This window comes from Ranitomeya variabilis, chromosome 1 (assembly GCF_051348905.1).
Source record: "Ranitomeya variabilis isolate aRanVar5 chromosome 1, aRanVar5.hap1, whole genome shotgun sequence".
Classification (NCBI taxonomy): domain Eukaryota; kingdom Metazoa; phylum Chordata; class Amphibia; order Anura; family Dendrobatidae; genus Ranitomeya; species Ranitomeya variabilis.
In genome coordinates, this window is record NC_135232.1 from 1,118,557,160 (window position 1) to 1,118,628,846 (window position 71,687).

Genomic DNA, 71,687 nt, shown 5'->3' on the forward strand with positions numbered 1-71,687 from the left:
TGTTAATTAATGTCCAGCATCAGAGATACTATCCCAAGCTCTAAGCTCGAGGGGTACTGGTCTTCACATGGCTGGTGCCATGTTACCAGCCATGGCTGTTGCGGCGTACCCGTCCCCCCTGTATACTAGAATTTACGAATAACAATTGTTGATAACAGTAGTGGGGATCTTTTGAAAATAGCCATGCGCTTGGCTTCAACATCTTCATCAGATAACTTTGTGAAATCGGTGTAGAGAAGAGCAGAGATAGCAACACTTTTGGTTTCATCACTAGTTATCCTAGTGCAGAATTTCCTAATACACACAGAAATACACCAAAAAACAAGTTTTAGTATTACATACATGACAAAGATAAAGGTGAATACTGGCAGCCATTTTAAATACAGTTATATCTGCAAGCATAGGAAAAACTTATTGTTTCACAGTATAAGAGTATAGCAGTACAAAAAGTATATAAGAAAATATATTTTCACCTTGACAATCCCCCCTAAATACTAAGTTTTTCCCCTAAAGAAAGATCCTTCGAGACTGTCCATGTGATGGGAAAAGGGGAGGTGGATTTCTTCATCCAGACACCTCAGAAACTCTCCCCTAGCGAGAGGCCTCCAGGCAGCTGAACCCTTCACTAACCTCACATGGAGTTCTCCCACTGTCCCTAAACTAAATCTCTTAGCATCATCTGAGAATGAGGGGTTCTGTCTACTCTTTTGAGGGGGACATACTTAGGGATCTCCCCTGGATCCGTACCATCGTACTCTGGTGGGTCTACTTCTTGATTGAGGAAGGTGCCAGTCGGGATTGTTTTCACTAACTACCTAGGCCTGCCTAGGTGTACTTATACGTCCATCATATTATCATTATTTATTTGTAAAATGAGAAAGGTTGGTTCTCAGGGTCAGCCAATTGTTTTTGCATAGCTAGTCAGAGGGCCTCCAGGGATAATACTCCTGTATCTGTCTTACCCTACCTGATGTGGTTGGTTCTCTGGTGGTGGGGGCGACATGACATGCTGGTCTACAGCTCCTTCCCAAAAGGATTACTGTCAGCCTACTCCCAAAAGTTAGTGTCTCCAGTATCCACCAACCACAATCCTGTGTCAGCTTCTTATATCACTGCATGTGATCTTGTCTGGACAGGATTCAGTGTAATTCTCTTAGGTCGGGTTGCAGCACGGGTCATACAAGTGTTAGGGCCCAAATCCTCAACTATACCCTAAAAGGCATCACAGCTATAATTAACAAATCTTTGTTCACTGTAATATATACATATATATATTTGATCCATTCAACATTTTTATTAATCTGCACCTGTGGGATTATAGAAGCAAAGCCAGCATAAATCTGGTTCTGGGCTTTAAACTGGTCAGGCACCCCCCTTGGCACCCCAATAGCATCAATATATACTAGTGGATCTTCTTCATAACTCATGTGGAACTGATCGAGACTTCTCCTCTTTCTGGTAGGTTCATCAGGTATCTTTGGATCCCAAAAATAAAATCTTGAACTGCATGGCTAGTTTAACAAGGGTGCATTGGCCTATCCAGGCATTAGGCAACCTAGGACGGAGCTTACCATCTCCACATAACCAATAAATGTCGTACATATATTCTGTATGTTTGGTTAGCAAATCAGTATCTAGAGAACTGCTCCCTTTGTAGAAACCTGTCTCGAAGATCCCTACTAGTGTACCTGTGGTGTCGTGGGAATTATAGCAGGTGTAATTGTCAGCTAATACGGTTACTTCTCCTGGGACCTTTAGTTTAGGTTCCTCATGAATTAGTGGGACATAATCTGGGCAATCAGTGGACTTCAAACCTTTCAACAAATTCATGACACAGGCAGTGGTGTTGTCATCAGGAAAAAGCAATGCATGTGTGTAGAGATGTGTATTCGCAGCAGAACAAGCAATACATCCTACAGAGATATTCTGGACTCTTACATTGTATCTCACCCATTCTAACCATAGATTTTTCCTTGGGGCTGTTTGTGTTTCTATGGAGAAAACCTCTTGCCAACTGAGACCTGGAATGGGGATCACTTCATTGACTACATTTTGCAAACGCTCACCTGGGCTTGTTTTAGGTGTACTGGTAACAGGGGCTTTGGTTGGTCTGAAACTAATATCCTGGAGCTGTATATGGCCTAAATTCCCATAGTATCCACTACTAAATACATAATTATAATGCCTTCCCAGTACAAATGTCTGCAGGTCAGCAGATTGGGAGCTTTCGAGATTTAGGAGGAGGGGGTGACAACTTTTACCCCATTTACAGCCCCTAAGTGGTTGCAGAAGGGCTGTTAGATGCATTCTCTCACGAAGACTCCTACCCGTCCCATCCTTGGGAACATGGCTTCACTAGGTTTATATCCCCAATCATCTCCCGTATTCCAAGCAGCATCTGACCAATAATAACAGTTATTGTTGTCATTTCTGGTAACACACATATAAAACTGGATGATCTCCTCTACCACCCGTTCAGTCTCGGGGCACTTGACTACATTACAGAAATCAAATCGCCAGATATTCGCCGGGGCTGTCAGGTTTACCCAGAGAATAGTGGGACCTTAGTATTCTTATTTACAATAGGGGCCGAAGAGGTAGGGGCGAGGATGGCCCCCATTTCCAGGATCAAAAACAACAGCAACATTTCCCTTCAGTCACTACTGTGACTAAACACTGGTTCGGTCTCTTTTACAATATGAGGCGTGGATCCAAGTGCTCTTTCCTTCAAGTTTTACTGCGGTGGGGGTGACCAGGATCACCGTGTGGAGTCCTTCAAATCTCGGCTGGAGACAATCTCTGCGCACAAACTTTTTCACATACACCAGGTCTCCTGGCACAAAGGGATGTTGTCCAGGAACCTTGTCTGGGTCTGGAAGAGAACTGAAGACAGTTAAATGCACTTTGGCAAAGTGTCCATGTAAGGCCTGCACATAGCTAGTCAAGTCCTGGTACTTGAGCTGCAACTGTTGTGGAAAGAAACATTCAAGACTGGGGCTCCTGCCAAACAGAATCTCATACGGTGACTGTCCTGTCTTCCTGTTTGGGGTATATCTTACTGAAAACAAAGCTAGAGGGAGGCATTCTGTCCATGGTTTACCAGTCTCTGCCATTGCCTTCTGGATTTTAAGCTTAAGAGTTCTATTTAGTCTTTCCACTTTTCCACTACTCTGTGGATGGAGTATGCAATGCTTGACTTACCCCCAGTGCTGCCATTACCTCTGACATGATCTCTCCAGTAAAATGGGAACCCCGATCGCTTTCAATGACTTCAGGAACTCCATACCTGCTTATGATCTCAGCCATCAGTTTCTTCACCGTTGTCTTAGCCGTAGCTTTGGCAACTGGGTAGGCTTCTGGCCAACCTGAAAATAAATCAATGCAGACCAACACATACTCATACGTCCCTACCCTGGGTAACTGAATATAATCAATCTGCAGTCTCTGGAATTGGTAAAGGGGCCGGGGAGTGTGTTTGGATGAGGTTTTCACTGTCCTACTCTGATTATGTGTGGCACATATCATGCAGCTCTGTACCTGCCTTTCTGCGCAGGTGGAAAACCCAGGGGCAATCCATTGTCTCTGTAGGGTGTCACACATGGCCGTCTTCGAGTGGTGCACATTCCCGTGCAGAACCTGTGCCATCATTGGGTACAGTACCTGTGGTAGGCAGACCTTTTCACCCCTCCCCCATAGTCCAGTGACGGTATCAGAGCAAGCCCCTATCTTTTGCCACCTATTTTTCTCCTCCTTACTTGCCTGTTCTTGTAACCGGGCTAAGATGTCTTTCAACACAAATGGAGATGGTGGGGTGTCTAGGTGATGTACTCTAGAGGCTACAGGAGTGCTTGCTGCTTTCTTGGCAGCCTGGTCTGCCAGTGCGTTACCCTTTTGTCCGTCCATCAGTGCCTTTGGTATGTGCCTTTACCTTTATGATGCCTGCTTGGGTGGGAAGCTGTAGTGCATTCATAAGTTGCTGGACTGCCTCAGCACGTTTAAAGGGGTGGCCATTTGCTGTCAGGAAAGCCCTGGCTCTCCAGATAGGCCCATAACCGTGTGTGTAATGCCAAAAGCATACCTGGAATCAGTGTAGATATTTACAGTCTTACCTTCTGCTAGTTTGCTCTGCTTCTTGTGCAGACATATGAGCTGGCATTGACTCTGCCTTGATTACCTCATGTTCTGAGACCACAGCATATCTGGTACAGAAGCGTCCTTGGTCATCTTGGTGACGGGATCCATCTACAAAAAGCTCAAAATCAGCATTAGAATAGGCACACTAGAGACCAGCCGTTTCCTGAGACATCAATTCTAGACAATCATGTGGTTTGGAAACCTAATCTTGTTCCTCTGGATCCATTCTAGAAAGAAAAAGTGTCCTTTAGTGTCCTTTTTCATATCACCTACTCCTCCCCCCTTTGGATCCATAGGAACTAGGAGAAGAGTAGCGGGGTTCAGGACAGTGCACCTTTTTAAAGTCACATTAGTAGGCATGAGAATAGCACACTGAAGTCACAGCTGTCCAGCCATGGACATGTGGCCAGGTTGTACTTGGTTAAGGATACTATATACATCGTGTGGGGTGGCCATAGCCTCTCCTGGTTGCAAGGGGCCATAAGTGGCAAGGTAGGCCTGACACTCTTGGGCTATGACTGGCCCCCCTTTGGCATAACTGTCCACGTCAATTGTCATCCCTGATAAATGAATGCAAACAGAACTGGCAATCTGGGTGTAATGGAATGCTGAAGAAGACATTGGCAAGATCGATAACCATGAACCAAGCGGCATCCTGAGATATCTGGGACAAAAGAGTATGTGGCTTAGGCACCACCGGAGTTTCTGGAACAGTAACTGCATTAAATGCCTGTAGATCTTGTACCAGCCGGTACGCAGGGGGTTGGCCGGGTGGGGTCTTTTTCTTAACGGGAAACAAGGGTGTGTTACATGGGGAAACACAGGGTATCAGGGCACCATTATCGAATAACATTTGTATTTGCCCCTTGAGACACTGCTCCTGATCATATTTCAAAGGGTATTGATGGACTTTAGAAAAAGGGGCACCAGGTTTGAGAAACACTTTTACTGGTTCTACAGGCATTATTGGGGGAGAATCTGGGTCTATCAGGACCATCATAACCGTAGGAAGGGCAAGTAGGATACACATCTCTTTATATTCATTTGCATAGGAGTTATATAACGCAAGGACCATCTGACCATCATCTTGGAATTATATCCTGGAGCAGAACTGTAATAATAAATCTGCCCCCAGTAAATTTACCGAACATATAGAAGAGATTACGAACTGAGCAGTAACTTCAGGGAAAGGTCCCACAGGGATAGGTTTTATAAGAGTATATTTATTGGGTCTGTCATCTACTCTAATTAAAACAAGCTCTTGATCTGAGAATTTGCATGGTGGGGCTGGGGAGAGAGATTCCCAGACAGGGTTAAAAGGGATATTTTAGCATGAGACTGGATTTGTGTAAGGTGGGAGGGCTGGAGCTGATAAGAAACGCTGCTGTCCTTGCAGCTGTGAAAGGGGGGCTGTATTTGGAGCGGGGAATTGCTGTCAGCGTTTAGCAAGGGAAAGGTGGGGGCTACAACTCCGGGTCTTCTTGCTTCACAATTGTAACAGACCTCTCTACACTGAGAATTAGTAACTCCGCATACATCACAGATCCACGCAGCCGGATCACAGGATGGAGGCGCACTAAGTTCTGACAACCCAACATATATATTGGTGCCTTAGGATTGAGGGGCACAACCAGATTTCACTTTCAATTTACAATATTTCACAGATCTACCAGCGCATACAACACTAAGAAAACACAGAGAGACTCAAGAGCGCAGCGACCTGCTGCTGCCCCTCCCTACCAGAAACACGGAGATAGGAAGAATCAAAGCATTCCTCAGCACAGAAGAAAGCCATAACGCAGCTGTATAACTCCCCCCGCCCATCGGATATTTTAGAGACAAACACAGAACCGGAAATACAGCAGTTCTCAGACTTAATTAATTTCTACAAAATCTTCATCGCACAATTCACATACCAGATTGAGAATATTTTCCCTGCATTCCTGACAGATTTCTTTTCCCTTCTTTGGGCTAACAATATCAAATTTTTATCACACAATTCAAAGTCTTCTTCTTCCACGGACTGATTCTCCTTTAGAGTTAAATACCCCTACTTAGTCGTGTATAGATACCAGAGCAGCTGTGTAGCCTATTCCACTGGGGTTTTCACCTGTCCCCCGCTGGGACAACCCAAAATCGCGGTACTCAGCGAAAGGAGGACGGCGTCTCAGACTAAACCCTCCCGACACCCCTGGAAATACACATATATATCTATGTATTCCTGAGTTAAGTATCCTACCCAATCTTCGATCACCTCACCGTGCCTGATTCTAACAGTGATCAGGAATTCAGGGTATTTTGACTGTAAAGAGAATTACATCACTGGTCAATCCGGGGTGTCCGTCCCTTATGAGGTACGGTTCAAGCACTGGGCTTCCAACGGAACTACACCTCTATATGATTCCACCCAAGAATCATCCCACCTTCGGGGACAAACCTCAGATCCTCTTTGCAGCAACAAACACAGGAAAACCACACCAAACGGTCAGTCTGAACAGTATAACTGCCAACTTACCGTGGTTGTTGTGGGGGATGATCAGTCCCAATTTTCCAGTGCCTGCGTCCGGTCCGAGGGTCCTTTGTCTTGTTGTCCTCCGGGGGGCAGAAGCGTTCCTGCTTGGATCCCGGGTTTCGGCACCAACTGTTGAGGGAGGATTTAAAGTGATCCTTCACGGTTAACCCAGTGATTTCCAAATTAATATATAAAGTGTTGCCGGCAACTGAAAATGACCAGACGGAGACGTGTGTCTCTGTATGGGGGATCGAGCAGATCTCTGGCCCCCGTTTATTCTGCATGACTTTATCACAGTCATAGAAATTACACTTCAACCAATCAGCATAAGAACACGCTCACGGTTCTTAGCCTATAAGAATACAGGAACAATCTGTGCGTCAAAGTTTTGTAGAACAATACACCCTCAGTCTCATGTTCTACCGAGGTTGCAACAATCAAGGTCTCATCAAAATCTCATAACAGCTGTAACCTTTAGCCTACTAACAAAATTTATATCAAAACAACAAAATGGAGTCGAAAAGCACAAAATGGAGATTCTTTCTTAATTTCTTCCTTCACAATGCCACCTTGCTATTGGAAGGTGACATTAAGCCAGATTAATAATGGAGAGGCGTCAATTATGTCAACTATCCATTATTAATCCAATTGTTTGAAAGGGTTAAAAAACACACACACACATGATTTAAAAGTATTTTAATGAAAGAAACAAACAGGTTGTTTTAATAATTTATTGCTCTCTCAATCCATCAGGAACACCCTCGCTTGGCAAAATAATAAACGCACAAGATACATACCTTCTGATGTCAGATCACGTCCAACGAGGTAATCCATCTGAAGGGGTTAACTAATATTACAGGCACGAGCTGCGATAAACCACTCGCTCGTGCCTGTAATCCCCCGGGTGCTGAAAGGAAAGCTGGATCTGTACTTACATTGAGTCGCGGTGATGCGCCCCTGCTGGATGTTCTCATGAACTGCAGCCTGGGAACTTTTTCCCACGCTCCAGGTCATATGAGGACATCCACCAGGGGGCGCATCACCGCGACTGAAGGAAATGTAGGTCAATGACCTACATTTCATTCATTCGCCGGGGAATTACAAGCACGAGCACAGCTGCAATAGCAGGGCTCCTGCCTGTAATATTAGTTAACCCCTTCAGATGGATTACCTCGTGGGACGTGACGGTTCAACAGAGGGTATGTATCTTGTGCATTTATTGTTTTGCCAAGCGAGGGTTTCCTAAGGATTGAGCGAGCAATAAAATATTAAAACAACCGCTGTGTTTATTTCATTAAAATACTTTTAAATCATGTGTGTGTGTGTTTTTTAACCCTTTCAGACAATTGGATTAATAATGGATAGGTGTCATAATTGACGCCTCTCCATTATTAATCTGGCTTAATGTCACCTTACAATAGCAAGGTGGCATTAACCCTTCATTACCCCATATCCCACCGCTACAGGGAGTGGGAAGAGAGTGGCCAAGTGCCAGAATAGGCGCATCTTCCAGATGTGCCTTTTCTGGGGTGGCTGGGGGCAGATGTTTTTAGCCACGGGGGGGCCAATAACCATGGACCCTCTCCTGGCTATTAATATCTGCCCTCAGTCACTGGCTTTACCATTCTGGCGGAGAAAATTGCGCGGGAGCCCACGCCAATTTTTTCCGCCATTTAACCCTTTATTTCAGCAGCTACAGCGCTGAAATTTTGCACATACACACTACTAACATTAGTAGTGTGGAATATGCAAAAAAAAAGGGGATATGAGATGGTTTACTGTATGTAAACCATGTCTCATATCATGTCGGGTTTGTGCAGGAGAAATGAAACGCCGGCAATTGAATTAGCGGCTTTAATGCTCTCTAGCGCTGCATTAGATATAAATATACATATATAGGTGTCTCACTGACATATATACACTCACCGGCCACTTTATTAGGTACACCATCCTAGTAACGGGTTGGACCCCCTTTTGCCTTCAGAACTGCCTCAATTCTTCGTGGCATAGATTCAACAAGGTGCTGGAAGCATTCCTCAGAGATTTTGGTCCATATTGACATGATGGCATCACACAGTTGCCGCAGATTTGTCGGCTGCACATCCCAAAGATGCTCCATACAAGGCAGGATGGATCCATGCTTTCATGTTGTTTACGCCAAATTCTGACCCTACCATCCGAATGTCGCAGCAGAAATCGAGACTCATCAGACCAAGCAACGTTTTTCCAATCTTCTACTGTCCAATTTCGATGAGCTTGTACAAATTGTAGCCTCAGTTTCCTGTTCTTAGCTGAAAGGAGTGGTACCCGGTGTGGTCTTCTGCTGCTGTAGCCCATCTGCCTCAAAGTTCGACGCACTGTGCGTTCAGAGATGCTCTTAGGCCTACCTTGGTTGTAACGGGTGGCGATTTGAGTCACTGTTGCCTTTCTATCAGCTCGAACCAGTCTGCCCATTCTCCTCTGACCTCTGGCATCAACAAGGCATTTCCGCCCACAGAACTGCTGCTCACTGGATTTTTTTTCTTTTTCGGACCATTCTCTGTAAACCCTAGAGATGGTTGTGCGTGAAAATCCCAGTAGATCAGCAGTTTCTGAAATACTCAGACCAGCCCTTCTGGCACCAACAACCATGCCACGTTCAAAGGCACTCAAATCACCTTTCTTCCCCATACTGATGCTCGGTTTGAACTGCAGGAGATTGTCTTGACCATGTCTACATGCCTAAATGCACTGAGTTGCCGCCATGTGATTGGCTGATTAGAAATTAAGTGTTAACAAGAAGTTGGACAGGTGTACCTAATAAAGTGGCCGGTGAGTGTATATGTATATATACACATTCTATGTGTATATATCTAGTCTATTCTAACCTGTCAGTGTGATTTTACTGTACACCGCGCTGAATTGCCGGCTTTTCAAAGGACACCGGTGCGTAAAAATCGGACAGAACTCGCACGGTGCGAGTGCTGTGCGATTTTTTTCTCGCACCCATTGACTTGCATTGGCGAGTCTCGTCCGAGACTCGCAGCAAATCGCAGCAAGCTGCGATTTTTTTCTCAGTCCGATTTCGGCCGAGAAAAAAATCGCAAATGAAAAGACACCTATTGAATAACATTGGTCCGAGTGCAATCCGATTTTTTATCGGATTGCACTCGTCCGTTTTCCTTGCCAGTGGAAATGTACCCAAACTATGAGGCTGGTTTCACACGTCAGTGTCTCCAGTACGTGAGGTGACAGTTTCCTCACGTACCAGAGCCACTGACACACGTAGACCCATAAAAATCAATGCATCTGTGCAGATATCATTGATTTTTTGCGGACCGTGTCTCCGTGTGCCAAACACGGAGACATGTCAGTGTTCGTGGGAGCGCACGTATTACACGGACCCATTAAAGTCAATGGGTCTGTGTAAAACACGGACCACACACGGACCTTCTCCGTGTGCAGTCCGTGTGGCGTGCAGGAGACAGCGCTACAGTAAGCGCTGTCCCCCCACATGGTGCTGAAGCCGCCATTCATATCTTCCCTGCAGCAGCGTTTGCTGCAGAGAAGATATGAATAATAGTGTTTAAAATACAGATCTATGTGTCTGCCGCCCCCCCCCCCTGTGCGCCCCCCCCCGCTGTTCTGAAAATACTCACCCGCTTCCCTCGTTGGCTGTCGCTGCTTCCTGTCGTGGCCGCGTCTTCTCCTGTATGAGCGGTCACGTGGGGCCGGCGATTACAGTCATGAATATGTGGCTCCACCTCCCATAGGGGTGGAGCCGCCTATTCATGACTGTAAATGAGCGTCCCCACGTGATCGCATACAGGAGAAGCCGTGGCCATGACAGGAAGCAGCGACAGCCAACGAGGGAAGCGGGTGAGTATTTTCAGAACAGCGGGGGGGCGGCGGACACATAGATCTGTATTTTAAACACTATTATTCATATCTTCTCTGCAGCAAACGCTGCTGCAGGGAAGATATGAATGGCGGCTTCAGCACCGGATGCTGGTACGTGTGGTACCCAACACGGTGCGTGTGGTACCCAGTGGGCACACGGGCGGCACACGTGTGCCGCAAGTGTGCCACACTGATGTACACCAGAAACGTAGGGGCACACGGACACGGATAACTCCGGTACCGATTTTTCCGGTACCGGAATTATCTGGACGTGTGGGACAGCCCTGAGGAAAAGGGGAGACACGAGAGGTGGATGGTAACAATTGCTTTAGTTATTTGGACCAGCCATAGTGTAAGGCTCGGGTGTTCATGTAAAGCTGCATGAACCAGTTGACAGCCTAAGTATGTAGCAGTACAGACACAGAGGGCTATTAACTGCATAAAGTGTATGAGAACATGATGCGAGGAACCTGATTATGTTTTTTTTTTTGTTTTTTTTTTAATAGGCCACACAGCGATAGTTAGGTTAATGCGTTGAGGCGGTAGGCCAATCTGAACAAATGAGTTTTTAGGGCATGCTTAAAACTGTGGGGATTGGGGATTAATCGTATTAACCTAGGTAGTGCATTCCAAAGAATCGGGGGCAGCATGTGTAAAGTCTTGGAGACGGGAGTGGGAGGTTCTGATTATTGAGGATGCTAACCTGAGGTCATTAGCGGAGCGGAAGGCACGGGTAGGGTGGTAGACTGAGACCAGAGAGGAGATGTAGGGTGGTGAGAGCCATGGAGTGCTTTGTGGATGAGGGTAGTAGTTTTGTACTGGATTCTGGAGTGGATGGGTAGCCAGTGTAATGACTGGCACAAGGTAGAGGCATCGGTGTAACGGTTGGTGAGGAATATGATTCTGGCTGCAGCATTCAGGACAGATTGGAGCGGGGAGAGTTTGGTAAGAGGGAGGCCGATTAGTAGAGAGCTACAATAGTCCAGACGAGAATGAATAAGTGAGACAGTAAGAGTTTTTGCAGAGTCGAAAGTAAGAAAAGGGCGAATTCTAGAAATGTTTTTGAGATGCAGATAAGAAGAGCGAGCCAGTGATCGGATGTGGGGGGTGACTGAAAGCTTGGAATCAAGTATGACCCCAAAGCAGCGGGCATGTTGCTTGGGAGTAATGGTGGAACCACACACGGAGATGGCAATGTCAGGCAAAGGTAGGTTAGTAGAGGGAGAGAACACGAGGAGTTCAGTTTTTGACAGGTTCAGTTTCAGATAGAGGGAGGACATGATGTTAGAGACAGCGGTAAGACAATCACTGGTGTTTTCTAAGAAGGTCGGCGTGATAACAGGAGAAGAGGTGTATAATTGGGTGTCGTCAGCATAGAGATGGTACTGGAAACCAAATCTACTGATTGTTTGTCCAATAGGGGCAGTATAGAAAGAGAAGAGGAGGGGGCCTAGGACTGTGATCCTTGAGGACCCCCAACAGTAAGGGGAAGGGGAGAGGAGGAGGAACCAGCAAAACATACAGTGAAGGATCGGTCAGAGAGATAGGAGGAGAACCAAGAGAGAACGGTGTCCTTGAGGCCGATGGAGCGGAGCATAGTGAGGAGGAGCTGATGATCCAGTGTCAAATGCTGCGGAGAGATCCAAGAGAATTAGCATGGAGTAGTGACCCTTAGATTTAGCTGTTAGTAGGTCATTAGAGACTTTAGTGAGGGCAGTTTCAGTAGAGTGTAAAGAGCGGAAACCAGATTGGAGAGGGTCGAGAAGAGAATTATCTGAGAGATAGCGGGTAAGACGGGAGTGGACCAGGCGTTCCAGGAGTTTAGAGATGAAGGGAAGATTAGAGACAGGTCTATAATTAGCGGCACAGTTTTGGTCCAGGGAGGGTTTTTTAAGTAATGGATGTATGATGGCATGCTTAAATGAGGAGGGAAAAATACCGGAAGTGAGGGAAAGGTTGAATATTTTTGTAATTGTTAGGTGAGAGGTGACAGCTGGGAAAGGGACTGGAGGAGATGTGACGGAATGGGGTCACTGGTGCAAGTGGTCGGGCGAGAAGATGCAAGGAGCCTGATCAGTTCTGTGACTGGTTCAAAGGCAGAGAGTGAACTAGATGCAGTGGGGGAGTAATAAATTGAGGTAAAATTATATTTTTGCTGTGATCTTTAAAAATCCTGGGTAAAATAATGTTTTTTTTTCTGTTTACAGCAGTTTCAGATAGCACCGGCTTTTATATGTAATTATTATTGTTTTTTTTACCATTACTTTCATTTGCTTACAGATATCCCCCCGGGACTAGAGACATTATATTATTATTTATTCCTGTGTAGTTTTTCCACTATTATATAATCTCTCTGTATTAAAAAAGGCGCACAAGGTAGTTGTTGCCCATAGCAACCAAATTTCACATCTCCACAGCGAGTCAGTAAAAGAAAGCAGAGCGCTGATTGGTTGCGATGGACAACAACCAATGACGTCATTACTAGTGGACTCTCACTGCCGGTCTGTCAAGGGCACTAAGCACGTGTGTAAAGTGGAACGTACCAAGTTGTTCAGAGGGGGAGTGAGAGTAGCTTGTCGCTTCCTGTTATACCCTGAATAGTGACGCAGATATCGCTCACATTCGGGAAAGAATTAAACACACTCCGGGTTGTACCAGTGTTTGGGTGTAGTAGCGCGTGGGGGGATAACTGACGCTCCTGTTTTCTCTTGTAAGTGGTACAGCCTGGTCTTGGTGTCATGGCGCTGCCCTGTGTGAGGCTGGGAGCTGTACGGTTCCGTACAGGGACGCTGCTCAGGTAGTATATAGGGGGAAGGGGCCGTGTATACAGTGCGGGCTGTGTGTCCGGGACTCGCTCCTATAGGGGCAGTGATGTGCGGGGACGTGTGCGCAGCAAAGGCTCCTGCCCTGTGTCAGTGAGGAGATGGAGGGGCTGCTGTCCTGTGTCAGTGAGGAGATGGAGGGGCTGTAGTCACAGGGAGGGCTGCGGTGGTTTGGGCCACTGCTGATCAGGTGTATCCTAGTAATGGGGCATCAATAGGGAAAACCTCCAGTTCCTGACCTGAGCTCTGGGGATGTGTTTTCTGCGCTCCGTTGTATCCCTCCTCTGTATTCTGCGCTCCGTTGTATCCCTCCTCTGTTTTCTGCGCTCCGTTGTATCCCTCCTCTGTTTTCTGCGCTCCGTTGTGTCCCTCCTGTTTTCTGCGCTCCGTTGTATCCCTCCTCTGTTTTCTGCGCTCCGTTGTATCCCTCCTGTTTTCTGCGCTCCGTTGTATCCCTCCTCTGTATTCTGCGCTCCGTTGTACCCCTCCTCTGTATTCTGCGCTCCGTTGTATCCCTCCTCTGATTTCTGCGCTCCGTTGTATCCCTCCTCTGTTTTCTGCGCTCCGTTGTATCCCTCCTCTGTCTTCTGCGCTCCGTTGTATCCCTCCTCTGATTTCTGCGCTCCGTTGTATCCCTCCTCTGATTTCTGCGCTCCGTTGTATCCCTCCTCTGATTTCTGTGCTCATTTGTATCCCTCCTCTGATTTCTGCGCTCTGTTGTATCCCTCCTGATTTCTGCGCGCCGTTGTAACCCTCCGTTGTTTTTTCAGGTGTCTGTGTCAGAGCAGCAGCCATCATGCGGCTACAGGTGAGTGTTTCCTTGTCTCAGCAGCTACGTATGACATGAGCAGGAACGGCTGTGCGGAATCCATAGCAATAATTGCCGTGTCTGCAGTGCGGCTGTTGCTCCGTATATAGAGCAGGCTCCTCTGCTGTCAGTGAATGCTGATATTTCTGTTTGCATGTAGAAGATAAAAAATATGCACAGATGTCCTATTTCTCCCAGGTGAGCACCTGCTACGGTTGTTTGGCCAAGTAGGACACAACCTGAGGACCCTGATGCTGTTTGTGTGGCCTCTTATAACGGGACACAAATTTTTAAAGGGGATGGCAACTCATGATTTATTTTTATTCCTAAAACGATCCAAAATACTTTAACATAAAATATAAAAAAAACCTTGTCTCAGCTCTTCCCCACTGCTCCTTTACTGTTGCTACCCAAGCCCCCCGCCGATCTCAGTAATTCCTGTTTGCTCCAGACAGATATGTGACCCCTGCTACCGATCACTGGTCACAGCGGTTTGATGCGTCGGTCACTGTTTGTTGCAGCCAGTCATTAGCTGTAGTGATCACATGGACGGTTGAAACAGACAGAAACTACTGAGACTGGCGGGGGGGCCTGGGTAGTGTTAGTGGGGGATTGGTAAGGTAGCAGTGGTACAATGTGATGGTGTCATCCTAGGATTCAAAAAGTCTGTGCACCCCGGTGAACCTAAAGCATAAACGGCCCAAATCGGAGAAGATTTTTGATGCATTTGAAAGTTTTCTGCGTTGGATTAATGTTATTTTATGGGATATAATAAAGTGCATTAACAGCCTGAACTTTTTTTTTTTTTTTATTCTTTTTAAGATGCTGAAGAAATTGAAGTTCCAAGAAGAAAGACCTGGTCAGTACTTAGAGGGGCGTCCTTCTTTCTGAGCCTTCCCCTTATTGTGGGACGGTCATGTGTCACATGGTTGTTTCTCTATGTGACTGGCTGCCATGTAATACTCCCGGTTTCCTGTAGTGGACGCTGCAGTGCGTGATCAGCAGAATGGTAGCGTGAATGTATTAGTTGTCACCGGCTTCTTACCTCTGTTCATTACTATACCCCTCTGCAGGGACAAGACGGCGGTCCTCCAGGCCCTGGCGTACACAGTCAATCATGTAAGGTTTTTTTTTGTATTTATTTACCTTTTAAAAAAAAAAATTGTAATATATAATATATATATATATATACAGTGGGGCAAAAAAGTATTTAGTCATTCAGCAATCTGGAGCATTTCAAGGTCCTGGAGTGGCCTAGCCAGTCTCCAGATCTCAACCCTATAGAAAACCTTTGGAGGGAGTTGAAAGTCCGTGTTGCCAAGCGAAAAGCCAAAAACATCACTGCTCTAGAGGAGATCTGCATGGAGGAATGGGCCAACATACCAACAACAGTGTGTGGCAACCTTGTGAAGACTTACAGAAAACGTTTGACCTCTGTCATTGCCAACAAAGGATGTATTACAAAGTATTGAGATGAAATTTTGTTTCTGACCAAATACTTATTTTCCACCATAATATGCAAATAAAATGATAAAAAAACAGACAATGTGATTTTCTGGATTTTTGTTTCTCAGTTTGTCTCCCATAGTTGAGGTCTACCTATGATATAAATTACAGACGCCTCTCATCTTTTTAAGTGGTGGAACTTGCACTATTGCTGACTAAATTCTTTTTTGCCCCACTGTATGTGTGTATGTATGTGTATGTATGTGTATGTGTGTATATATATATATATATATATATATATATATATATATATATATATATATATATATATATATATATATATATATATATATATATATTTTAAAATAATCTTTATCTCTTTGTTGCAGGATCCAACAGCCGTCTCCTACAAGTTTCAGGATGACCCTTACCTCATTCCTAGCACATCCACAGATTATGTAAGAAACGATTCCATGCAATAGCGTAACACCAGTCGCTCCCGACCGTCCCACGCACATGCATGCTCAGGATGAATGAGCGTGCATGCATTTTCATTGGGACACATCAGATGGTCGGGGTCAGATGACGTTACACTGGTGTATATAGGGGCCTCTGTTATTAGCTGCCATTTCTCCACATTGGGCTATAGTCACCAGTTCCCTGTTATTTGCCTCCGCTCTGTGGTCAATGTTTGTGTTTGTTTGATTTTTTTTTTTTTATTTAAGAATTTTTCACCTTTTTTGCTTTTTCTTCCAGAAATTGTATTCCATGTCCAAAGAATCTGGAAAAAATGCAGCTAAATATATTGTGAATATGTATCCGAACCTGTTCCAGAAAGATATCGCAGAGCCTCACATTCCTGTAAGTAGTGGGCTGCATTATTATTATTATTATTATTATTATTTTTTTTATTTTTTTATTTTTTTTTTAACCCTTTTGCATAGAATAATGTAGATATTTCGGAACAATCACTTGTGCTGGACTCGCACCCGTTGGGTGAAGGATGTAACAAATGGAGGATAGGAGAATCAGGTGATTCCCACATGCTGACACTGACGGGACGATGAAATGCGGCGAGTATAAAATCTTGACTTTATGCATTCAGCGCATTTCAGAGTAATTTTTGCGCTTTCTCCGTTAACATAGAAAGTGTAAAACCTGCTCTGAAATGCGTTGAATGAATAAAACCAAGTTTTTATACTCGCCACATTTCATCGTCCCGTCAGTGGCAGCATGTGGGAATCCCCGTATTCTCCTATCCTCAGAACTGCAAAAGTAATTTTTTTTTCACATTTTATTTTAATAAAAAATATCCATATGGCACACGTGCTAATTACTACATTGGTTTCTCAGAGCACGTAAGCATGCCGATCCATTCTAATGGGGGACATGGGACCTCTGCTCTTGTGAGGACTGTGACCAATGTTGGCGACTTTGCCCATTTGTCACGTTGTGCATATTATTACATATATTATCACATATTTATTGAGGGTCCCACTGTTTTCCAGAGAAGGTTGTGACCTGACCCGATTTATTTTCCTTTCAGTGTCTGATGCCTGAGAACATCCAGCCGCAGATTGAAAGCGTCAGCGAGGAAGCCCTGAACGAACGCATCAAGCTCAGAAGAGTGAAGGAGTCTGTAGACTTGTTCGACCAACTTCTTCAAGCCGGTACGTGACATGATGACCCCCTCCGGTATCGGTATAAGGGCCCTCTGCTATTATTTCACCAGCTCACCGGTGAGGTGGCATCATCACCAGTCGGAGAGTCCTCATTCTAGGAATAAATAATGGCCATACCCCTTCAGTGATTAGATATCACTATAACCTCTTTCTGATCATTGCAATGGCCGTCCATGCTTCTGGTCAGATAAGAGCAGAGGAGCTGTCGCATTGTGCACTTTTCCATACTGCTTCGTTGTTTTCCATGTAAGTAATGTTCTCCCCATTACTGTAGGCACAACGCCGTCTCTGGAGACTACAAACAAACTTCTCGATCTCGTGTGTTTTTATGGAGACAGTGAGCCCTCTACTGATGACCACCAATACCAGCAAGAGGATAATGAGAGTGTGAGTATTGTCTGCCCACATACGCCATATTAGTGCTCAGTTATAGATAGAAACTTGAACTGATGCTGAGTTATAGCCTCCGGAGCTGCATTTACAATTCTGCTGCTTGTCATTAACCCCTCAGCCCTGCGTTTTTCTTTTTTGCGTTTTCTCTCTTTCTTCCCAGAGCCATAGCTTTTTTATTTTTCTGTCAATATGGCCATGTGAGGGCTTATTTTTTGCGGGACGAGTTGTACTTTTGAACGACACCATTGGTTTTACCATGTTGTGTACTTGAAAATGAGAAAAAAAAGTTCCAAGTGCGGTGAAATTGCAAAAAAAGTGCAATCCCACATCGGTTTTTTGTTTGGCTTTTTTGCTAGGTTCACTAAATGCTTAAACTGACCTGCCATTATGATTCTCCAGATCATTCCAAGTTCATAGACACCAAATATGTCTAGGTTCTTTTTTTATCTAAGTGGTGAAAAAAAATTCCAAACTTTGCTTAAAAAATGTGCAATTTTCTGATACCCGTAGCTTCTCCATTTTTCAGGATCTTGGGTTGGTGAGGGCTTATTTTTTGCGTGCCGAGCTGGCGATTTTAATGATACTATTTTGGTGCAGATACGTTCTTTTTGATCACCCGTTATTGCATTTTTATGCAACGTTGCTGCAACCAAAAAAATGTAATTCTGGCGGTTTGATTTTTTTTAATTTTTTTTTATTGCTACGCTGTTTATTGATAGATCAGGCGATTCTGAACGCGGCAATACCAAATACAGTATGTGAAGGGGTTTTTTTTGTAGTTTTTTTTATTTTGAATGGGGCAAAAGGGGGGTGATTTAAACTTTTATATATATTTCTCCTTCGCCACATTGGGGGACACAGGACCATGGGTGTTATGCTGCTGTCACTAGGAGGCTGACACTAAGCTGAGACAAAGAGTTAGCTCCTCCCCTGCAGTATACACCCTCATGCTGGCTTCCAGAGACCCAGTTCAAGCTTAGTGTCCGTAGGAGGCACACTGGATTTAAACCTTTCTATTCCGGACGAAGGGGCGACGGATTCTTTCATGTTCCGATCTCCCCGAACCAACAACAGGCGAGCACGGGAGTTTCACCTCTCCTGCGACGTGGGATGCCACTGCCTGAGCTGACCTTTTTGGGCGACGGGCCCCTTCAAGGGCACCAATCTCCCCCCTGCTTTACAGACGAGCACTGGTGTGTCCCCTCCAGTATCCTCTTCTGCAGCCAGGCCTTTTTTGCCGGACATCTGCCCTGCCCACCAGGTGTCACCCTCGGCTGTTCAGAGGCACTCTTCCACCGTGGCGTTCGTGCAGCCCCCACTGCATCACCACTGAAAACGAGCGGATGATGGAAGGAGGCGGACGGTTCCTCTCCACCCCCCTTTTTATGGGGATGGTGGATGGAGGCTCCCCCAACCCTGCACCGTCCTATTTACCCCGGGCACCTTCATTTTGGGCTAAGTGCACCAGGGGTCGGTTTTTTTCTGGCGGTCACAAGATATTTGGAGGGCTCCATAGCGGCAGGATTCCCCCCAGAGCACCGCGACTCCTTTCCCTGCTGTCCGTGGGTGCGCGCCGGCCGAAGCCAGAAATTTAGTCCCCGGCTTCGGCCTAGTCTAGGCCGCATCCCGGTAGGCTCCGCCCACTTCACGCATCATTCCTGTGGCTCCGCCCACGCTTCTGGCGCTTCTCGCTCCCTGCGAGACTACCCACAGACTCTCGGCAGCCATCTTCCTCCTCCACAGCAGCGCCGGCCGGCTTCTTTTCCAAAGCTCCGGAGGTTTTTTCCCACTCAGCGCCACCTATCCGATTGCGGGGCACAGGACCTGGTAAGGAGACGGCACTAAGTGCTTCCCTGCAGCGTTACCCCTCAGCTTCCCCTAGCAGCCCTCTTTTCCTCATTGGGGTACAACATGTCACAGTCAAGTGTTAAAAAGGCCACTAAGGTACATGCCACCTATTTTTCTGCGTGTACCACCTGCCAGGCTCCTCTCCCCCGGCCTCAAAGCTCCCCTCTCTGCCCATCCTGTGATGCCCAATGCGCCCAGGAGCCCTCCGCCGCTACCGACCCCAGTGTATCAAGCCCCCCTGAGTGGGCCGCGTCACTGTCAGTCCATGGCTTCGCTAGCCAAAGCGATTGAATCCCTTCATGAACCCTCTGGGGAGTGGGGCGTTCGTTTTCCTGGGTTAAGAGACCCCTCTTTATCAGGGGAATCATCGGCCAGCAGGGGCCGCTCTCACCTGAAAGAGGTACAGACATCCAAAAAACGGATCTGCACTACCTCTCCTGAGCATTCACCACGCCATTCAGCCTCGGGTAGCTCCACTTCTCGCTCACCCTCTCCAGGGGCTAGAAGCGATCACGACTCTGAGTATGAGTCTGAGGTGTCCCTGGACCCGGATTCTCCGGAGTTCCGATCAACTGTTGACTCCCTCATTGAGGCTGTCAATCATGCGCTAAAGGTTAATGATGACCCTAATTCCGCTCCGGATCACGCAGTTTCCTTTATGAGAACCAAGCGATCCCATAAGGTGTTCGCCTCCCATCCAGACTTCCTAGAGATAGTTCGGCGGCACAGGGAGTGACCGGATAAACGCTTTACGGGTAAAAAGGCCCTGGAATCAAAGTATCCCTTTTCCGCAGATCTGGTCAAAGATTGGACGGAACCACCGCTGGTAGATCCTCCGGTATCACGTTTGGCTACCAAAGCGCTTTTATCAGTACCTGACGGGGCTTCAATCAAAAATCCCACAGAACGCCAGTTAGATTCTCTGGCGCGCTCAGTGTATGAAGCCTCAGGTTCCTCCCTATCTCCCTCCTTCGCTGCGGCATGGGTCACCAAAGCAATGGTTTTCTTTGCAGATGCCCTTGCAAAATCCATTCAGGACCAGGCTCTTCCGTCTGAGGAGGCGGACCTCGCCAAACAAATTGCTATGGCTGCAGATTATGTGATGTACGCATCATTAGACGCAGCAGACTGTGCGGCAACAGCGGCTTCAAACGCCATCACCATCAGGAGAGCTATTTGGCTTAGAGAGTGGCGTGCGGATTCCTCTTCAAAAAAGTCTCTGATTTCCCTTTCAGAGCAGACGTCTGTTTGGAGAAAAATTGGACCAGCTTATTTCCGATGCTACAGGAGGGAAAAGCAAGTTCCTCCCTCAACACAGGCCTAAAGCTGCCTTTCAGCGCCAACAGCATTTTCGTTTTCGCCCCTTTCGCAGTAGCTCTTTCTGGTCCAACTCCACAGCATCGTCTAGATCAGAATGATCTACACGCACAGACAGAGACTCTCGGCCCTCTTACAGACCGAATCAGTCCTGGCGAGGAAAACCTAGACAACCCAGAACCAGAGGTTCCAGGCCTTGCAGATTTCCTTCACAATGAATCAGGGGGTATTCCAGTCGACACCACCGAGGTAGGCGGACGCCTGCTTCTTTTTCGACACGTCTAGCTTTCCGTCATTCACGACGAATGGGTCAGAGACCTGGTGTCTTCTGGTTACAAAATAGAATTCTCCGCCTCCCCTCCAGCACGGTTTTTTCCCTCTCGTCTCCCAGGTTCGGGAGCTCAGTCTCGCGCTCTTCACTGCGCCATCGAATCCCTCCGCCAAAACGGGGTCATCGTTCCGGAACGCGAGAGATTCAGAGGTTTTTACTCAAACCTCTTCGTCATGCCAAAAAAGGATGGGACGGTGCGCCCCATTTTGGACCTGAAGTTCCTAAACAAGTACGTAAAAGTACGGCACTTCAGGATGGAATCCCTCCGGTCGGTCATCTCCTCGATGGAGAGAGGAGAGTTCCTAGCATCAATAGACATCAAAGATGCTTATCTTCATATCCCAATCTTTCCGCCACTTCAAAGGTTCCTCCGTTTCGCCATCCTAGAGGACCATTTTCAATTCACAGCCTTACCCTTCGGTCTTGCCACTGCGCCCAGGGTATTCACAAAGGTCATGGCGGCTGTCATGGCCATTCTACACTCCCGGGGAGTGGTCGTGTTGCCATACTTAGATGACCTTCTGATCAAAGCTCCGTCTTATCATGCCTGCGAAGCAAGCGTCCGCATTACGTTGCATTCCCTTTCGCGCCTGGGCTGGTTAATCAACTTGGAACCAGTCCTCCCCTGTTCCAGCTCAACGGATCTCTTTCCTAGGCATGATCCTGGACACATCCAAGGGGCTGGTTTTACTTCCTCGGTCAAAGGCCCAAGCACTTCAGCAGGGAGCCCGGACGCTCTGTCGGCCTTGTCCGCAGTCCATTCGGATTGCCATGAAGATCCTGGGGAAGATGGTGGCCGCAATGGAAGCGGTCCCCTTCGCTCAACTGCATCTCCGTCCCCTCCAACAGGCCCTGCTAGACAATTGGGACAGGAGTCCCTTAACCCTCGAGCGGCCATGTCCTCTGCCCCCGTGGGTCAGGCAAGCGCTCAAATGGTGGACTTTGGAATCATCTCTCAACCAGGGGAGGTCTTTTCTCCCGATCCATTGGCTGGTGGTGACTACCGACGCCAGTCTCCTCGGTTGGGGAGCGGTGTTTCGCCACCACACTGCCCAGGGGCGTTGGACGATTCGGGAGTCGAAACTTCCCATAAACATTCTGGAGATCCGAGCTATCAGATTTGCACTGAGACGCTTTCACTTCCTGCTCGCGGGTCACCCAATCCAAATTCAATCGGACAACGTCACAGCGGTGGCGTACATAAACCATCAGGGGGGTACCCGCAGCAGGGCGGCGATGCAGGAAGTCTCCCACATTCTCCGTTGGGCCGAGACCAACCACTCCATCACTTCTGCAGTGCACATTCCAGGCGTCGACAACTGGGCGGCGGACTTTCTCAGCCGTCAGGGTCTCGCCTCGGGGGAGTGGGAACTCCATCCAGAGGTTTTCCAACAAATCTGCCTTCGCTGGGGAACTCCGGACGTGGACCTAATGGCGTCCAGACTGAACGCCAAGGTCCCCAACTTCATAGCACGTTCTCGGGGTGGATGCACTGATATCCCCATGGCACCGGTTCCAATTCCCGTACGTGTTCCCTCCACTTCCTTTGTTGCCGAAAGTGATCCGAAAGATCAAGATGGAGGGGGTTCCGGTGATTCTTATCGCCCCGGATTGGCCACGTCGCTCATGGTATGCGGAGCTCGTTCATCTCGTATCCGACGTCCCCTGGAGGCTACCAGACCGCCCAGATCTGCTTCGTCAAGGACCGATCTACCACCAGAGCTCAGGGGCCCTACGTTTAACGGCTTGGCTCTTGAAACCTGGATCCTAACCCAAGCAGGTTTCTCCCAGCAGGTCATCGCCACCATGATCAGCGCTCGCAAGACGTCTTCCGCTCGCATCTATCACCGCACCTGGAAAGCCTTCTTCTCATGGTGCAGGCTCTGCGGTCACCCTCCTCTCGTTTTCTCCATTCCCTTCTCCAGTCCGGCTTAGATTCCGGCCTGGCGCTCAGTTCCCTCAAGGGTCAGATCTCAGCGTTATCGGTGTTGTTCCAGCGTAAGATTGCTGCTAACTTGCAAGTCAGGATCTTTATTCAAGGGGTCTCCCACATGGTACCCCCCTACAGAATGCCGTTAGAGACCTGGGATCTCAATTTGTTCCTGAGGGTCCTTCAAGAATCTTCATTTGAACCTCTGCAGGATGTCTCGCTGACCATCCTCTCCTGGAAGGTTGCCTTCCTTGTGGCAGTAACATCTATCAGTCGCATCTCAGAGTTGGCCGCACTATCCTGCTGGGCGCCTTTCCTTTCCTTCCACCAGGACAAAGTAGTCCTACGCCCATCTCCGGCTTTTCTCCCTAAGGTGGTTTCATCCTTCCACCTAAATGAAGATATCATTCTTCCCTCCTTCTGCCCACAGCCGAGACATAGGGTCGAAAAGGCCCTTCACACCTTGGACGTGGTACGGGCCCTCAGGAGGTACGTTTCTAGGACTGTTCCCTTCCGCAAATCGGACTCCCTCTTTGTCCTCCCGGAGGGTCACAGAAAGGGTTCAGCCGCGTCTAAGGCCACGATAGCCAGATGGATCCGATCGGCTATCCAAGAATCTTATCGGGTCAGGGGCAGACCTATCCCGGCGGGGGTTAGGGCACACTCTACTCGGTCGATGGGTGCTTCCTGGGCCATTCGGCACCAGGCAACGGCGGAGCAGGTTTGCAAGGCCGCAACATGGTCTAGCCTGCATACTTTCACAAAGCACTACAATGTCCACACTCAATCTTCCGCGGATGCGGCCCTTGGCAGACGTATTCTGCAGGCGGCCGTTGTGCATTTATAGTCAGATGGTACACAGAGTTATTTGGTTGTATTGTTCCCCACCCAGGGACTGCTTTGGGACACCCCATGGTCCTGTGTCCCCCAATGTGGCGAAGGAGAAATAGGGATTTTTGTGTACTCACCGTAAAATCCTTTTCTCCGAGCCACTCATTGGGGAACACAGCACCCACCCTGTTAGCCTTATGGCTCCTTACCTTTTTGGTTCTTGACTTTCCCTGACATGTTATACTCTAATGTTATGTAATATATTGTTATTAATCTCCTACTGCTTTGCACTGAATTGGGTCTCTGGAAGCCAGCATGAGGGTGTATACTGCAGTGGAGGAGCTAACTTTTTTTTGTCTCAACTTAGTGTCAGCCTCCTAGTGACAGCAGCATAACACCCATGGTCCTGTCCCCCCCCAATGAGTGGCTCGGAGAAAAGGTTTTTACGGTGAGTACACAAAAATCCCTTTTTTCTCTATCCCCATGATGGCACCACGGAGAGAGAGGGGTCCGCCCCCAGGGACAGGAAACCTACAGGTGAAAAAGGGCGTACCTCTCTCCCACATCAGTTGGTTTCCTGTCCCTGACGGGGAACCTACAGCACGTACCTGAAGGATTCTTCGTGGAGTTCCAGGGCCTGATGCAGTCGACTTTCTAACAGGGGGCGCCCTGTTACGGCTGGATCAAGCGGTTTTTTCCCTCTTTTTTCTCCCTTTCCTGAAGCACCACCACAGGGGTCGGCGGGCCTCATGGGTGAGTGGAGGAAGGCAGTGAAAGGATCCAGTCTGCCTTCCACAGAAAAAAAAAAAAAAAAAAAGGAGGGGGATAAGGAGCGGGTGACGGCGGTCACCGGAGGACTCTGGATGGTAATATGGGGGTAGCGGCGGCTATCCTACCATAAAAGCCCAAGTAAAAACGGGCCGGACCGGCGTCATTACCGGTAAATTGGTGTGGGCGTCGGTAATGGAGCGCTAGTGCGCTCACCGGCGCCATCACCGCAAAAACGCAGCGCTAGTGCGCGCGCGCCGGCGTCCCACCACATTCATTCCCTCATGTGAAGCTGACAGAGACCGGAAGTTGTGCGGAAGCGGCAGGAGGCGGGCTTAAACCAGCTGTCGCGGCCACCTGCACAGCTCGCGCGCTAATGGTGTGGCTTGAGCACTTGGATTCCCAATTAAAGGGAAGAGTCTCAAGAGACACAATTCAAAAATCAGTGTCTATAATGAAAGGTGCAGCAGCCTTTTTGGCGGATGCATCGGTAGACTCGGCCAGACTAGCAGCCAGGGCTGCCGCCTTCTCAAACGCCGCAAGACGTGCCCTGTGGCTAAAATGTTGGCCAGGGGACCTTCAGACAAAGACAAAACTCTGCTCAATACCCTGTGAGGGTGAATTCTTGTTCGGCGCAACGCTAGATGACATCCTCGAGAAAGCCGAGGACAAGAAAAAGTCTTTCCCTGGTTTCCCCAACCAATCATACAGACGTTCCTTTCGGAATAAAAAATTTATGCGGAGAAAACCTCCGAAAGGGAACAAAGAAACATGGGAGGAAAAAAGAAATAAAACCAGAGGGTTCCTATTCAACAAACCCACTCCCGACAACAAAAAAACTCAATGAAGGTGTCCCCCAGGTTGGCGGGAGACTGACAAAGTTTCTCCCAGCCTGGGAAAAAATTTCAAGCAGTCCCTGGATACTAGGCATAGTACGAGAAGGACTCAAGCTAAAGTTCCGCATTCCCCCCAACAACCTCTTCATGGTGACACCACAGAGACAGTCTCAAGAACAGTCGGCTCTTCAGGAAGAAATTCTAGGCCTAGTCCAGAAGGAGGTCCTACAGGAAGTCCCTCACCAGGAAAGAGGCATGGGCTTCTATTCTCCCCTCTTCCTCCGAAAGAAGCCAGATGGGTCATACAGGACAATAATAAATCTCAAAAAGTTAAACAGTTTTCTCGAGATCCCACACTTCAAAATGGAAACAATAAAATCTTGCGTAAAAATACTCTTTCCCAGATGTTTCATGACTGTTCTAGACCTACGGGATGCATACTATCATGTACCGATCCACAAGGATCATCAAAAGTACCTCCGGCTAGCAGTGAATATCCAGGGGGAGGTGAAACATTATCAGTTTCGGGCCCTCCCTTTTGGGTTAGCTATCGCACCCCGGGTTTTCACGAAACTAATGTCGGAAGTGATGGCGCATATACGAGAACAGAATATCCTGACAGTCCCCTACCTGGACGACCTCCTTGTAGCAGGGACATCATTCCATCACTGCAAACAGCAGTTGGATTTGGTTATGACTTCTCTGTCAAGCCTGGGTTGGCTATTGAACCTTACCAAATCCAAAGTAGTCCCATCACAGGTACAGGAGTACTTGGGGATAGTCCTCGACTCAACCACACAAACGTGTTATCTTCCTCAGGGGAAGATTCAGAAAATGACACAGGCAGCGGTACAGCTGTCAACATCCCCGGTCACCACACTCAGGAAAGCCATGTCCCTGCTGGGCTCCATGACATCCTGTATCCCGGCAGTGCAGTGGGCACAGTGCCATTCCCGGGACTTACAATGGGAGACTTTAAGTTCAAGCCTGTGTCTGGGAGGATATTTAGACGGGCAGTTAAGCATATCTCCAACCACGATACACTCCCTACAGTGGTGGGCGGACCCGATAAATCTTACCAAGGGGGTCCCCTGGTCACTACCAACAGAAAAAATCCTAACGACGGATGCAAGCCCCTGGGGGTGGGGTGCTCATATAGACGGTCAGGTGACACAAGGGAACTGGGACAAAAATCAACAGCTGACCTCGTCAAATATGAAAGAACTGCTAGCGGTAAAACTCGCCTTAATGCACTTCCTAAAAATCATCCGCTCCCACCACGTAAAAGTCTTCTCGGACAATCAGGTAGTGGTAGCATACCTAAACCACCAAGGGGGCACCAGGTCACAAACACTGATGGAAGAAACCCGATCCATCTTCTACATTGCAGAACACAATCTGAAGTCCCTAACGGCCCTTTACATAAAGGGTTCAGAAAACCAGACCGCAGACTTCCTCAGCAGAACACGCTTGAAACAGGGGGAGTGGGAGCTGAAACAGTCGGTATTCAACCAAATAGTAAAGCGTTGGGGAGAGCCAGAAATAGACCTATTCGCGGACTATCAGAACCGGAAAGTGAGGAAGTTCTGCTCAATCGACCCCCGGGGAGGGCCAGTAGCTCTGGACGCTCTCACAGTCCCCTGGAACTATCGCCTCTCCTACGCGTTCCCTCCAATATCCCTCATTCCCCTAGTCTTGAGGAAAATTCGGGAGGAGGGGGCAACAGTGATAATCATAGCTCCATTCTGGCCTCGCAGAATATGGTTTTCCTGGCTGAGGAAGATGTCCTTAGACAGCCCGTGGGTTCTACCAGACACGCAAAATCTATTATCCCAGGGCCCAGTGTGTCACCCCAACGTAAAAAGCCTACATATGACAGCCTGGCTTTTGAAAGGAAGCTGTTAAGTAACAAAGGGTTTTCATCCAATCTGGTGTCCACATTACTACAGAGTAGGAAACCCGTAACCACCAAAATATATGGCAAAGTGTGGAAAAAATTCATGTCTGTATCAGGGGCTGACCCAGGGGGGGAAATCCCAATAGATAAAATTCTCGAATTCCTGCAAAAGGGTTTGGAAAAAGGGCTAGCTACAAGTACTCTAAAAGTTCAGGTAGCAGCCTTGGGAGCGCTGTATAATTATGATCTAGCCAGAAACCGATGGATCGTGAGATTCATCAAAGCCTCGGGTAGATCAAGACCGGTTCCTTTGCATAATGCCCCTCCATGGGATTTAAACCTTGTTCTAAATGCACTAACCAAATCTCCTTTTGAGCCCTTGGCAGACGCACCCCTAAAGATTCTATCTTTAAAAACAACACTCTTAGTGGCCCTAACCTCAGCCCGTCGCGTTAGTGACATACAAGCATTGTCCGCGGGCCCTCCCTTCACTCAAATTCTCGAGGACAGAGTCATTCTAAAAACAGACCCGGCTTACCTCCCAAAAGTCGCGTCTCAATTTCACAGGACACAAGAGGTCTCCCTGCCCTCATTCTGTCCCAACCCCAAGAATGAGGGAGAAAAAACACTACATACCCTTGATGTTAGGAGGTGCCTACTCCAATACTTGTCAGCCACTAGGGAGTGCAGGAAGGATAGGGCTCTGTTTGTCTGCTTCCAGGGTCCGCGGAAGGGACAGAAAGCGTCAAAAGCTACGCTAGCGAGGTGGATAAGAGATGCCATCGCCCTATCCTACTCTTCCAGCGGGGCGGCCATCCCGGAGAATATAAAAGCGCACTCAACCAGAGCAGTGGCATCATCCTGGGCGGAAAGAGCGGGCGCTTCAATACAACAGATATGTAGAGCGGCCACTTGGTCTTCCCAGTCTACATTTTTCAAACACTACCGCTTAGACTTGACCTCCTCTGATCTCACCTTTGGTCGAAGGGTTCTAGAGGCAGTGGTCCCTCCCTAAAAAAAGTTACAATCTATGTAAATCTCTCCGTGGTGCCATCATGGGGATAGAGAAAATCGTAGTTACTTACCGATAACGGTATTTCTCTGATCCCATGATGGCACCCGTATATTCCCTCCCTTTTCACACACAGGTGTGCACATTATAATGTATAGTTAGTTACCCTTAGTCACGGTGCCTCTGTTAAGTAAAAATTGTTAAATTTAATTTGTGTAAACATTAAGTTGCAGCTGAAGTTCTGTATAAGGCTCTGTTAACCAACTGATGTGGGAGAGAGGTACGCCCTTTTTCACCTGTAGGTTTCCTGTCCCTGGGGGCGGACCCCTCTCTCCGTGGTGCCATCATGGGATCAGAGAAATACCGTTATCGGTAAGTAACTACGATTTTTTGCGTTTTCGCTCTCCTTCTTCCCAGAGCCATAGCTTTTTTATTTTTCCGTCAATATGGCCATGTGAGGGCTTATTTTTTGCGGGACGAGTTGTACTTTTGAACGACACCATTGGTTTTACCATGTCGTGTACTAGAAAATGAGAAAAAAGTTCCAAGTGCGGTGAAATTGCAAAAAAAGTGCAATCCCACAACGGTTTTTCGTTTGGCTTTTTTGCTAGGTTCACTAAATGCTTAAACTGACCTGCCACTATGATTCTCCAGGTCATTCCGAGTTCATAGACACCTAACATGTCTAGGTTCTTTTTTATCTAAGTGGTGACAAAAAAATTCCAAACTTTACTTAAAAAATGTGCAATTTTCCGATACCCGTAGCTTCTCCATTTTTCGGGATCTTGGGTTGGTGAGAGCTTATTTTTTGCGTGCCAAGCTGGCGATTTTAATGATACTATTTTGGTGCAGATACCTTCTTTTGATCACCCGTTATTGCATTTTAATGCAACGTTGCTGCAACCAAAAAAATTTAATTCTGGCGGTTTGATTTTTTTATTTTTTATTGATAGATCGGGCGATTCTGAACGCGGCAATACCAAATACAGTATGTGAAGGTTTTTTTTTTTTTTTTTGGTAGTGTTTTTTTTTTTATTTTGAATGGGGCGAAAGGGGGGTGATTTTTAACTTTTATATATATTTCTTCTTCGCCACATTGGGGGACACAGGACCATGGGTGTTATGCTGCTGTCACTAGGAGGCTGACACTAAGTTGAGATGAAAAACGTTAGCTCCTCCCCTGCAGTATACACCCTCATGCTGGCTTCCAGAGACCCAGTTCAAGCTTAGTGTCCGTAGGAGGCACACTGGATTTATACCTGGACGAAGGGGGCGACGCATTCTTTCAGGTTCCGATCTCCCCGAACCAACAACAGGCGAGCACGGGAGTTTTACCTCTCCGTATCCTCTCCTGCGACGTGAGATGCCACTGCCTGAGCTGACCTTTTGGGCGATGGGCCCCTTCAAGGGCACCGATCTCCCCCCTGCTTTACAGACGAGCACTGGTGTGTCACTTCCAGTATCCTCTTCTGCAGCCAGGCCTTTTATTGCCGGACATCTGCCCTGCCCACCAGGTCTCACCCTCGGCTGTTTAGAGGCACTCTTCCACCGTGGCGTTCGTGCAGCCCCCACTGCATCACCACTGAAAACGAGCGGATGATGGAAGGAGGCGGACGGTTTCTCTCCACCCCCCTTTTCTATGGGGATCGTGGATGGAGGCTCCCCCAACCCTGCACCGTCCCATTTACCCCGGGCACCTTCATTTTGGGCTAAGTGCACCAGGGGTCGGTTTTTGTCCGACGGTCACAAGATATTTGGAGGGCTCCATAGCGGCAGGATTCCCCCCAGAGCACCGCGACTCCTTTCCCTGCGGTCCGCGGGTGCGCGCCGGACGAAGCCAGAAATTTAGTCCCCAGCTTCGGCCTAGTCTAGGCCGCATCCCGGTAGGCTCCACCCACTTCACGCATCATTCCTGTGGCTCCGCCCACGCTTCTGGGGCTTCTCGCTCCCTGCGAGACTACCCACAGACTCTCGGCAGCCATCTTCCTCTTCCACAGCAGCGCCGGCCGGCTTCTTTTCCAAAGCTCCGGAGGTTTTTCCCACTCAGCGCCACCTATTCGATTGCGGGGCACAGGACCTGGTAAGGAGACGGCACTAAGTGCTTCCCTGCAGCGTTACCCCTCAGCTTCCACTAGCAGCCCTCTTTTCCTCATTGGGGTACAATATGTCACAGTCAAGGGTTAAAAAGGCCACTAAGGTACATACCACCTATTTTTCGGCGTGTACCACCTGCCAGGCTCCTCTCCCAACACCCTCAAAGCTCCCCTCTCTGCCCTGCCTGTGATGCCCAATGTGCCCAGGAGCCCTCCGCCGCTACCGACCCCAGTGCTCCTAGCCCCCCTGAGTGGGCCGCGTCTGTCACAATCAATGGCTTCGCTAGCCAAAGGGATTGAATCCCTTCATGAACCCTCTGGGGAGTGGGGCGTTCGTTTTCCTGGGTTAAGAGATCCCTTCTTAACAGGGGAATCATCGGCCAGCAGAGGCCGCTCTCACCTGAAAGAGGTACGGACATCCAAAAAACGGATCCGCACTACCTCTCCTGAGCATTCACCACGCCATTCAGCCTCGGGTAGCTCCACTTCTCGCTCACCCTCTCCAGGGGCTAGAAGCGATCACGACTCTGAGTATGAGTCTGAGGTGTCCCTGGACCCGGATTCTCCGGAGTTCCGATCAACTGTTGACTCCCTCATTGAGGCTGTCAATCATGCGCTAAAGGTTAATGATGACCCTAATTCCGCTCCGGATCACGCAGTTTCCTTTATGAGAACCAAGCGATCCCATAAGGTGTTCGCCTCCCATCCAGACTTCCTAGAGATAGTTCGGCGGCACAGGGAGTGACCGGATAAACGCTTTACGGGTAAAAAGGCCCTGGAATCAAAGTATCCCTTTTCCGCAGATCTGGTCAAAGATTGGACGGAACCACCGCTGGTAGATCCTCCGGTATCGCGTTTGGCTACCAAAACGCTTTTATCAGTACCTGACGGGGCTTCAATCAAAAATCCCACAGAACGCCAGTTAGATTCTCTGGCGCGCTCAGTGTATGAAGCCTCAGGTTCCTCCCTATCTCCCTCCTTCGCTGCAGCATGGGTTGCCAAAGCAATGGTTTTCTTTGCAGATGCCCTTGCAAAATCCATTCAGGACCAGGGTTTTCCGTCTGAGGCGGCGGACCTCGCCAAACAAATTGCTATGGCTGCAGATTATGTGATGTACGCATCATTAGACGCAGCGGACTGTGCGGCAACCGCGGCTTCAAACGCCATCACCATCAGGAGAGCTATTTGCCTTAGAGAGTGGCGTGTGGATTCCTCTTCAAAAAAGTCTCTGATTTCCCTTTCAGAGCAGACGTCTGTTTGGAGAAAAATTGGACCAGCTTATTTCCGATGCTACAGGAGGGAAAAGCAAGTTCCTCCCTCAACACAGGCCTAAAGCTGCCTTTCAGCGCCAACAACGTTTTCGTTTTCGCCCCTTTCGCAGTAGCCCTTTCTGGTCCAACTCCACAGCATCGTCCAGATCAGAACGATCTACACGCACAGACAGAGACTCTCGGCCTTCTTACAGACCGAATCAGTCCTGGCGAGGAAAACCTAGACAACCCAGAACCAGAGGTTCCAGGCCTTCCAGATTTCCTTCACAATGAATCGGGGGGCATTCCAATCGACACCACCCAGGTAGGCGGACGCCTGCTTCTTTTTCGACACTAAACCACTAAACCCATAACAACTCTCACGGCACAAAAAACTGCATGTAATATCAACCACTAAAGAGAAAAACAGTATATAGTGCCAGTATATCAAAATTTTATTAAATCTATTAAAATCGCACAAACATATACAAGGTAGCTACGTTAGAAAGCAGAGACAGCCGCTGCCGGTGTATTATACCGGTTATTCAATCATGGTAATGCCTGAATAATATAGTGAATCACACTTGCAATTTACATGCACATCAACTATCCAGTGTAGGGGCATACCGCCCAGTCAAAGTCACTGATGGCAATGCAAAACACATAAACAATAATGAGCAGCACTTACATGAAAAAGATGTCTCTATAGTGTGGCGTCCCCGCCGCCCCAACGCACGTTTCGCTTCTTCGTCATTCGTGTCATCTTTTTCGACACGTCTGGCTTTCCGTCATTCACGACGAATGGGTCAGAGACCTGGTGTCTTCTGGTTACAAAATAGAATTCTCCGCCTCCCCTCCAGCACGATTTTTTCCCTCTCGTCTCCCAGGTTCGGGACCTCAGTCTCGCGCTCTTCACTGCGCCATCGAATCCCTCTGCCAAAACGGGGTCATCGTTCCGGAACACGAGAGATTCAGAGGTTTTTACTCAAACCTCTTTGTCGTGCCAAAAAAGGACGGGACGGTGCGCCCCATTTTGGACCTGAAGCTCCTAAACAAGTACGTAAAAGTACGGCACATCAGGATGGAATCCCTCTGGTCGGTCATCTCCTCGATGGAGAGAGGCAAGTTCCTAGCATCAATAGACATCATGCTTATCTTCATATCCCAATCTTCCCGCCACATCAAAGGTTCCTCCGTTTCGCCATCCTAGAGGACCATTTTCAATTCACGGCCTTACCCTTCGGTCTTGCCACTGCGCCCAGGGTATTCAAAAAGGTCATGGCGGCTGTCATGGCCATTCTACACTCCCGGGGTGTCGTTGTGTTGCCATACTTAGACGACCTTATGATCAAAGCTCCGTCTTATCATGCCTGCGAAGCGAGCGTCCGCATTACGTTGGATTCCCTTTCGCGCCTGGGCTGGTTAATCAACTTGGACAAGTCCTCCCCTGTTCCAGCTTGACGGATCTCTTTCCTAGGCATGATCTGGACACGTCCAAGGGGCTGGTTTTACTTCCTCGGCCTAAGGCCCAAGCGCTTCAGCAGGTAGCCCAGACACTCTGTCGGCCTTGTCCACAGTCCATTCGGTTTGCCATGAAGATCCTGGGGAAGATGGTGGCCGCAATGGAAGCGGTCCCCTTCGCTCAACTGCATCTCCGTCCCCTCCAACAGGCCCTGCTAGACAATTGGGACAGGAGTCCCTTAACCCTCGACCGGCCATGTCTTCTGCCCCCGTGGGTCAGGCAGGCGCTCAAATGGTGGACTTAGGAATCATCTCTCAACCAGGGGAGGTCTTTTCTCCCGATCCATTGGCTGGTGGTGACTACCGACGCCAGTCTCCTCGGTTGGGGAGCGGTGTTTCGCCACTACACTGCCCAGGGGCGTTGGACGATTCGTGAGTCGAAACTTCCCATAAACATTCTGGAGATCCGAGCTATCAGATTTGAACTGAGACGCTTTCACTTCCTGCTCGCGGGTCACCGAATCCGAATTCAATCGGAGAACGTCACAGCGGTGGCGTACATAAACCATCAGGGGGGTACCCGCAGCAGGGCGGCGATGCAGGAGGTCTCCCACATTCCCCGTTGGGCCAAGACCAACCACTCCACCATTTCTGCAGTGCACATTCCAGGCGTCGAGAACTGGGCGGCGGACTTTCTCAGCCATCAGGGTCTCGCCCTGGGGGAGTGGGAACTCCATCCAGAGGTTTTCCAACAAATCTGCCTTCGCTGGGGAACCCCGGACATGGACCTAATGGCGTCCAGCATGAACGCCAAGGTCCCCAACTTCATAGCACGTTCTCGGGGTGGATGCACTGATATCCCCATGGCACCGGTTCCAATTCCCGTACGTGTTCCCTCCACTTCCTTTGTTGCCGCAAGTGATCCGAAAGATCAAGATGGAGGGGGTTCCGGTGATTCTTATTGCCCCGGATTGGCCACGTCGTGCGTATCCGACGTCCCCTGGAGGTTACCAGACCGCCCAGATCTGCTTTGTCAAGGACCGATCTACCACCAGAGCTCAGGGGCCCTACGTTTAACGGCTTGGCTCTTGAAACCTGGATCCTAACTCAAGCAGGTTTCTCCCAGCAGGTCATCGCCACCATGATTTCCGCTCGCATCTATCACCTGGAAAGCCTTCTTCTCATGGTGCAGGCTCCGCAGTCGCCCTCCTCTCGTTTTCTCCATTCCCTTCTCCAGTCCGGCTTGGATTCCGGCCTGGCGCTCAGTTCCCTCAAGGGTCAGATCTCAGCGTTATCGGTGTTGTTCCAGCGTAAGATTGCTGCTAACTTGCAAGTCAGGATCTTTATTCAAGGGGTCTCCCACGTGGTACCCCCCTACAGAATGCCGTTAGAGACCTGGGATCTCAATTTGTTCCTGAGCGTCCTTCAGGAATCTCCATTTGAACCTCTGCAGGATGTCTCGCTGACCGTCTGTTATGACCCCAATGGCAGAGGGTCTCAGAAGTAATAACCAAGTCTGCAAACACAAAAACCAGCTCATAGGGCAGTGGTAACTAGGCTGACCGTATACCTGATCCTAGCACCACAAATAGCAGCAGCCGGGGAACGTACCTACGTTGGTTCTAGACGTCTCGCGCCAGCCGGAGAACTAACTAACCCTAGAAGGGAAAAGAAAGACCTTTCTTGCCTCCAGAGAAAATACCCCAAAAGTTGGATACAAGCCCCCAACAAATAATAACGGTGAGGTAAGAAGAAAAGACAAACGTAAGAATGAACTAGGTTTTTAGCAAAGAGAGGCCCACTGACTAATAGCAGAATATAGGAAGATGACTTATACGGTCAGCAAAAACCCTATCAAAATTTCCACGCTGGATATTCAAGAACCCCCGAACCGTCTAACGGCCCGGGGGGAGAATATCAGCCCCCTAGAGCTTCCAGCAAAATCAGGAATCACATTTAGTATAAGCTGGACAAAAAATAAGAGCAATGCAAATAACCAAAAAATAAGGAAGCAGGACTTAGCTTATTTTGCAAGAACCAGGACCAGCAGACAGGAGCAAACAGAAAGGAACTGATTACAACGATGCCAGGCACCAGACTGAAATTCCAGGAAGCTTAAATAGCAACACCCCTGGACTAACGAGCCAGGTGGGTACCAAGCAGAGGAAAGAAACTCAAAGTGTCATGTCGCTAGTGACCACAATAGGGAGCCAAAAAAATCCAATTCACAACACCATCCTCTCCTGGAAGGTTGCCTTCCTTGTGGCAGTAATATCTATCAGGCGCATCTCGGAGTTGGCCGCACTATCCTGCCGGGCGCCTTTCCTTTCCTTCCACCAAGACAAAGTAGTCCTACGCCCATCTCTAGCTTTTCTCCCTAAGGTGGTTTCATCCTTCCACCTAAATGAAGATATAATTCTTCCCTCCTTCTGCCCACAGCCGAGACATAGGGTTGAAAAGGCCCTTCACACCTTGGACATGGTACGGGCCCTTAGGAGGTATGTCTCTAGGACTGCTCCCTTCCGCAAATCGGACTCCCTCTTTGTCCTCCCTGAGGGTCACAGAAAGGGTTCAGCTGCGTCTAAGGCCACGATAGCCAGATGGATCCGATCGGCTATCCAAGAATCTTATCGGGTCAGGGGCAGACCTATCCCGGCGGGGGTTAGGGCACACTCTACTCGGTCAATGGGTGCTTCCTGGGCCATTCGGCACCAGGCAACGGCGGAGCAGGTTTGCAAGGCCGCAACATGGTCTAGCCTGCATACTTTCACAAAGCACACTCAATCTTCCGCAGATGCGGCCCTTGGCAGACGTATTCTGCAGGCGGCCGTTGTGCATTTATAGTCAGATGGTACACAGAGTTATTTGGTTGTATTGTTCCCCACCCAGGGACTGCTTTGGGACATCCCATGGTCCTGTGTCCCCCAATGTGGCGAAGGAGAAATAGGGATTTTTGTGTACTCACCGTAAAATCCTTTTCTCCGAGCCACTCATTGGGGGACACAGCACCCACCCTATTAGCCTTTTGGCTCGTTACCTTTTTGGTTCTTGACTTTCCCTGACATGTTATACTCTAATGTTATGTAATATATTGTTATTAATCTCCTACTGCTTTTGCACTGAACTGGGTCTCTGGAAGCCAGCATGAGGGTGTATACTGCAGGGGAGGAGCCTTTTTTTGTCTCAACTTAGTGTCAGCCTCCTAGTGACAGCAGCATAACACCCATGGTCCTGTGTCCCCCAATGAGTGGCTCGGAGAAAAGGATTTTACGGTGAGTACACAAAAATCCCTTTTTTTTTTTTTTTTTTATATTTTTAATCACTTTTTTTTTTTTTTTTTTTTACTCTTGCCATGCTTCAATAGTCTCCATGGGATGCTAGAAGCTGGCACAACTGGATCGGCTCTGCTACATAGAGGCAAAGCTCAGATTGCTCCTATGTAGCAGAATAACTGCATTGCTATGAGCGCCGACCACAGGGTGGCCCTCACAGCAATCTGGCATCAACAACCATAGAGGTCTGCAGGAGACCTCTGGTTGTTATGCCAATTCACCGATGACCACCGATCACGTGATGGGGATCATCGATGCGCTCATTTACGGCCTGATGGCTGGAAGCACTTGTTAAATGCCTCTGTCAGCGTTTGACAGCAGCATTTAACTAGTTAATAGCGGCGGGTGGATCACGATTCCACCCGCTGCTATTGTGCTCACATGTCAGCTGTTCAAAACAGCTGACATGTCGCGGCTTTGATGTGGGCTTACTGCCGGAGCCCGCATCAAAGGAAGAGATGCGACCTCCGCCATCCTAGTACTTCGGAGGTCGCGAAGGGGTTAAAGACGGTCGGCAAGCTTGTCATCAGACACATTAATAAGTGCCGGTTCACTCCAGCTTTCAATGTTTATTATGGGAAGACTTGACTTATTACTAGAGTTAGTGCAAATATATTTGCAGGACCCATCGGTCATCTCCGGCAACTGTACGGCAGCCCTGAGGACCATCTCTTACCTGACGGCATCCTTGGCTCTTCTTCTGAATAGCCGGCCTGGCACTACATCACGTGCAGGGATGACGTGACGCCAGGCCAGGTAGTCAAAAGAAGAACCATGGATGCCGTTCTATGATCCTCAGGGCTGCCGTCCTATGGTCATAGGTTACTGACGAGTCCTGTGAATCGGTTCACACCATCCCTACCTTTTACGTCACCTCACTACTATAAAAAAAAAAAATCAAAAATCTACCAAATTTGGTATTGCTGCTCCCATAAAAGTCCGATCTATGAAAATACAAAATTATTAAACCCATAAGGCGAAAGCCGTAACAAAAGGGAAAGATTACCGTTTTAACGTCAATGCCCATTCCCCAAAAAATGCAATTAAAAAAACAATCAAAATATATGAAAACTTTAGCTTTTTTTTTGCCTCTAAGTTATATTCTAGAAGTTTGGTAATCATCACGACCTGGAGAATCGTGCGAATGGGTCATTGTTCTAACACGCTGCGTGCCGTAAACATAACCCCCCCCCCCTAAAAACGAACTACAACCCTAAAAACAGGAAGACATCAAACATCAAATTGGATGTGGCAGGTTCTGGCGCAGCTTTCTGTTATAATGGCTTACTATTGAGCATAACTGCTTTCTCTGCCGACCGTCGCTCAGTCGTGACGTCTACCTTATTCCTCAGTGTTTGTGTGCGCTGACGGCTCAAGGTGATAATATAGACTTCTTGTATCTTCAGGCAAACTTCAAGAGGAAAAATGTCCCTCAGAAAAATCTCCCTGCTAGGAAAACATGGAGGTAACGGAGAGGTTACTGTCGTTTCAACAAAGTTTTACACTAGTATAAGCAAATATAAGAAACTTTACAAGACTGGGTGCCAGCTGATGGATATTAGTCACGTAGAGGCCAAAAAATGCTATTATTCCTCATGAGATGGCAACAGTCCAAACAATAGCCGGCACTCACATTAAAAGAATTGCTTTATTGATCCAGTAATACAAAAGGTACTAAAAAATTGGCACAAAAATTGAAAAGACAAAAGAAATATCTGCTGCGCTCCCAGGCAACATGTTTCAGACCTACACGGGCCACTGACGAGCCTGAGAAAGGACCATGCAGGTCTGAAACATGTTGCCTGGGGATATTTCTTTTGTCTTTCTAATTGTTGTGCCTCTTCTACTACTGGATCAATAAAGTAATTATTTTAAGAAGATATAAGTGCTGGCTATCACTTGGACTGGAGTGATGTACACTAATCTATTCATTGTACTGCCCCTACTACCATTTTTCCTCCACATACCCTTACAGGACTTTTTTTTATTTTTTTTTAATTAATTTTATTCCAGACCAAATAACAATGCCGAGAGGATCTTCAACCTGATGCCAGAAAGGAACGACCATTCCTACCGCACCATGATCCGAGGAATGGTGAAGGTATTGCACCAGACACAAGCAGACGCTTTTGATAAGATTTGTCCATACCAAGATTACCGATTAATTTTGCGTTATTTCAGCACGGAGCATACGCCCAGGCGTTCGGCACCTACACAGACCTTCTGAACAACAGATTTACCGGTAAGTTCACGGAGCGTGAACATTATAAAAGGCCTGAAATTGCACCATCATTCCTGTTAGTTTTCTTGTTTTGCGCGTTCAGTATTTTTTATTTTTCCCCCTAAATTTTTTACATTTTTTTTTTTTTTTCCTTTAATACAGTCATATGAGTGTTTTGTATTTTGCAGAATGGGTTGTTAGACTCCCCAAGGCTCACATGGACAGCTGATGTCAAGAACTATATTTTGGCATTGGGTCAATATATATGATAAAATGGATTCCACACTGCTATAAATGTAAATGAAAAGGTTATTCCGATCGAAGCACTGTATACCCTATACACTGATGACTATCAGATCTGGGTAGATCCCACCATTGGGACCCCACTGAGTGCCAGAAAGAGGCGCTCGTGTCCACTGATCTTCCCCGGGTCTCCTCTGGCAGCAGCACCATGGCCAGGATTGGTTGAATGGAGCAGCAGGTTGCACGGGCGACCGTCTGCCACTGATGGAGATAAGACAGCGAAGATGTCCAGCTGCGTCTCTCGTAGAGCGCACTCGTCAGGTCAGGCGCTCCTGTGTTGTAAGAGTCGGGCAACAGCTGCCGGCAGAACCGCCGTTTGGCAGACCGATATCTATTGTGAATTGGGCGCTATAGAATGAAAAACCATTTTACTCCTTTAGAAACCTCTTGTCGTCCTTGTATTCTCTACAGGAGACGTCTGCACATTCAATGCGCTGATATTAGCGGCTCCAGAGACAAAACCAGAAATCAACGAAAAGTCTGCACTGATTGTGGTAAGGACTGCGCGGCCATACAGCCCTTGTACTGCGCCTCACATTCGCCTTTTTACGGGCTTTGTTGGGGGGCAATATTCTACTAAGCCATAGCTCCACCAACGTTGGTTCACGGTGCTGGAAAGGCACCATGTGCAGTCGCCCCCTTCTGCTAATGAGGGGCACCAGGTGGAAAATTACATTTTCACCCCCAGTGTCATTATAGTCATGCATGGTTGTCATTGCCATCAGTGTGTGTGAAGGAGGGGATCCGTATAAGCTGGCCAGGGCCCATGGTCGCTGCTACCTGTGGCAGAATTAATGCTCATTATGTGTTATTTTCCAGGAGCTGCTAAACCACATGGTGCAGCAAAAGGTTACGCCAAACTTACTAACCTTCAACTCCGTCATGAAAAGCTTACGTAAGATCGGCCCGGCGGTGAAAGGCATGGCGATGCAGACCCTAATGGAGATGAAAGCACTTCGTATAGGTAGGACAATATGGACGGCTTGTTCAGAGCAATGTGGTGGTGAAGTGCCGTACTGTTCCCTTTTTATACTAGTCGCAAACTGAGCGTGGATCACGCTTCCGACTTCAATATGATTCTGTTTAGAGGGATTCTGTCCTCAGGCTTTTGCTATTTAATCTGAGAGCAGCATAGTGTAGGGGCAGCAAGCCTGATTCCAGAGATGTCACTTACTTAGTACTCAACAGTGTTTTATCAGCAGGAGATTATCACTCCAGGACTAGGTGTCCTGTGCCAAGCAGACCCAGCTAGTCTGTGTAACTCCGCCCCCACCACTGCTTGGCAGCCGTAGATATTGAACTACCAATCAGGAATTTGGGTGGGGTTATACAGAGCTCCATAGTCAGAGCACCGCTACATCTACATCAGAGAAAGCAGAGATTTTATCAAAACTGCAGCTAGCAGCCCAGTAAATGGCACATCGCTGGAATCGGGGACTCTGCCCCTACATCATGCTGCTGCGTCTTCCAGTGTGGGCATTGGGAAGAGACTGAATTACATGTAATTCGCACGCTGCGCAAATTGCGCTGCGCTGTGCATTCGTCAGTTTATGCTGCGGATTTCTTTTTGCTATTTACTTTTGAGTGCAGCATGAAATGTGTATAAAATCTGCTCCTAAACTCTTTAGGGGATACGCCAAATATTTTTTTATATCTTTTAGTCTTAGTTATGTGAATGTCGGAATCTGCATCCTGAGACTTCGTCAATCACTTAAGCACCAAAAAAAGGTTTATCGAAGCCCCGAGCAGGTGACTGTTTGGACCCATAAACGTTCACTTGAGTCCTTTCACCACTTTGCTCACCCTAAAGGTTAAGACTCCTGTATATCAGGGTTTCAGTACAGACCACGACGCACGGACCAGCTGCGGCTCTCCTGACCTGAGCCTGACGGCCTCTGTGTCAGGAGAGACCTGTGGCCGGACCGTGATATACAGACATCAGAATTTGGCCTTTTACTTCTTGGGAATTGGTGTGGGACTCAAGAAAGTGACTCCGAATGACAACTGGGTCTATAAAGTCACCTTTTTTATTTCTTTACTTGGGCTTTAGTATTTTTATATCACTTAGTTGTACTTTATATTCTCTTTGTTTGCACAACAGAATTGTTGTTTTTTTTTTTGTTTGTTTTTTTTTTACCCCCAGATCCAAGTCTTGCAACATACTGCCATTTATTAGGGGTGCATTACAGACCTGGTGAGTACCAGAATAGTCGATGCTGGGGTTTATGAATTACTTATCTTGAGTGATTTAATAATTCTTGCATTGCACAGTCTGTGATGCGTTTCCACCCTCCTATCTATCTGTACCTTTCTTCTGCACATTTTCTTGATGTTCTCCTTAATTTCTATGATTTCCCGTCTTTGCAGGGGATTCTTTCAGCCAGTCCCAGCTGCTGGCCTCCATTCTGGAGCAGGCACAAGGAAAGAGCTTCACAGCTGAGGATCCCGATGACGGTATGTTGTAGTCCAAAATGGAGAAGGTGGTATGTCTATCGAGCCGTCATCTGAACAATTCTCCTGTCTAAAGCAGCAGATGTAATCTTGCGCACCTTGTAAAATTTGGTGACGGTGTAAAGGGATCACTAAGTGGAATATACACACACACACACACACACACACACACACACACACACACACACACACACACACACACACACACACACACACACACACACCCCTGAAGGGTGGAGGCCTTGTGAAGAAACGACCACGGCTCTCTCCACTGGTCGTGTAGAATTGAGGGGTGGCACCTTGCGCTTGGAGTGGCAGGCTTCATCAATGGTTGATCAGATCCAGTGACTGTGATGGGCTTTGATGCCGCCAGTATGAAAGGGAAATCTGTCTAAGGAAAGGCAAAATGAAGGCTCTACAGTGTCCCCAACAAAATGTAATGCCGAAAACACTTTTGGCAAGAAAGAAGGAACTGACCAAAGTACTTCCACTTTGTCCTGATGGAAAACTGTGAAAGGTAATTTGGGGGTCAAGGCTGCCAATTCTTAAACTCGCCTAATGGACGTAATGGCGACTAGAAACCCAATTTTGGAAGAGTGGAAGCAGAAGGCGATTCTGTAGGGGGCACAGAGGCGAATGACTGTAGTACCTCAGAGCAAATTGAGGACCCAGGGTAAAGTTGGATGATAAAGTGGGATTCCATTGACCACTCGTGTTAGCAGAAGGCTCACGGGCCCCCAGGAGCTGAGTTTGACAAACTCTTCGGAGTGTCAGTTCCACTTTTTTGGGTCATATTTTTTTTAACTGAGTAAGGTGGTCATCCTATTGTCCACTCTTGGGATTTGAACAGCCAAGAGGGCTGTCTTGGCCCATCATAGGATGTTAGCTGCTGGGCTCCTGGTTCTGCCCTGGTGATTCGGGTAGGAAACTGCTGTAGCATTGTCTGTCTGGTCCTCTGCCTGTGTCTCAGGCAGAGTAGGATGGCGTAGTTACAGCACGTGAAAGGGACCAAATTCCTTGGACTGTTTGTTCTTGAAAACTTCAACACATAGTCTGGCATCCATCATGACAACTCTCCAAGAGGGAAGAATGACCATCCTTTAATAGATCTTAAACTCCGGCCTGAATCCAATCCATCCAGTAGAATTAGGAATAACCGATGAAACCTGGAGGCCTAAAGCTCGCAATCCTTTTAATAGATCTTAAACTCTGGCCTGAATCCAGTCCATCCAGGAGAATTAGGAATAACTTCTATGGATGAAACCTGGAGGCCTAAAGCTCGCATGCAATGTCTATTTTGAGATCGGTCTGTGTCCCTGAAAAGATGCCCGTTGCTGATGCAGGTTGTTAAATTCTTCCAGAGGAAGCCTGTGTGGTAGCGAATTGCATGCCCAAAAAGGAGAGACTCCATGAGGCGGAGAGAGATAGTTAATTATCCAACCAAAACGGTTCAGGGTTTCCGGTCCTAGCAATTAGAAGGCCCTGCGGGTTGTCTGCTGTGAACGGTGCCTTTTATCATGATTTCTACCAGATTTGGAATGGCTGAAACACCCCAGGAGTGAAGAATGGCCACCACAGAGACCAAGACCTTCTTGAAAGGTTGAGGAGCAGATGCCAGACCAAAAGGGAGGGCCATATATTGGTACTGACAGTGAAGGAAACATTGATGGGATTGGTTTGGCAGTGAAGATATGCATCGTTTGTTTTTGGATGACATACATTTTTCCTGTTCCATCCATTCGATTCCTGTCCTGAAATGTTTCATCCTCACACAACGGTTGAGCCTCGAGAGGTCCAGGCGTAGGGAGACGTCGTGTTTTGAGGATCACAAAAGATTTGAATACAAATTTTGGCAACAGTTCCTCAGTTGGAACGATCACCCCATACTCTGACAGGGTTTAGAGCTGCGGGATGAAGCATTTTCACTGGAGGTGAAAAAGTCCTGCAGCACGGGAGAATTCTCTTGTATAGCCTGTAGAAACCACCTCGTATATCCAGGAATCTTGCATGTGTGAGAGTCAGACATCATTGAACAGAAGACGTGCCCACAGCGTGACCTGATCAGGTGGTTGCCATCTTTCATGCTGAGGTGGACTTGGCTGAGGAAGAGTTAGAGGACTGTTGGTGGGGTCGCCAGGAGGGGCATGACTTGTATGATGGCCTCTTTTTGATGTGGGCTGAACAAGCAACCACATCTGAATCTCCTCTGAGGGCCAGAACTGGTGTTTGTTTTGAGGAAGGTGGATCATCTTTCCACTTGTCACTTCCCAGATGATTTTGTCCAGTCCTTAGCCAAAAAAAGCAGGAATCGATGAAGGTGAGCACCATCAGACTTTTTGCTTTGTCTGCAAACTTGCATTTGTGCCATAGGATGCAGCACATGGCCAAGGGGAACGAGGAGCCTCTAAGCATGGATGGTGACCTTGCAGATATACCTGCCTGCTTCGTAGATCTGTTGAGTGAGGTCAGCCCAATCTTCAGTTGACGTGCCAGATAAAATGCCATCTCATTGCTCTTTGGTCCAGCTGGTAGTGACTTCACAAGCCCAGCAAGTGGGGAAAAAAATGATCCAGACCAGCCGCCTCAAAGGAAGAATTGGCAAACTATTTGATTTTTCTGATCTCTTTGGCCGTGAAACGTGAATCCATAACAGGCAAGGAAGAAGACCCATCTTTCCAGTGCATACTCTAGAAAGATGTACATGACATCCAAACGTTCTGGTTTGGAGAAATGTCTGTCTGGATAGTTCTGTTCCTTTTGGAAGTACCAAATTAAAATCCAGATGTAAGGGAAAGATTTGGGCAATTCGGTGAGGAAAAGATGGTCTCCTCAGCCAAAAAGGTGTCTGGTGACATTCATGGGTACACTGACAGGCTGCATAGGACTAAGACAATTGCATAGGGTTTTTTTGATAGGACCAACCGACAGATCTGGCTGGAATATGGTGCCGGCTAACAGCAAGGTAGCTGGACAACATCGACACCAAGCTTTATACTGCAATACCCCATGTTCACTGTGTCGTATAATTGCGCACAGATGAGAAAGGAGCATTTCATGAGTCCAAGTGTAATCGGTCTCCACCCAACCACCCTGCCTGACAGCGGCAGCTTGTACTGAGCAGTGTGAGATCTTGGCGGCAGCAGGAGGGCACTGAGATGCGGTTACTTATTAGACCATCTGTCTGTAGCGGGAACTCTCCAGCTAATAAAGGCCTATGATTACATCAGTTTTTATTTTTCACTAGCATCTTTCTGACCGATGCTTCTACAAAGTATGACGTTATGTGTTATGTTAGTCTTGAAAATAATTTATTCTTCTGATCATTCATGTTTTTTTTTTTTTTTGTTTGTTTTTTTTCAGTGCTCTTTTTCAGTGAAGCGATGAGAGTGGTGAGTAATCCCAGGAGTCTTCTCCGACTGGATGTGGTCTACAGGAGTGTTGCTAGAAGAGACTGACTATTTATCAGTTCCATGTTAAACTTTGGAGCTGTTCTGGTTATAACACATTATCGCATATGCAGATTGCTGCTGTTAACCATTTTTATGCTGCTGTCACTCTCTGATAATGGTATGCAATGGTGCAGGAGGCAACACAAAATTGCACAAATTTTTTTTTGGCTTTTGGCGCCTAATTCATTAAGTGGCATTCAGCTCGTACTGAACAATGCTAGTTTTATTATTGCATTAACATTTATTTTTGCATTAAAAGGTACAAAAAATGATTAAATAGGCATTTTCTCTATCGCTTCATTGGAGACACAGGAAACCATGGGTGTGTGCTGCTGCCACTATGAGGCTTACAATATGAAAATAAAAAAGTTAGCTCCTCCTCTGCAGTGTACACCCCACCGACAGGAAGTAGGATATTCAGTTTAGCTAGGGATTTTTGTGTACTCACCATAAAATCTTTTCTCAGAGCCATTCATTGAGGGACACAGACCATGGGTGTATGCTGCTGCCACTAGGAGGCTGACACAAAGTTATACAAAAAAAGTTAGCTCCTCCCCTGCAGTATACACTCTTCTGCTGGCTCTCAGTGAAGGCTACTTTCACACTTCAGTCTTTTTGCCTCCGTCGTTAAGGGCAAAAAACGGATCCTGCAAATGTGCTTGCAGGATGCGTTTTTTGCCCATAGAATTGTATTAGCGACGGATCGCGACCCATGGGCACACGTCGCATCCGTCGTGCGACGGATCCGTCGTGTTTTGGCGGACACAACGCACAAAAAAACGTTCAGTGTAACATTTTTTTGTGCTACGTGTCTGCCATTTTCAACCGCGCATGCGCAGGCGAAACTCCGCCCCCTCCTCCTCGCATATCACAATGGGCAGTAGATGCGTTGTAAAATTGCATCCGCTGCCCACGTTGTGTTAAATTTTGCACAACATCCGTCGGGCCGACGGTGTGCGACGGCCCCGTACCGACGGATGTGTAAAAGTAGCCTAACCAGTTCGGTGCAAAAGCAGTAGCAACTGCTCAATAACAACATATGAGCGTATAACATTTCACATTATATATGAGAGTATAGCATGTCAAATTATAAAACAATCACAAGCTAATAAAAGGCTGGGAGCGGTGTCCCCCAATGAATGGGTCGGAGAAAAGGATTTTACAGTGAGTACACAAAAAGCCCTATTTTCCTTTGAAGTAATGGCTGAGCGGGGGAACTCCATCCGAAGAAGGGGGACCTTGTCAAGCTTGGTAGAAGTTTGAGGTTCAGGGTCGGTCTTACTTTTAGGTCCCCTTTTTGGAACCAAAATCCCTTAGATCTAGACCATCCTGGACAACTGATCCACTGCTGATTGGGTCTATAGGAAACATGAGATCCTCTGTTCCTGTGTGGGAACACTCCCAACTTCTCACCGAATAACCGATCACTCTGGTAAGGGAGTGATGTCAGAGGTCTTTTGAACGCAGAGTACGCTTCCATTCTCTGAGCTATAATGTCCTTCTGAGTGTAATGGCATTTGCTGCTGACCGCGCCACGCAAGTAGATGCATCCGAGAGGCGTGAAGCAACTAGTCTCCTTGCTCAAGAAATTTGATTGACCAGCTGTACCGTCTTCGGGAGAAGGTTACTGTTGGAAATCAACATAGTTAAGGTCTCTGACTAGGAGACCATTGCTCTAGCCACACATGCGGCGGCTAAGGAAGGGTAGAGCACTGAAACGGGGGTCACAAGACGGAACAAACCAGATTTCCTATCTGATAGTCCGTTGTATTTTTAATTGATGACCCATCGGGCAAGGATACTGGTAGGTATAGCACAGAAGATTCTACCTGGTTAATCTGCCAAGTGGCAGAATGTGCGGCTGCATCCAGCAGGTCAGGAATAGCCATCTCTTGCTATCGCCGCTCTTTTGATGGTGTGGAGTTAAATTGATGAACCCTCGATCCACCATCCTCTTAACAGGGAAGTGGAGAGGTATCATCTGCCTTCTTGCATCCTCTGCTAAATAGTGGAGATGCAGAGGGGGGTGTTCGGACTCCAAAAGGGAGCCTCTGTACATCCACAGAGTTAAGGTCCCCGGGTGGACAGGGCTGGTTGTCCGGTGTTAGGCCTGGCTGCAGAAGAGGATACCTGGAGGCGACACTTCATGTGCTCGTCTATTGATGCTGTGGGGAGATCGGTGCCCTTTAAAAGGAACCGTCACCCCTAAGAATCAGGCCAGGCATGGCATCTCACGTCTTAGGTGGGTATACTTGGAGGGGACACCCCACGTGTTTTCATATTGACTGAAAAAGGATACCATGCTTGCTGAGGTTTCTATCCAGTGGATCGCTTATCCGGACGCTCCCTGTCCGGGTGAATGGCAAATGCTCTGCTGGGAGTTTAGTCTCCTTATGAGGGACACTGATGAGGACTTCAGTTCTACTCTAGATCACGCAATCTACAGAGATTGGTTGATATCAATAGGCAAATCCATCCTTTTCTGAAGTTCTGGAGTCCAGAGCCAAGGCAATATCCGATCCGATTCAGAGACGTGTTCTCAGGAAATCATTGGTGAGGGATCAGGAAATGAAAGTTCCGTTTTCTAGGCGCGTGTACATTTCTAGAATACTTGCGGCCCCTGCTAGCCGACGGCTCGTATGAAGGAGAGGGACCATCTATATTGGTCCTGCAAGCACTCCGAGCCACAGAGGGTTCAATGAGGGATTCAATCTTTTGGTCAGAGAAAACGTGTTGCGGCAGTGACGAAGCCCACTCAGGGAACTAGGTACTCTGGGATAAGTTGGGATCGGCGGCGGAGGGGGGGCTCCTGAGCTTGTTTAGGGTGACCGGCTTCGGACTGGTCATATGCCTTTTAGACAAGGGAATATTGGTTATGAGCCTTTAAGACCAGGGGATACTGGTTCTGTGCCTTTAGACCAGGCATACTGGTCCTGTACCTTTAAGACTAGGGAATACTGGTCATGTGCCTTTAAGACCAGGCAGGAGATACTTCACATGTGTCTTTAAGCACAGGGGGAAGATGCAGGGGAAGAGAGCAGTACTTCCTTACCTCGATGCAGAGTCGTTGTGCCCCTTTAATACAAAACCATAGCCCTTGCGTGTGTGCCGGCAGGGTGGACCAAGATGGCCACCGGAGTTGCAGAGGTGGTTAAGTCTCGCAGAGAGTGAGAGGCGGCAATTTGGGGGGCGGAGCTTCATACGTGGTGTGGGCGGAGCCTAGTGACTTTCATGAATAGGCCCAAGCCGGGGCCTAAATTTCTGCAGCCGGTGGGAGCAGTACCAGGGGTAGAATAGCGGGGCGTTGCCGAGGGAAGCGATCGCTCCCGTGCTAGGTGAGAAGTGCCAGAAACGGTGAGCAAAGCCGCCTTAGCGTGCCATAGTGCAGGCGTGGCTTCCGGGATGCAGCCTACAAATCGGCCGAAGCCGGGGGGCTAAATTTTTGTAGCTGGCCGGAGCGTTACCTCAGGGAGGTGGGCCACAGGGAAGCTGAGGCTGCCTGTCAGCATGTGAATATCCCACCGCTGACTGGATCCACTCACCATCGGTGCGCGTCCCGGCATGGAGCCGCCGTGATGACTGGATTTCAGCGCCGGCAAAAGCGCGCGCTCTCTACTGTTCTGCTGCAGGTAAAAGGTAAAAATAAAATAATAAAGAGTTTTTCTGGTCTGAATAGCAGATCCGTCCGTGTGCCTCCTATGGACACTAAGCAAGAACTGGTTAGCTGAGAGCGAGCAGGAGGGTGTATACTGCAGGGGAGGAGCTGGGAGCCAGGAGGGTGTATACTGCAGGGGAGGAGCTGAGAGCCAGCAGGAGGGTGTATACTGCAGGGGAGGAGCTGAGAGCCAGCAGGAGGGTGTACACTGCAGGGGAGGAGCTGGGAGCCAGCAGGAGGGTGTATACTGCAGGGGAGGAGCTGGGAGCCAGCAGGAGGGTGTACACTGCAGGGGAGGAGCTGGGAGCCAGCAGGAGGGTGTATACTGCAGGGGAGGAGCTGGGAGCCAGCAGGAGGGTGTATACTGCAGGGGAGGAGCTGGGAGCCAGCAGGAGGGTGTATACTGCAGGGGAGGAGCTGGGAGCCAGCAGGAGGGTGTATACTGCAGGGGAGGAGCTGGGAGCCAGCAGGAGGGTGTATACTGCAGGGGAGGAGCTGGGAGCCAGCAGGAGGGTGTACACTGCAGGGGAGGAGCTGGGAGCCAGCAGGAGGGTGTATACTGCAGGGGAGGAGCTGGGAGCCAGCAGGAGGGTGTATACTGCAGGGGAGGAGCTGGGAGCCAGCAGGAGGGTGTATACTGCAGGGGAGGAGCTGGGAGCCAGCAGGAGGGTGTACGCTGCAGGGGAGGAGCTGGGAGCCAGCAGGAGGGTGTACACTGCAGGGGAGGAGCTGGGAGCCAGCAGGAGGGTGTACACTGCAGGGGAGGAGCTGGGAGCCAGCAGGAGGGTGTATACTGCAGGGGAGGAGCTGGGAGCCAGCAGGAGGGTGTATACTGCAGGGGAGGAGCTGGGAGCCAGCAGGAGGGTGTATACTGCAGGGGAGGAGAGAACTTTCTTTGTATCACTTAGTGTCAGCCTCCTAGTGGCAGCAGCAGCATAACACCCACGGGCTGTGTCCCCCAATGAGGAGGAGAAAACACAACAGCACAAAAATTAAAAAGGCAGAAAATAAATATCCGCTGCGATCCGAGGCAACATGTTTCAGGCGTACATGATCCTTTTGTTGTAGGTTTTTTTTTTGTGTGTGTGTTTAACCTCACTATTCCCATTTTCAGTGCATTATGAAATAAAATGAGTGTTCTTCAAAACTACAATCAGTTCTGCAAAAAAAACTAAATAAAACAAACCAAAAAAAAACAAAAGTGCAAAGAAAAAAAAAATACTGTTGCGTTGTCAAATGGGCTAAGCAGAAAATAGTCTGCATGTGGGGATACATGATCAGCGATGAGCAGGATTGCAGCAGCTGGACAGATGAGGGGCGTTGCAGGCCGACATGTAGTGGACAAATCCTTATACACTGGCGCCAGTTCTGGGTTTCACTGGAAGTAAAGTTGCTGAATGACTGCGGTACAAGTGCAGCCGTTTCTAGGGGTGAACCTATTCCGACTTTTCACTTGCTGTATTTCCGTTCCCTTGCTTGCAGTGTCTGGAAGCTAAGGATTTGGACTTGGCTTATGACCTCCACAAGCTGCTGAATACTGGGGATAATTGGAGACTGTTAGGAAAGCCTTTCCAGGAGTTTGCCTACTAGTGAGTATTTGGGGACCAACCTGTTGATTTCTGCTCAATTCTAAACTTTGGATTTAAAAACTTGATCTAATGGCCGCCAGACCACTCTCTCCTCATATTAAAAGGCCCAGCATGACATCATATGCAAGTCGCAGCGATGGCATTATGCTGGGCTTATGGGAGGAGGCGCCAGAGCACCGGGCGCCTGTCCAGCAGCCACTAGACCTGGGGTCCTGCAAAGCTTTCTGCTCAGGAAAGGCTTGGTAAATTGTCACAGCCAACCAGGGTTTGCTCCATGCCCAGTATTTAGATCCATCTTTTTAGTCCTAGTTTGCAAAAAAAAATCTCTAATAGAGAAACGTACGTTGTGGACTTACTTATTTTACTCCCTCTTCGCAGTGGCCGGTTCTTCCAAATAGTGTGCATGATGGAAAATGCCGACGTGGTGTTGAAGTGGTACCGAGCGCTCGTCCCATCAGTACGTTCCCTGGATGTCTACCTCATGTGATTTATCTTGTGATGTTGGTCATCCTGGATTGTAATGCGGTTTTTCATCCGTTTTTCTTTTCTTTTGTAGCGTTATTATCCAACCTCTAAAGGTTTCCAGAACCTCCTTCAGGTGCTGGAGATGGAGAATCGACTGGAGCTCATCCCCGATCTCTGGAGAGGTAAGTGATCTCAGTAGTTCGGTGCCAACTTGTGGAGAAGCGTCTCCAGCTCCTGCCAAGGTTTTGCCTCTCCTGTGCGTTTTTGGATCAACCCATAGACCTGCCTCCTCCTGCTCGCCTCAGTAAGCGTCCATCGAGTGGTTGTAGTGTATACCGTCAGGTGCTGTTTGCCGTGTGTAGTTCTACTTTACAACTGATATTATTGCTACTTTCCCTTTTTAGATATCAAACAAATTGGTCATAGCAACAAGGAGCATTTGCTTGAGGAGATCTTGAATTTGATGGCGAGCGGGAAGCGGAATGCAGAGGTATATATCTGATCGCACATGGCCTGAGCTCTGCAGCTCACTTGTCAGCTTTGCTGTAAAGACTGAGACAGAATGAGCAGAGCCAGCTCATGATTATAAGAGAGGTGGGGCTTTAAATGACCCCTGTATGTACGGCTGGAAGCCTAGATAATGCAGGATGGTAAAAGCTCCATACACATTAGGCTAAGATTTGCGGAACATAATATCGACAATATCGTGCATGGGAGTCTCCAATAGATGTCGGGGGGAATAGGATTCCAGTATATCCGATTTCAAGCTGCCATTCCTTTTCCTTTTTAAGATTACTGACAGAGGCTCTCACAAAGGGCACAGGAGCGCTACTGTGTATGGGATAGTCGGCCAAGATGGTTTCACCAACAGTTAAATTGTATGGCGGGACGTAACACTATATACACTGACAAGGCAGGACGGTGACATTCGGTACCCAGGACAGTGATGAGTACTCTGGGAAGGCAGGACGGTAATGATGTGTACCCTGGGAAGGCACGATAGTGACTATGCGAATCCTGGGAAAGCATGACTGATGCTGAGGCCCTGGGAAGACATGACTGTGATGCTGTGTTCCCTGGAAAGGTGATACGGGGACGCTTCATATCTTGGGATGGAGAGACGGTGACGCTGTGTACACTGAGAATGCAGGATGGTGACGCTGTGTCTTCTGGGAAGGCAGGACGGTGACGATGCTGTGCTTTATTTGTCCTATGTACATATAACAAATGCAGCTTCTAGCATTCGGTTATCACCGAGAGCTGCAGCAATAGTTCGGCTATATGGTGCACTCAGTTCTTTCTTTGTCTTTTCCCTCCACAGCTCCAAGCCACCTTTGCGGACACTGCGACATCTATAAAGTCCATGTACGATTCTAATGAGCATTCCAAGCATCCAATGAAGGTATCCGCGTCTGTGCTGGGGAATGTGGCCATACTGCTGACGAGGGCCGGGAGACTGGATGAAGCTTGGTGAGATCTCGCACTGTCCGCTCCCAGTCTGCCTTTATTTCCCCAATTTAATTTTCCTTATTTTCCTCCTAGGCCTCCTGCTTATTAGTGCACTTACATCCTCATTGTTTATGAAGCCTTTCCCTTCAAAGCTCGGCTGTGTGTGCTGCATCCACTTTTTTTCCCCCCTTAATTTACCGACAGCCGACACCATGTAAGAGATGGTGGAAATAGAACTTGACCTCAGTAGCTTTTACCACAAGTCGGCTAGCCGCCCATCCCATTATTCTGCTCTCATTACACTCGCCACCCATTCCATTAGGCTAGGTTCACATTGCGTTAGGGCAATCCGTTAAGCGCATAGCGCTAGCGAATTGCGCTAATGCAATGCTTCTCTAGGGTCCGCGTTCGGCGTCCCCGCTAGCGCAGATCCCCGATCTGCACTAGCGAGGAACGGACCTCGGGCGCGCCGCGGACGCTGCAAGCAGCGTCCGAGGTCCGTCACTCAAATGACGGCACATCGCTAGCGCACGCCCAATGTGGGCGGGCGCTAGCGACGCGTTCATCATTACAGGCTATGGCGGCGTTAACGGACTACGTTAACACCGCGTTATGCCGCGGTGTAACGTAGTCCGTTAAACGCGGTCACATAACGCAATGTGACCCTAGCCTTATTCTGCTCTCATGCAGTAGAGATTGCCTGAAAAGTGTCAGAATTGTTTAATTTTTAAAAGGAACTTTTGAGCTGAGACTGTCCTGTGATTACAGCAGCCAAGGCGCAGCTTTAAAGTGAACCTGACGACTAATACATGCTGCTGGTTACATGGGCAGCATGCAACAGACATTAACTTGCAAGTGCAAAATACAAGACAATTACAAGCACAAAGTTTTTTTTTGTTTTTTTAAAAGTGTTCTCCAAGAATAGAATAAAATGCCTCCATCACGTAATTCAAGCGGCAGACCGTGTCATGTGATATGATGGACTGCAGAAATACAGCTCCCTGAGACCTGTATCTCAACTGACACAGGAGCTGTTTGTAAGCACACATACGTGTGAGCTGCCGGAGAGGGGCTGTGACAGGAGAAGAAATAAATCTCAGCTGATTACTCACCGGAGGACTGAAACTGGAGGAAAAAAAAAATCCTTCATGCTAAGTGAGCGAGAATAAGATTTATTCTCTTGTCACAGAGATGTGTGCTTATGACACCGCTCCTTTGTCAGTTGAGACACGGGCCTTGGGAGCTGATTCTTCAGACTGCACCCTGTCTTGATATGTGTTTGAATTATGTGACGAGGGGCCTTTTTTTTTTTTTTTTTTTTTTTTCTCTTCTTTTAACATTCTTGGGAGAACTCAAGCTCAGAAGTAGGAAGAGTTGTGAACGCTCCCATAAGAACGATGAATTCTCACTTAAATTGTCCAGATTCAAAGAAAGTTTTGGCAAGTGCTGCAGTAATATGGAGCAGTCGTCACTTGATGGCAGGCGTGTGAATTGCACACTTGCTTCGCGTGACGGACACTCGAATTGGCAAATGGAACTGAATCCTGTGTATTTTATACACTCGAAGGATTCGTCGAGCTGCAAGTGGTTAGCTAAAATATTTCCTTATCACTTCAGACATTTTTACTATTTTTTTTTTTACAGTTATATTACTTTAATGGTTTACAATATATATATTTTTTTCTTTTTTCTTAAACAGGAAAATTCTCAAGTCATTCCAAACCAAGCGTCTCGTTCCCCGGTGAGTTCAAGTTTAGTTATTCTCAATGCCTAATAGGGAATTCTGCTTTTCGGTGCCTGCAGATGAGCGCTGCTTTTATGACCTGTAGTGAGAATAAAAACTTTTCCTGACCTAAAGTGCTCCTCATATCCCAGAAGCACTTCAGCATGTCCGATCATCTGAGGATTCTGATCAGTCCTGTAGGAGCCCGTGTCATCTCCCAATCTAAATGTTGTGACTTCTGTGAGTCTGAGTACTGCCCTTACCTGGCTGCGTCAGCGGCTCTTCTTTTGGATAGCCGGCCTGGCACAACCTCACTCTGAGCTGATGACGTCGCAGCATGGCATATCATCAGAAAAAGAGCCGAGGATGCTGCCGGTACTCCATTTCCTGGCCGGTGGAAGATGGAATCGGACGGACAAATCGATTCACAAAAGTTCTACTAAACATCATGGCAAGTGTGAGTAAGGGGATATTCTTCTTTCATTTTTCAGGTCCAATGTTATCACTGAGCTTTTAGATGGCGCCAAAACTGCAGGGAACAGAGCTGTGGCTGTAGATCTGGTGCAGCTGGCGCTCAGCTTCAGTTTGCCGGACACAGCGCAGATCGCTCAGCGAGTGCTAGATGACTTCACCCTGACCGAAGAACAGAGGTAAGCAGTAACACCTATCGCTAAAGCTGGGCTCGTAAGGAGACCGCCTGTCCATGATCTAAATACTGGTGTGCAGGACGTCAGGCCAAATTCTTTCTTTGATGGGGAGAGGTTGGAAGCTGCAATATGGAGTACAACACATGAGTGCGCAGGGACCGACTGCTCCTTGGCTAAATGGCTTGTGTTGTGATGGTCACCTGTCACGCTGATCGGATAAAGCCGACGGCGTGATCTGACACATCCGCCTTATTTGAAAGATTTGTATTGTTTCTTCTAGGATAAGCTTACAAGACCTGACCCAGAGCAGCGGCCCCAGCAGCAGCAGTAGTAGTAGCAGTGACAGCGACCATGATTAGGGTTTTAGTACTGGATTGTGGAGCCTCCATCCTCGGCACTTTGGATAAAGGAAGAAGAATCTTTACAAAGTGTTAACTTTCATCGGTTACTCATTGGACAATTTACAATAAATTTATACTGGAAGTTTTGTTTTGTTTTTTTTTTCTTCTCGTACTGCTCGATGTGCAGCATGTCATCTATGTGCTTTCATCTTACACAGAATAAAGTTATATACTTATCTTGTTCAACTTTGTATTATATTCCAGAGCTGCCTTCGCAATTCTGTAAGTCCCCAAAAAATGTCTTTACCCAAGATGCACAGCACATTAGCGATGTTTGGTCTTCTGCGCCATGTAATATATTGAGTGGGAGATGCTCTGTAATGTTTCCCCTTTTAGTGTTGACCGCACCATTTCTCATCTCTACGGACCTTCATTTGGCCGTACCTTTTTAAGAGTGGGTGAGTTCGAGGCTCACATTTTAAAGGGAATTTCCACAGTTTATATTGTTTTAAGGTCTATAACGTTTATCAAATTCTGCTGCAGCTAGTTGTCTTACAGCCAGTCTCCAGCTAACTGTCTACAGACATTGTACATACGGAGCCTGGTATGGGCCAGGTCGGCTTTCTGAGCTCTGCCAAGAACTCTGTGCCACAACTGCTGCATCCAGTAATCTGACACATCGCTGAAATCAGGTTCATCTCAGAGTCGGAGAAGGGTTCTAAGTAGTGATGAGCGAGTGTACTCTGATTTTGCCGAGCACGCTCGGGTGGTCTCCGAGTATTTGTAACTGCTCGGAGATTTAGTTTTCCTTGCCTCAGCTGCATAATTTACTGCTGATAGACAGCTTGAATACATGTGGGGATTCCCTAGCAACCAGGCAACCCCCACATGCACTTATGCTATCTAACGGCCGTAAATAATGCAGCTGCCTCAAAAAAAAAAAAATCTCTGAGCAGTTACAAATCCTCGCAGACAGCCCGAGCTTCCTAGGGAAAACTCGAGCAACCAGTACACTCGCTCATTACTAGTTCTAAGCTGTGCTCGGCCATACAGAACCTTATTCGGACTGTGAAGGACACCCTCCAGGTCAAGAATAAGTCTACCTTTCCATCCTAGGAAGCGGTTTCCTTCTGTCGGCACTCTGGAACAGGTCGCCTTTGCCTACCATGAAGACTTTGCCAATCTTGTGGAAAAAAAAAAATAAAAACACAGGGATTTTCTCCTACACCTCATTGGGGGACACAGGACCATGGGTGTTATGCTGCTGTCACTAGGAGGACACTAAGGGTATGTGTCCACGTTCAGGATTGCATCAGGATTTGGTCAGGATTTTTCATCAGTATTTGTAAGCCAAAACCAGGAGTGGGTGATAAATGCAGAAGTGGAGCATATGTTTCTGTTATACTTTTCCTCTAATTGTTCCACTCCTGGTTTTGGCTTACAAATACTGATGAAAAATCCTGACCAAATCCTGATGCAATCCTGAACGTTGACACATACCCTAAGTTAACACATAAAAAATAGCTGCTCCCCTGCAGTATACACCCTCCTGCTGGCTCTAAGTGAACCAGTTCTTGCTTAGTGTCTGTAGGAGGCACTTGGGTCTGATTTCAGACCCCACCGTTTTTATTATCATTTTTATTTTTACTCTATTTTTTCCCTTAACGAAGCGAATGGGGGCGACAGACCCTTTATAGGTTCCGATCTCCCCAGAATCATCAACAGGCAAGTACATGGAGCGTTCCTCCCGTATCCTTTCCTGCAACGTTGGATGCCAGCCCTGAGCTCATCTTAAGGCTAGGTTCACATTGCGTTAGGGCAATACGTTTAGCGCTAGCGGATTGCGCTAACGCAATGTATTTGTAGGGGCCGCGCTTAGGGGTCGCGCTAACGTCCCCGCTCTCGCAGATCCCTGATCTGCGAGAGCGGGGAACGGACCTCGGGCGCGTCGCGGACGCTGCAAGCAGCGTCCGAGGCGCGCCACAAAAGAACGGCACATCGCTAGCGTGAGCCGAAAGAGGCACGCACTAGCGATGTGCTTCAGGCTGAAACAACATTGCTGTCAATGGGTGCGTTAACGGACCCGTTGCACGGCGTTAATTGCGACATTTTCGCCGTGCAACGCTGTCCGTTACCCACTAACGCAATGTGAACCTAGCCTTAGGGCGACGGTTCCTTCGTGTTCCGATCTCCCCCCTCCATAGCAGGCGACCACATGGAGTAGCCCTCCATCTACCTCTCCTGGAGCCAGGTGCATAGCCGGACATTATATGTATGGCGTCCGTGCAGTCCCCCTCTGCATCACCACTGATATAACGGATGACGCAAGGTGGCAGAAGCTCTCTACCCCCTCCCTGACTATGGCGACGGTGGATTGAGCACCGGCCCACCGCATCTACCGTGAGTACACTGCGGGGGCCGAGGCGCTGGGGGGTCCTGGTCCCCGGGATATGGAAGGTCCGCACCTAGCAGGGCATAAAGCCCGGGCCTTTGGGTGGTCCGCAGTGCAGCTTTGCTATGAAGGACCGCGGCTCAGGATGGCACTAATAGTGGTCGCGACACCGCAACCGCAAGTTTTTCAAATTTAGTCCCCGGCTTTTCCCCTTCATACAGGCCAGAGTTCTTGGCCACGCCCACTGGCAATTACCGCCGCCAATTTTTTCTAGCGCTTCTCGTTCCTTGAGAAGCGCTCTCACAGATCTCGGTGGCCATCTTGGGACACCGACAGCGCTGATCCTGCAGCACTGCTCCAGCTCTCCTAAACACAGCCTTCAGGACCATACATTGCGGACCTCCCCTGGTGACTCAAGATACAGGACCTGGGTAAGCTGCAGAAACATAGCTTAACCGTTCCCCTGTTAGTAAGCGCTCTCCTCAAGGCTACTATGTCTCAATCAAGGCCTCACAAAAAGACTGGGAAAACCCACATTGTATTCTTCGCTGCATGTACCTCTTGTAAGGTCTCATTACCCCGGGGTCACAATACTGCATTGTTTACGGCTTGTGAACCGGTGACTGTTCAGAATCCACCTGTGACTGATACCGGACCTAGTGAGCCTAGTCCCCCTGAGTGGGCTACTTCTGTTACCTGGTCTATGGCGTCCCTAGCAAAAGCGTTAGAATCGTTCTGAGACCCCTCCTTTAACCAGGGCACTCTTACGGATGACGCTTCCGATCCTCAAAACCCCTCATACTCTAGGTGTCGTACATTGCCAAGGAGCTCTCGCTCTTCCAGGAAAAGGACTCATGCCATATCCCCAGACCATCACCGGGTTTCGGGTTCTGAGAGCTCCATTTCTCACTCCCCTTCCATTGGGGCTAGTAGAGAACCTGTTTCAGAGGACGATTCTGACACGTCCCTAGATCAGGAATTTCATCACTATCAGGAGACTCGACTCTCTCATTGAGTCAGTGAATAAGGCTTTGAAACTTGAGGAGGAACCTCTATCTAAAACAGATCATGCTGTGTCCTTCAAGAGGACCAAACGAGCTCACAGAGTGTTCGCCACTCATCCCGAATTTAAGGAAATCGTTGAATCTCACAGGATCCGTCCCGATAAACAATTCACAGGGCAGAAGCCCATGGAATCAAAATATCCCTTTGCCCAGGATCTAACAAAAGATTGGTCTCAAAATCCCCTGGTAGATCCTCCGGTATCACGCCTGGCTACTAAATCTATTTTATCCTCTTCGGAGGGCGCCTCTATTAAAAACCCAACCGATCGTCAGATCGACAATATGGCGCGTTCAGCCTTTGAAGCCTCAGCAGCCGCACTCTTCCCATCTTTTGCCGTTTCATGGGTGGCTAAGGCTATGACCCACTGGGCTGAGGTCTTGTCTTCAGCTGTTCTGGATACCAATCTCTTCCCCCCCCCCCCCCCCCCCCCCCGAGATAGCAGACCTCGCTACTCAGATAGCCAGAGCTGGAAATTTTGTAGTTACCGCATCCCTGGACGCTGCTAACTGTGCTTCGCAAGCAGCAGCAAACGCCATCACCATCCAGAGGTCCTTATGGTTCAGGGACTGGCGTGCGGATTCGGCTTCCAAAAAGTCATTGACTCACTCTTCCATATCAGAGCGGTCGCCTTTTTGGTGAAAAACTCGACCAATTAATTTCTAACGCCACTGGAGGGAAGAGTAAATTTCTTCCACAACAGAGACCCATTTGGAACCAGCAGCAGCAGGCTCGGTCCCGATTTTTTCACTTCAACTCAAATTGGTTCTCTACTTCCACATCTTCCGGACCTGGCCGGGCAGAATGTAGGGATAGAGGTCCTCAGACCTCTTACAATCTTACAAACCTTCGCCTTCTTGGAGAGGCAGGCCTAGGCAGTCTGGGTCCAGGGGATCCAGACCGGGCAGGTCTCCCAAACAATGACTCCCTGCGGTATCCAGAGGACACCCTCAAAGTAGGCAGCTGCCTGCTTTCCTTCAGCGACGCGTAGCTCTTGGTCGTTCACGACGAATGGGTCCGGGACCTAGTGTCCTCCAGATACAAGATAGAATTTTCCTTTCTTCCACCAAATCGCTTTTTCCTGCCAGGGCAAGGGCATCAGAGTTCTTCAAGGCCATAAGCTCCCTAAAAGAAGACGGGGTTATTATCCCGATTCCTCAAAGTGAAAGGTTTCAAGGTTTTTATTCAAACCTGCTCATTGTTCCAAACAAGGACGGTACAGTACGGCCCCATACTGGAACTAAAACTGCTGAACAAGTTCGTCAGGGTGCGACTGTTCCGGATGGAATCGCTTCGTTCTGTCATCGCCTCCATGGAGAAAGGTGAGTTCCTGGCATCCATAGACATCCAGGACGCGTACCTCCACATTCCTATTTTACCTTCTCACCAAAGGTTTCTTCTCTTTGCAGTTCAGGAAGATCACTTTGTTTGCTGCTCTGCCCTTTGGCCTCGCCACCGCTCCCAGGGTATTTACCAAGGTCATGGCGGACGCCGTGGCCATCCTTCATACCCGAGGTGTGGTGGTGTTACCGTATCTAGAACATATCCTTATCAAAGGCCCCTCTTTCCGCACCTGCAAGGAGGCCGTGACCATCACAATAGATACTCTTTCTCACCTGGGTTGGAAGATAAACTTCCAAAAATCTTCCCCAGTACCGACTCAGTGAATTTCCTTTCTAGGAATGATACTGGACTCGTCCCAGGGGTTGGTACTTCTTCCCCCGGAAAAGATCTCAGTCTTACAGCGGGAAGCTCAGAAGCTCTCCCAACCTCATACTCACTCTCTAAGTTTCAGTATGAGAGTTCGTGGCAGGATGGTGGCAGCTATGGAGGTGGTCCCATTCGCTCAACTACACCGCCGCCCCTTACAACATGCTCTCCTGGCTGTGTGGGACAGGAACCCGTCCTCTCTCGATCGTCGTTTCCTCCTTCCCCAGCGAGTCAGTCTCTCAGGTGGTGGACTTTGAAGTCCTCCCTGAATCAAGGGAAGTCTTTTCTCCCAGTACATTGGCTAGTTGTGACAACAGATGCCAGTCTTCTGGGCTGGGGAGCAGTGTTCCACCATTACGCTGCTCAGGGCCGCTGGTCTCTTTAGGAAGCACGCCTGCCCATCAACATCCTGGAAATACGGGCAATCAGGTTGGCTCTTCTTCAATTCCATCCCTTCCTGGCGGGTCGTCCCATCAGGATTTAGTCCGATAATGCCACGGCAGTGGCATACATCAACCGGCAGGGGGAACACGCAGCAAGGCAGCCAAGACCGAGGTAGGCCACATCTCTGTTGGGCAGAGAAAAACCGCTCAATGATCTCAGCGGTTCACATTCCGGGAGTGGAAAATTGGGAGGTAAACTTCCTCAGCCGTCAAGGTCTCGACTCCGGAGAGTGGTCTCTCCATCCGGAGATCTTCCATCAGATTTTCTGTCGTTGGGGAACCCCGGACATGGATCTGATGACCTCACCGCTAAATTCCAAGGTTCCCAACTTCATAGCTCGGTCCCACGATCCGGCAGCCATCGGGGCAGATGCACTCGTTCACTCGTGGCATTAGTTCCAGCTTCCGTACATATTTCCCCCGCTTCCTTTACTGCCGAGAGTCATCAAGAAGATCAGAGCGGAGGAGGATACCAGTAATCCTGATTGCGCCAGATTGGCTGGCAGGGCCTGGTACGCCGAACTAGTTCAACTAGTCGCCGATGTCCCCAGGCGATTACCGAATCACGCAGACCTGTTGTCCCAGGGCCCCATTTACCACCAGAACTCCGAGGCCCTGTGTTTGACGGCATGGCCGTTGAGTCCTGGGTGCTAACAGGCAGGCTTCTCTCAGAAAGTCATTTCTACCATGATCAGTGCTAGAAAGCCTGCGTCTATGCGTATATATCATCGCATTTGGAAGACCTTCTCATGGTGCAAGGGCCGAGGACACTCTCCTCTTGAAGTTTCCATTCCTTCCATCCTCGAATTCCTTCAGTCGGGTTTGGACTTAGGTCTCGCCCTTAATTCTCTCAAAGGGCAGATTTCAGCCTTGTCAGTCCTGTTCCAACGTAAAATTGCCAACATTACAGGTGAAGACATTCATTCAGGGAGTCTCCCATGTGGTGCCGCCCTATAAGATGCCGTTGGAACCATGGGACCTTAATTTGGTCCTCGGAGTCTTGCAGGAGGCTCCTTTTGAACCTCTGCAGGACGTTCCCCTGTCTTTTCTGTCATGGAAAGTTGCCTTCCTGGTCGTGGTCACGTCCATCCGACGAGTCTTAGAGCTGGCGGCTTTGTCTTGTCAAGTTCCTTTCCTCATTTTTCATCAGGATAAGGTGGTTTTGAGAACATTCCCGTCTTTTCTACCGAAAGTTGTCTCATCTTTCCACCTCAATGAGGAAATTGTCTTGCCTTCACTTTGTCCGGCACCAGTACATCGCACCGAGAAGGCTGTTCACACACTGGACTTGGTGAGAGCTCTTAGGAGATACGTCTCGAGGACGGCGTCCTTCCGCAGGTCAGATGCCCTGTTTGTGCTCCCGGAAGGGCCAAGGAAAGGTCTAGCCGCTTCCAAAGCTACGATAGCCAAGTGGATTCGTTCAGCTATCCAGGAGTCCTACCGAGTCCGAGGTCACTCCGTCCCAGCAGGGATTAAGGCTCATTATACTCGGTCAGTGGGTGCGTCTTGGGACATCCGGCAATAGACGTCGGCAGCACAAGTCTGCAGAGCTGCTACTTGGTCCAGCCGGCATACGTTTACGAAACATTACCATGTCCATTCTCACGCCTCGACAGATGCGTTCGTCGGCAGAAGAATTTTGCAGGCGGCAGTGCTGCATCTGTAACTTGTGGGTACACTGAGCAATTGCAGTGGATTGTTTCCCACCCAGGGACTGCTTTAGGACGTCCCATGGTCCTGTGTCCCCCAATGAGGCGTAGGAGAAATAGGGATTTTTGTGTACTCACCATAAAATCCTTTTCTCCGAGCCAATCATTGGGGGACACAGCACCCACCCTATTAGCCTATTGGCTTTAGTTTTTTTCTGTGTTGACTTGGTTTTGACATAGTTCATTCTTGTTAAATGTTAAACTACTGCTTTGTTACCGAACTGGTTCACTTAGAGCCAGCAGGAGGGTGTTTACTGCAGGGGAGGAGTTATTCTTTATGTCTTAACTTAGTGTCCTCCTAGTGGCAGCCGCATAACACCCATGGTCCTGTGTCCCCCAATGAGGCGTAGGAGAAAAGGATTTTTACAGTGAGTACACAAAAATCCCTATTTTGTGTACTCACCGTAAAATCCTTTTTCTCTGAGCCACTCATTGGGGAACATAGGACCATGGATTGGATGTTCTGCTACCTGCCACTAGGAGGACACTAAGAAAACTTGAACAGAATTAGCTCCTCTGCAGTATACGCCCTCATGCTGGCTATAATCGAACCAGTTCAGTGCCAAAGCAGTAGGAGCTTAAAACTATTAAACAGAATACAATATATCAAACCAAATAACAAACAGAAGCCATCAGGCTAACGGTGGGTGCTGTGTCCCCCAATGAATGGCTCGGAGAAAAGGATTTTACTGTGAAAACACAAAAATCCCTGTTTCTCCACATTGGGGGACACAGGACCATGGGACATCCTAAAGCAGTCCCTGGGTGGGAAACGGCACACAGCTGAAAACCCCATGTACCATAGTCTACAGATGTGTTAACGCCGATTGCAGAATCTTTCACAAAGGTATGCAGGCTGGACCAAGTTGCAGCTTTGCAAACTTGCTGTGCCGTCGCCTGATGCCGAATGGCCCAAGAAGCACCCACTGACTGAGTGGAGTGTGCCTTAATCCCCGCTGGGATAGGCTTGCCTCTGACAGGGTACGACTCTTGAATCGCCGAGCGAATCCACCTGGCTATTGTAGCCTTAGAAGCAGATAGACCTTTCCTGTGCCCCTCCGGAAACACAAACAGGGTATCAGACTTGAGGAAAGGCGCCATCCGTGAGTAGTACCTTCTAAGAGCTCTCACCACATCGAGTGTGTGAAGAGCCCTCTCAATACGATGGACAGGTGCTGGACAAAACAAAGGCAAGACAATGTCCTCCTTTAAGTGAAAGGAAGAGACGACCTTAGGTAGGAAGGACAGGTCCTCAAGACTACCTTGTCGTAGAAAATGAGGAACGGAGTTCGGCAGGATAGAGCCGCTAACTCAGAGACCAGTCTGATCGATGTTACCGCCACCAGAAAAGCTACCTTCCAAGAAAGCAAGGTTAGCTATACATCCTGCAGCGGTTCAAAAGGACCTCCTGAAGAACACCTAGGACCAAATTAAGATCCCATGATTTCAACGGCATTTTATAGGGAGGTACCATGTGGGCCACCCCCTGAATGAAGGTCTTCACCTGCAATCTGGTCGCTATCCTGTGTTGGAATAGGACAGATAAAGCAGAAATCTGGCATTTCAGAGAACAAAGCGCGAGACCAGACTGAAGAAATTCCAAAATGGAAGGAATTGAAAACATAAGGGGGGAACGTCCACGGTGCTTGCACCATGAGAAAAAAGTTTTCCAAACGCGATGATAAATGCGCATTGATGCGGGCTTCCCAGCACTAATCATGGTGGAAACCACCTGTTAGGAAAAACCGGCTTGGGTTAGGACCCAGGATTCAACGGCCAAGCCGTTAAAGACAGAGCCCCTGAGTTCTGGTGGTAAACCGGGCCCTGGGAAAGCAGGTCAGGATGATCTGGCAACCTCCAGGGAACGTCCGCGACAAATTGTTCCAGTTCCTGCGTGTACCACGCTCGCCGGGGCCAATCTGGCGTGACCAGAATCACTGGGATCCCCTCCACTCCTCTTCCTGATGACCCTCAGAAGTAATGGGAACGGGGAAACGCGTAAGGAAGGTGAAACTGATGCCACGGGAGAACCAGTGCGTCCACCCCGATGGCTACCGGATCGCAAGAGCAGGCTATGAACTGTGGAACCTGTGCATTTAGCCTCGAGGCCATCAGATCGACATCCGGCGTCCCCCAGCGATTGCAAATCTGCTGAAAAACTCCCAGATGAAGAGACCATTCTCCTGAGGCGAGACCCTGATGGGTGAGAAAATTTGCTGCCCAATTTTCTACTCGGGATGTGGACAGCTGAGATGACCGAGTGATTCCTCTCAGCCCATCGGAGAATGTGACTTCAAGCATTGCAAGCTTGCTGTGGGTACCCCCTTGACGGTTGATGTACGCCACAGCTGTGGCATTGTCCGATTGAATTTGGATAGGACGACCTGCCAGAAGATGATGAAACCGCTGAAGGGCCAGCCTGCTTGCTTGTATTTCCAAGAGATTGATCGAGAGGCGCGATTCCAGAGCGGACCAGCATCCCTGGGCCGTGTGATGACGGAAGACCGCTCCTCCAACCTAGGAGACTGGCGTCAGAAGTCACCACCAGCCAACGTACTGGGAGAAAGGATGTTCACCGGTCCAGAGAAGACCTCACCGTCCACCATCTGAGGGTCTGAATGACCCGCTGAGACAGCCAGACCCGACTGTCCAGAGAAAACAGGTTTTCTGTCCCAGGCTGTCAGAAGCGCATGTTGCAGGGGATGGAGGTGTAGCTGGGCAAATAGAACAGCCTCCATTGCCGCGACCATCTTGCCTAGCACTGTCACCCCGAACCGAATGGAGTGAGGGACAGATCAGGAGAGCATCCAGGCTCCTTGTAACGCCACAACTTTTTCTGGAGGAAGGATCACCAACCCCCGGGAAGTGTCTAGGATCATGGCTAAGAAGGGTATCTGCTAAGCTGGTACCGACGATGATTTGTCTAAGTTGATCATCCAACCCAGGCGGGAACGAGTATCCACCGTGATGCTTACGCAATCTGCGCAGGCCTGAAATGATGGGCCTTTGATTAATAGGTAATTTAGGTATGGTAGAACATCCATGCGCCGAGAATGAAGAATGGACATGACTGCTGCCATGACCTTGGTGAACACCCTGGGGGCGGTGGCGAGTCCGAAGGGCAAAGGCGTGAACTGGAAGTGTTCATCGTGAAACGCCAGCCCGGGAAATCTGATTAGCTAGACTCGCTGCCTTAGGAGGAGGGTTACTTTCTTGAATGAATTTAGAAAGGTCCTCTGCCCAAGCGGCCATAGAAAGTGCAGAGCCGGAGGCTTCAAAGACTGACCGAGCAAGATTTTCAATCTGTCGGTCAGTGGGATTTTTATCAATGAGCCGTCAGATAGGGATAAGAGAGTTTTTGATGAGGCGCGATATGGGACGATCTACTAATGGGGACTCTATCCAGCTCTTCCTTAGATAAGGAGCAAAGGGATATATTTGTTTCAAGGGACTTCTGCCCAATGAAACGTTTGTCCGGCCTATTCCTCTGTCTCTGAACAATGTCTGTAAACTCGGGGGGACGTTTAGCCCTTTTGAAGGATACCGCATGATCTGGTATAGCGGAAGAGTCTTCCTCCACCCTCAGAGTCTTTTTCACTCTAGTTCACATGTTTTGTGTAGATATGGTGCATGGTGGTGCTAGTTTGTACAATTATGTGATACCACCATTAGCTCTATGTACCATATACCGGACTTACTACTATTCATGTGTACATATTAGGTACTCTTTGTTATGATTTGATTTACTAGTGTCCTTGTCTGCATACCTGGATCATTAGTTGCACCTATGGATATAGTCACTTTATATATCTTTGTGTATTATCAGTTACTATACATTATGTGTATGTTTTTGGTGGAAATTAACAATTTTCAATAAATGTTATTTTTTATACTTTGTGGGCCAATTTTGACTCTTGTTTCTCCGGTATAAATAACCCTCAGGGTCTTGTTTACTGCCTCGATGAGGGTATCTACCATCTCCTGATACTCCTGCAAGTCCAGGTCTATGGAGACGTCTGACTCGTATTCTGAGTCGTGTTCGCTGCAAACCCTTTCAGAGGGGGAGTGGGAAATGGGACTCGCGGACCCCGAAGCACAAGAGTGCATGGGGGACGTGGTATGGGTCCGCTTCCTAGAATCTTGTGCGGATCTTGCTAGGGAACGACCTATGCTGGCTGACTGTTCCTGTACAGAAGGGGAATTTTCCATACCAGGTAAAAGGGTGCCCTGACTTGAGGAGGGGTCCCGGAGAGACTATTGCTTTGACCAGAGAAGACAGACTGCCAGAGATGTAGCCCACTCAGCGGGACTAGGTCTACTACGGTCGGCATTACTGGAGGGCTCCTGGATGCATGCCAGGTCACAGGCTGCGCAGACAGGTGTATTATGGCCCCGGGGTAATGAAGCATTGCAAGTGGTACATGAGGCAAAAAACACTGTGTTTTGTTAGCCTTCCTTGCTTTAAGCTGTGACAGTGTACCCTTGATACCCCACTCTACTCAGGGAAGTGCACTGCAGAGAAAGTGTTAAGCTCAGTTTTGTAGCTTACCCAGGTCCTGTATTGTGCCCCCAAGGATGATGTACCTTATCCAGGCTCTTTATTGCTGTTCCTGCCCGCTCTGCTGTGCCAGACACTGCATAGGAAAAATGCAGCCCCACACGTGTGTCCAAGATGGCCTCCGAGATTACAGTGGCGCTTCTCGTTTGGTATGAGAAGCACCTGAAGCACAGAGAGGACCGCCCCTGTGGGCGGAATTAAGGACAGAGTCAGGCCTAGTTCTGGTAGAAGCCAGGGACTCAATTTTGGGTCATGGCCAGAGCTGCCTGGGTGGGCGGAGGAAGGAGAACCGCGGCCTAGTCCGGGACTAAATTTTCGGCGCCGGCCGGTGCACAATGAGGGTAGCGCGGAAGGGGCGAAAATGCCACCAGACATCGGGACCCCCTCCCCCCAGGGACCAGGACCTTCTGTGCGCCTGAGAGCCCTCCTGCCACCGCTGGACGCTGCGCTTACTCATTGTCAGGTGCTGCAGCGCAGATGTAGCAGGGCTGAAAATGTGCTGTGCTTCTTAGGCCACTCAATCCACCATCCCTTTGATAGGGAGGTGGGGAGGGACAGACTGCCTCCTTCCATCATCTGCTTTCAGTCAGTGGTGATGCAGTGGGGGCTGCACGGATGCCAATGGGGCACCTCTGTACATTCCATGGGTTCAATCCCTAGGGATGGGTCAGGGCTATTGTCTGGCTGTAGCCTGGCTCCGGAAAGGGGTACATGGAGGCGACACTCCCATGTTCCCGTCCCTTGGTGGTGTGGTTAGATTGGGACCCTAAGGGAACCGTCACCCCTAAAAAGAGCCCGGGCATGGCAAATTAACAGTGCAGGAGGGTACAGGGAGGCGACACTCTGCGTTCCCGCCTGTTGATTATTCGGGGAGATCGGACCCCTGAAGAGGTCCGTCGCCCCTTCGTTTCGTGAAGGAAAAGAACGTAATAATATTAAAAATTTCAAAAGTAAAGTAATAACGTTGGAGTCTGAATTCCAGACCCAAGTGCCTCCTCAGAGGAGGAGCTAATTTTGTTCAAGTTTTCTTAGTGCCCTCCTAGTGAGACCCAAGTGTCCTCCTTTCCACCATGATTGGTCCTGTATCCCCAATGAGGAAAGGAGAAAATGAAAATACCTAAATAGGCACATGCCTTCTAGGAGGTTAATGATGCTGTTCCCTTTTGAAGAAGAATTGATTACCAAAAGGTCCGTACCTCCCTCAATAGATTCCCAGGTAAGTAGTTTTTCTAGTGCCACAATCTTGCCCTCTTCTGGTTTGGATTCGCTGTGACCCGCTGGTTTAAAAAAAAAAAAAAAAAATAGACACCCTGTCAAAAGTGGCCTTTTTGGGCAGCAGGTTCCACCTTATTTCCCGCTTTCATAGCTGTTTAGGTAAACAAGGCCTGTACGGCCTGAGCTAAGCAACTTTAGCAGGGCTTACGGTACGTATATTCCAGGGCTCTTTAGGAGGCTATTATTGCTCTCTACTAGATTATTGTATGCCTCTTAATTCCTTTTGTACAACTTTTGGCCCGCACCATGGACAATTCCCTGGTGTTCCATGCTCCACTTGGCTCAGATCCTGGTGCACTGAAGTGTCTTAAAAGACACTTACTGGGCTCCTTTTTGCCTAGATGAGATAATCAAAGATGATACTTGGGGCAATAGTGCTTTGCTTTCCTAGGAAGACGTTCTCAGACAGCTAGGTGTTTCCAGAAGTTCCACTTCGTGACTCCTCTTCCTAACGCAGTGATAGTAAGTCCTCCCAAACCCCTCTCCAGTCAGCCCTTAAAGCCGAAACCTTCCCGATGCTACCACTTCAAGGCTGCAAAGACTTCTACTTACAGGTCCTCCACTACATGAAGGTCTTCAACAATTCAAACTATCTTGTTGGGTGGGGAAACAGCTCTCCTTCAGGTCGGTATGGACGTCTCATGTAAATGACACCTAGGCCAGGGAGGTGGCATCTCTAGATTTCAAGAGTGAATTTGCCTCCCTGCCCCTATGCAGGTTTTTTCTTTACCCCTTCCGAAGACTTGACTTTTTAAGGCTACGTTCACATTTGCGGTCAGCGCCGCAGCGTCGGGCGCCGCAGCGGCGCCGCATGCGTCATGCGCCCCTATATTTAACATGGGGGCGCATGGACATGCGTTGTGCTGCGTTTTGCGCCGCATGGCCGCAAGCGTTGGACGCAAGAAACGCATCAAGTTGCATTTTTTTTGCGTCCAACTTTCGGCCAAAAACGACGCATGCGGCGCAAAACGCAGCGTTTTAGCGTGCGTTTTGCCGCGTTTTTGTTTGCGTTGTGCGCTGCGGCGCACAACGCAAATGTGAACGTAGCCTTAGTTGGCTTTCATCCAAGCTATTCACAATCTTCAGCTTCAAGGAGTTATTGTCTCTATTCCAGATGCAGAATGGTTCCAGGATTTATACGCTAGCCTATTCATGGTTCTCAAAAAGGACAGTATGGTCACACCCATTCTGGACATGGAAAGACTCAGCAGATAGGTGCAGGTCTGAAGATTTTGACTGGAATCCCTACGATCTGTAGTCTTGTCACTGATGAATTCCTCTCTGGTGGCTATTTGCAACATGTATCTTCAGATCCTCACCAGTGATTTCTTCCCTTCGCTATTGGTGCTCTTCATTTCACATTTGTCACTCTGCCTTTTGAACTAGTGACAGCTCCCAGGGTCTTCACCAAAGAACTGTTACCCCCTAAAGGCGCTTCTCCTTGCCATCCACTTTCTATTTAACCTTTTAGTGAAGGCCTCCTTCAAGGAGTAGAATCCGTCCAGTCTCTAAAACTTTTTGGATTTCTTGGAACTGTTCAGATGGGTCAACAACTGATGTCATGTCTGACACCATCCCAGCGTCTGGAATTTTTGGGCATGATCTTCGACACTTGGATGGCTCTGGTTTTCCTTTCTCCAGACAAGATATTCTTTCTTCGAGCCGGAATGTTTTGTTTGAGGATGGAAACCTTGTACTACTTCCATTTTTGCATGATGACTTTGAGCAGGATAGCATCTATTCACAGGGTGTCTGAACTTGCAGGGCTTACTTCTTTGTTCATCATAGAAAAGGTGGTTTTAGGCCCTGTGTCATCTTTTCTTTTAAATGTGGTCTAAGCTTTCCACGTCAATAAGGTCATTGTCCTCACCTTCTTTTGCCTATCTCTAGTTCATCCTCAGGAGCATTGTCTTCAGTCTGGATTTGGTCAGTCATTAGGGCCTATCTTTACGTTAAAGAGTCCTTCCTTGCAGGGCATGTGAGCCACCAAGATGACCATTTCAAAATGAATCTGGTTGGCTATTGCGGAAGACTACAAGGCAGGAACAAACCTCTGACCTTTTGGGTTACAACTCATTCCTCAAGAGTCGTTGGGTCATCATGGGCAGTCAGGCATCAAGCCTCTAGATCCACAAGGCTGCCAAGTGAGTGTCTGCCCACACCTTTGTTAAATTCTACAAAATCCACCATGTGGCTTCTGCCAATGCCAGCTTGGGGTGTATGGTATTGCAGGCTGCTGTCTGCTAGGTGGTCCACAAGGACATCTGTTGCTCTGACTCACACATTGGGACTGCTATGGAATGTCCTACATGTCCCTCAATCAACAAGAAAAACAGGATTTTTGGTTATTCACCGTAAAATCTGTTTCTTGGAGCTTTCATTGCGGGACATAGACCATGGGTGTATGCTGCTGCCACTATGCACATTAGCTCCTCCTCTGCAGTGTATACCCCACGGACACTAGGTTAATCAGTTAGTGAGAAAGCAGTAGAAGCAACATGTAAAAGAGAGAAAATGCACAAACTGAAAACTGTAACAATATAATACAGTAAACAGAGCTGTTAAACTTGGGAGGGTGCCGTGTCCCCCAATGAAGGCAACAATAAACAGATTTTACACTGATTGTGTATTGTGCCTGTGACTGCTGTGATGCATGCTGCTGCGGCACCGGACAATGATCAGCCGGTGCGCTCCAGGTATCCGGGTACCCTCTGCAGATTATTCGGTAAACGCTATAGCTTGCCGAACAAGGAGGGACCCGAGCAAATTCACTCATCTCTAGTCATGACTTTTAGCTCCTTCATGGCTTTCAAAGTCTAAAGCTAGTTCCGAAAGGCTGAACACGTGATAGGTGCAGTAAGCAGAGTGAGGGTCCTGTACCGGGCACTTTGCTCCTGTTGCACTATGTTTGGCTGGTGTATCATGTGTCTTGTTAGGGAGGAGGAAATAGATAAGGGTCTGTAAGTGGGGGGGGGGGGGCACAGCCTTTCAGGTATAAGTGGACGTGCCTCATCTGGCAACATCCTTGTCCATGGGCTCCGATACCGCAGAGCACGCGCCAAAATAAAGCTGAGCTGCTATACCAGACACGGAATTGTAGAGGATGGAGGGGAATTTTTATTATTATTATTCCCTGGACAAGTTATTCAAAAGGCATTGTATGCAGTAGACAATTTTGGTTAATAAGGTCCCTTGGCAATACGTTATTCTACCGCTCCGACCCAGAGGAAGAAGGGGCCTTTAATATATGTGGTTTGTGGTATATTATAGGTAATAAGTTGAAAAGTTTCAGATTTATTGGGGTATTCCCATTTCCAAGATCCTATCCCAAAATGTAATAGGTGCACTAAAAATATTATTAGTTAATACCTGCAATGAGAATTGTAGTATAGTTCTTCTGATTCGCTATGTCGCAGCTGTCACTATATGAGAGGTCGTAGCTATGGATACCGAAGCTACTGAAATGCCCTGTACACGGGGTAAGCAACATAGTGAATCAGGAGAACTATACTACATTTTTAATTGGATGTATTAGCTAATATTAATATTTGTACACCTACTACATATTGGGACAGGATCTTTGAGATGGGAATATTAGTTTAAGCTTAAAAAAAAACCAAAAAAAAACACAGTAAAGACTGCACAGAAACTGATTTCTGATTT

The 71,687-nt window shown here is 48.3% G+C and overlaps 2 protein-coding genes across 3 annotated transcripts in view; one reads left to right on the forward strand and one right to left on the reverse strand.

The window, feature by feature from the left end:
* Window positions 1-13,059: 13,059 nt before the first annotated feature.
* Window positions 13,060-55,116, forward strand: PTCD3 (pentatricopeptide repeat domain 3). Its single transcript, XM_077280232.1, has 24 exons — window positions 13,060-13,322; window positions 14,118-14,155; window positions 14,978-15,014; window positions 15,229-15,274; window positions 15,991-16,059; window positions 16,358-16,462; window positions 17,148-17,271; window positions 17,558-17,670; window positions 37,989-38,047; window positions 38,596-38,683; window positions 38,764-38,824; window positions 39,518-39,600; window positions 39,926-40,070; window positions 41,250-41,300; window positions 41,474-41,560; window positions 44,918-44,946; window positions 50,144-50,250; window positions 50,629-50,707; window positions 50,807-50,897; window positions 51,120-51,205; window positions 52,037-52,185; window positions 53,864-53,905; window positions 54,379-54,537; window positions 54,815-55,116. The coding sequence occupies exons 1-24, from the start codon at window positions 13,264-13,266 to the stop codon at window positions 54,891-54,893; spliced, it is 1,986 nt and encodes a 661-aa protein (XP_077136347.1). The 5' UTR covers window positions 13,060-13,263; the 3' UTR covers window positions 54,894-55,116.
* A 16,557-nt stretch (window positions 55,117-71,673) lies between these two features.
* IMMT (inner membrane mitochondrial protein) overlaps window positions 71,674-71,687 on the reverse strand; it is a 16,966-nt gene continuing 16,952 nt past the window's right edge. For both annotated transcript variants that reach the window (XM_077280234.1, XM_077280233.1), the window contains one exon: window positions 71,674-71,687. This exon is cut by the window's right edge and continues 913 nt beyond it. The gene's annotated coding sequence lies outside the window, so the exon portion shown is untranslated.

Excerpts from the sequence above, each read along its gene's own strand:
- PTCD3 (XM_077280232.1), top strand. The coding sequence starts at position 13,264 with ATGGCGCTGCCCTGTGTGAGGCTGGGAGCTGTACGGTTCCGTACAGGG. Across the intron at positions 17,272-17,557 it reads CGACCAACTTCTTCAAGCCG|GCACAACGCCGTCTCTGGAG; the intron begins GTACGTGACATG and ends CCATTACTGTAG. Across the intron at positions 53,906-54,378 it reads ACCAAGCGTCTCGTTCCCCG|GTCCAATGTTATCACTGAGC; the intron begins GTGAGTTCAAGT and ends TTCATTTTTCAG.